Source organism: Neolamprologus brichardi, chromosome 15 (genome assembly GCF_056152115.1).
Source record: "Neolamprologus brichardi isolate AB-2024 chromosome 15, ASM5615211v1, whole genome shotgun sequence".
In the NCBI taxonomy this organism is placed as follows: domain Eukaryota; kingdom Metazoa; phylum Chordata; class Actinopteri; order Cichliformes; family Cichlidae; genus Neolamprologus; species Neolamprologus brichardi.
This window is the reverse complement of record NC_142118.1, coordinates 29,856,708-29,928,796: the sequence shown is the minus strand read 5'-3', so window position 1 is coordinate 29,928,796 and position 72,089 is coordinate 29,856,708. Positions and strand designations below refer to the sequence as shown.

Genomic DNA, 72,089 nt, shown 5'->3' with positions numbered 1-72,089 from the left:
GTCATGATGCTAGCAAGCTTTGCCAAGTCCAGATCCAACTCTTCCATTGTTTGACATACTTTGTCTAAAATATCCTCCCCCATCGTAGTGCCTTTCAGACTTTGGAGGGCTGCCAGCACATCTCAAAGTTTGCGCTAACTCCAAGAATAAAAATAAGAAGCTGCACTGTGTCTTGCACGTCCGTGCTCTCATCCAGTGCTAATGAAAAAAAGTCAAATTCATCTTTTGCTGCAGGTGGGCATATACATTACCCCCCTATTTCTTCCACCCATCTGGTGATTGTGCTCGCCGATAGACTCACAGCATTAAAGACATCTTTCTTATCGGGACACACCTCCTCCACGACAACGTTCAAACATTTCTTGACAAACTCTCCCTCAGTGAAAGGTTTACCGTAGCTTGCTATCAGTTGAGCAACACGAAAGCTGGCCCGAACTGATGACTGGTTCAGCTGAGTTTGGCATACAAATGCAGTCTGCTGAGCTAACAGTCCACATTTTAGCTTTGAGATTTTGTCTGTTCACATTTGGCCTTGCAAGCTATCATACTTGTCTTTGTGACGGCATTCATAATGTCGGCGCAGATTGTATTCTTTGAATACCGTCACCGTCTCTTGACAGATGAGACAAAAAGCCATTTCTTTGCGTTGAACAAAAAAATAATCGTGTGTCCACTGCATTCCGAATCAATTTTTCTCTTACCTAACCTTTTGCCATTATTCCGTTCTCGGGGGGGGGGTCACGTTCACGTTCTGGGGAAAGTGAGGTCGTAGTAGCAAAAAATTTTTTTTAGCGTGGTTCACAATTCAAATCAATTGAGCTTTATTAACATGAGGAAACATTTCCAGAGATTCAGTCGGGCAGGCCCACTACACCCCAGTGTTCTATGGGTGCATTAGTGTCGATCGCGTGGCCAGACTGAAAAAATAATAATGCATGTCTAATATTGTTCAGCGGGCCGGGTCAAATGTGGAGGTGGGCCGTATCTGGCCCACGGGCCGTAGTTTGGGGACCACTGGTTTAACCTTTTCACTAATTAACCAGTATCAGACCCGGTCTGTGGCCCGATTTCTAATACTCTAAGTCAATTTAAAAGCGTTAACCAACCCAAACTTTACCCAAAGTTTTAAGTTAAGGCTTCACGCCCAAAACCCGGTTTCTTTCAGTCAAACAAGTGCATGAAATCGTCCCAGACGAAAAGAAATGGTCCTTTGACCACTGGCTATTAACGAATGTCCTCAGTTTTCGTGGTCACCAACCGAACTAAACCTCTCGCCAGAGGACAATTTCCCGCGTCCGGGAACAGAGTTGAAGCGTAACCTTCTGAACAATTGCACTTCTTAGGGGTCCTCGCCCCAGTTCTAAACAATTTAATTACTTTGAAAACAGCACACAAAACCACACAAGAAGTTTTATTGATGTCTAAGCCCGACTTTATACTCAATTGGGATTTAAATCCCACCAACAAATGATCAATTACGTATTGTCCTATATTCTCTTAAACATGTCTTCATTTCATTTCTTTATCTCTTTAACTCAGCACTCTCACTCTCAAAGATTTCTTGTTATTACTTCAAAACTTTACTTTATTGTCAACAATTAGCCAAAATCAACACAAACAATTACCAGTAATCTACTGAGCAGACTTTTAATTTTGTTTTCCAATACAGCACATTTCGGATATTAATCAACAGGTATGTGCTTACCTTTCTGTCAGGGCCCAGTCCACTCAATCGAACCACTGGATCGTGTCCGTCCGTCTGACCAACCTTGCGCCTCGGATTTCTCCGTCCAAACCTCCAAAAACTTCTCTCCTCAATATCCCGGACGAGCCCCCAGAAACTGTCCCGAATTCTAAATATTGAGGATAAGAACAAACCAACACTGGCCCAGAAGAGTTCAGTCAAACTATAATTTTATTGAACACACGCGCGGGGAGATGTATACTGCAACACATCAGCATAGCTCTCCGCCCAAAAGCACAATTCAAAATAGTTTTAATATGTCAGGGTTCAGCCCCTTCGTGCGTCAACACAGAATGTGACATTTGTGACAAGGCACAAATGCAATTTCAAGCTAAATGGATTCCAGGCCTTCGGCTAGGCTATCTTCTATAATTGTTTGTATTTGTAAGCATGTATGCATTAACCTTCTACTGCTCGAAGTCACTTACACAATTTATCGTCCGGACCATCATGCCATACGAAGCTTATGACCTTAAATAGACTGAGCATCAACTCTTTATAAGCACAAATTGCAATGTGTAAATAAAATCACTACAGCCACACCTTTAATAGAAGTTTTAATAAAATGCTCATGATGCAAGCTATGTTTAGCAATAATATATTTTCCTTTATTCCCACAATATATATATATATATATATATATATATATATATATATACTAGGGGTGCAATAATACTTGTATTGGTATTGAACTGTTCGGTACAGTGCTTTCAGTTCGGTACGCATATGTATCGAACAATACAAAATTTGTAATTTATTTTATCAACATTTCTTCTGACGATGCTGTCTGTGTTGAGAGCTCAGTGGACCTGCGTTCCACTACTCCGCCTAGGCTGCATTGTCGAGCGCAGATCCACTGAGCGCAGTGTGCTCTTGTGTTTGTGCACGCGCGTGTGTGTGTGTGTTTTAATCCTATTTTAATCCGGGGGGGGGGGGGCAAGCCTCCCCCACCCTCATTCACATCTGGCGTTTGGAACTATTTCGGTTTTCATGTGACGTATGACCCTGATGGTTAGCGCGTCATGGACAAAAGTAAAACAGTATGTCAGATGTGCCAAGCAATGCTCAATTACATTGGTGGGAACTAGTGTGTTAGCGCAGTCATCTCGTTAACGTGTTGATGGTGTCCAGCCCCACGCACAGGGCGATCCGCGGTAACTCGTTAAGGGAGATTTGCCACGTTATGGCGTTAACGTCATTTTAATGAGATTAACGTTGACAGCACAATGAATATGACTGCACATTTACGCCGACATCATCCTAGTGCAAAGACAAGTGGAAGCAGACAAAAACAACAAGCACGCATGATACAAACTTTACCCGAGTCATTTAGAAAGCCGTTAGCACATGATTCTCCTTATGGGGAACTGATATGTTTAATATGCTGCTGAGAATATATCCCAGAAGAAGCGTACAGTATAGCTTTTATTTTGGAAAGAGCCATTTCTCTGTAATAAACTCTCTTTTCCAAAGATGAGTGATTTCTCGATCAGATAGATTTTTTTTTTAATTATTTATGTTGTTTCAGCAACATTAAATTTAAAAACTGTACTTTTGAGTTAAAATATATATTTAAAAAGGCATGACCATTTTTTTGTATCAAAAAAATATCAAACCATGACACCAAAGTATTGAACGGAACTGAACCGTGAATTTTGTGTCTCGTTGCACCCCTAATATGTATATATATATATATATATATATATATATATATATATATATATATATATATATATATACAGTGGGGCAAAAAAGTATTTAGTCAGCCACCGATTGTGCAAGTTCCCCCACTTAAAATGATGACAGAGATCAGTAATTTGCACCAGAGGTACACTTCAACTGTGAGAGACAGAATGTGAAAAAAAAATCCATGAATTCACATGGTAGGATTTGTAAAGAATTTATTCGTAAATCAGGGTGGAAAATAAGTATTTGGTCAATAACAAAAATACAACTCAATACTTTGTAACATAACCTTTGTTGGCAATAACAGAGGTCAAACGTTTACTATAGGTCTTTACCAGGTTTGCACACACAGTAGCTGGTATTTTGGCCCATTCCTCCATGCAGATCTTCTCAAGAGCAGTGATGTTTTGGGGCTGTCGCCGAGCAACACGGACTTTCAACTCCCGCCACAGATTTTCTATGGGGTTGAGGTCTGGAGACTGGCTAGGCCACTCCAGGACTTTCAAATGCTTCTTACGGAGCCACTCCTTTGTTGCCCGGGCGGTGTGTTTTGGATCATTGTCATGTTGGAAGACCCAGCCTCGTTTCATCTTCAAAGTTCTCACTGATGGAAGGAGGTTTTGGCTCAAAATCTCACGATACTTGGCCCCATTCATTCTGTCCTTAACACGGATCAGTCGTCCTGTCCCCTTGGCAGAAAAACAGCCCCATAGCATGATGTTTCCACCCCCATGCTTCACAGTAGGTATGGTGTTCTTGGGATGCAACTCAGTATTCTTCTTCCTCCAAACACGACGAGTTGAGTTTATACCAAAAAGTTCTACTTTGGTTTCATCTGACCACATGACATTCTCCCAATCCTCTGCTGTATCATCCATGTGCTCTCTGGCAAACTTCAGACGGGCCTGGACATGCACTGGCTTCAGCAGCGGAACACGTCTGGCACTGCGGGATTTGATTCCCTGCCGTTGTAGTGTGTTACTGATGGTGACCTTTGTTACTTTGGTCCCAGCTCTCTGCAGGTCATTCACCAGGTCCCCCTGTGTGGTTCTGGGATCTTTGCTCACCGTTCTCATGATCATTTTGACCCCACGGGATGAGATCTTGCGTGGAGCCCCAGATCGAGGGAGATTATCAGTGGTCTTGTATGTCTTCCATTTTCTGATGATTGCTCCCACAGTTGATTTTTTCACACCAAGCTGCTTGCCTATTGTAGATTCACTCTTCCCAGTCTGGTGCAGGTCTACAATTCTTTTCCTGGTGTCCTTCGAAAGCTCTTTGGTCTTGGCCATGGCGGAGTTTGGAGTCTGACTGGTTGATGCTGTGGACAGGTGTCTTTTATACAGATGATGAGGTCAAACAGGTGCCATTCATACAGGTAACGAGTGGGGGACAGAAAAGCTTCTTACAGAAGACGTTACAGGTCTGTGAGAGCCAGGGATTTTCCTTGTTTGAGGTGACCAAATACTTATTTTCCACCCTGATTTACGAATAAATTCTTTACAAATCCTACCATGTGAATTCATGGATTTTTTTTTCACATTCTGTCTCTCACAGTTGAAGTGTACCTCTGGTGCAAATTACTGACCTCTGTCATCATTTTAAGTGGGGGAACTTGCACAATCGGTGGCTGACTAAATACTTTTTTGCCCCACTGTATATATTGTGGGGGATTAGAAATATATTTTACTGCTATTGTTAATCATCATCATCATTACCATTGCATTAATAATACAATCTACAGTATTGATATTGTATTCAGATGTTTAAACATATTGGTACCCGATTAGCCTTTATTACAGGTGCAGTGATAACCACTCTAAACTGTTCAGTTGAATCTATAATCTTAAATGCTTTTGAATGCTTGTTATAATCTGAAATGTGTACGTGCTGGCCTTCTGTCTGGTGGAAAAGCACTAGGAAAGTTGATAGTAGAGTGAGTGAAAAAGTGGAAGTGTGAGAGAAAAGACGGTGTGTGTGAGACGATTCCTGATGTCTGAAAGAGCTCTGTGGAGCACGCTGAAGACTGATGTGAATGCTGACAAATGCAAAGAATTTAGTATAGTTAAGAGCAGTGTGTGCGTGAAATAAGGGTGCATTGTTTTTAGATCAAGAATTAGTACAACTAAAGAGTTTGATTAGGCTGTAAAGTGGGAAAGAGGAACAGAAAATAGCAGCTGTGTGTGTGACAGGAAATGGTGTGTGTGACAGGAACTGCATGCCCATAAAGGGAACTGACTGTGACAAGTGAGCACCCAGAGAGAGAAACAGACGAGTTAAAAACTCTAGGAAGAATAAGCAAATGGAGGTTTTAAGAAAAGAAATGAAAAGGATATTAATTGTATGCTTTAGTGTGGACTTCTCTCAACCTGGAACCTTGAGTACAGCGGCAAAACCATAGATTAACAGAATTGGGAGGAAAACAGGCCAGGTTTTGGCTTTAAATTTTATAGCTTGACCTCTCACTTTGTCCCCATCCTGAGAAGAAGCTCAAAGGACAGTTAATCTCCTGATGAAGACCGACAGAACATCGTGGACTTGAAGAATTAACAGCAGGCAAAAGACAGTGCGACTGAAACCACACTGACGACACCAGCAGCATGTAAGAAAGCACGTGATGCAACATGTACTGTGAATTACAGGCTGGGCAGTTGAACAGTGGGCTAAAGAACTGTGGGAAAGCACTGGACACTGATTTTCAGATTTGCCATGCTTGGAGCAATCTTGAAAGAGACGACTTAAAGGATCAACAGAGAAGCAGAAACCACGTGATGAAAACATGCACGGTGAACTGCAGGCTGGTAAGAACAGTGTGACATCATGTCTGAAGGCACTAAATGTGATATTTTGCCAGGCTGGGACTTGATCTAAAAGGAAAATATGGAAAAGATCAACGGAGAAGAAACAAAGAAGAAGCAAACAGTTGACTTGGGACTAAAGTTGCTGGAGATTTCAAGACAACACAGGGCACTGTGAAGAGAGAGACGGAGACCGGTGAGAGGTGAAGCCCAGATGAGTTCGACTGCGAGAATACAGGGTATAATTGGGTTGAAATTGAAGCCTGAACTCATGATGGTTTAGAGATGTCCACCAGATCACAACAAAGAGGTAAACAGAAAATAGAAAACACACATACACAAATTGTTACATGTGAAATTATTTTTGGAAAGAATCAGAAGTGAGATAGTTTGAATGCAGAAATCAGTGAAAAATGCATGAATTAAACCTGACGATAACATACAAATGCAATGAAGAAGCAGCTTACACTTCATTAACATGATCACATAACATGAAATGCAATGAAGAAACAGCTTACACTCACTGAACATGAACATGAATACATATGCAATGAAGAACATGCTTACATACATGACATAAGTTGGTATTTCTGACCAGAGAGAGAGAAACGGGTAGTTTAAGCACTGATTATAAAATAATGAAAATGTCTCAGTTGTGTTATTTTCAGGGGCAAAGCAGACCTGGATCAATTTTCCACATGCAGCGGTCGGAAGAAAGTTATAGGTTAACATCACTGGACATGTTAAGGCAAGTTTCTGGTTGAATGGTTCACAGCACATGTGTCCCTGAACCTCACAAGCAAGCTCTGACCTAGGGCTGAGGACCAGGAATGCTGTTATTTCAAGTGGGAAATCAAAATTTGGGTTAGCAAATTTGGGGAAGAGAAAACTGACTGCTTAAGTGGAGAATTGTGAAGGAGTCTGAAACACTGCAAAAAGCAACATATGCAAAATCACATACACAAGCAGAAAATGCATTAACCTTACGAGGACAAGCTCATGAAGATTAATGCATAGACATTGATTAAACTTAGCTAAGAACATAAACATACGCAATGAAAATCAGCTTGCTACTTGTATGAGTGTGAAAATAGTGTGAATGTTTGATAAAATACACTTAAAGCTTGAAGATGAGGAATAACTCAAAGAAGCTATATGACAGAGGGAGTGAGGTATGGGAAAAGGAAAAGAAAAGTGATTAAAGTAGGTTTTATAAGAGTGACGGGAGTACTCTTGTATTGATTGATCAAAGCAAGTGATTAGTATAGAAAGAAAATGAAAGTAATTAAATAATGTGGTAATGTTTAAACATGTATTTCTCTTGTTACGGCAACTTCTTGAGATATGACTCAGTATGCAAATTAACTGGAGTGAGTGGTGTCAAAGAAGCTTCCTGTGTGTGTGTGTGACTGAAGAGGATTACTTGGTGAAATATAATGGTAAAGTTGCATTGGGTTTATATCTTATGGTGAATCTAAGTATGTTAAAGTGCATAAAGGGGGCAATTGTTGTGTGCAAATTGTGTGGTTTTAACAAGATTTTCGGCGTATTGAGGAGGTGAAATTACGTCAGTTGACCTGGGAGTGCCAGGACTCTGGTGGCAAAACTTTGGTGTGATGGGTTGATTCGGTTCGTTAGGTTTGGGTTGTTTTTGTTTTTTTGTTTTTAATAGAGGGAGTTTTATAAAACATGGACATGTCTAAGAGGGGCCCATTATTTTTGTAACAGTGCACTTAGAGAAAACCTGTCAGGTGGTTTTTTTTTTTTTTGTTTTGTGTTTTGATGAGCTAAGCATTCTAAGCAGGCCTGCAACAGTGAATAACAGCGCTGACAAATTCTCGGGAGCAAATATAAGGGGGCTTTCCAGATTACAACTGGCTGAGGAGAAGGCTACCTGTGGGGACCTAATCGGGTCGTAAGTCCCTGTCTAAAAGGATTGTAGCGATTCAATCCAGTCCAAAAGCATAAGGAACTATTTTCTTAAAAAACAAAATAAGACAAATGAATGAGCTCATTTTGCTGAGATTGGAGAATCAGATTACTTGCGCGGGAGTCTCCACTATCAGCAAATACCTGGTGTGAATGCGTGTGAGTGAATTTGTGTGACTGGACCAAAGTTGGGATGACTAACTTTTTAATTTCCTAAGCTGGGTGAAGCATTTTTTGAGCATTTAGTTTGACACATTATATGTGTCAAAAAAGGGGGGGAATTTAAGGTATAAAATAGGGTTTAGGATCATTTTATGACTTTTGGGTTTTTTGACAATCTAGATATGCTAAAACTGAAGCAGAAATTGTTATTTTTATGTTAAGGTTAGAGGATTAAAGTGAACTGAATCCTGTTTAGAAGATAAAATGCCGGTGTTTTTAAGAAGCAGTGTACAAAACTTAAAGGGAAACTGTGAGAATAAAAGATATGCTTTGGGGAAACTAGTGAAGATTGTAGGAGCAGAAAATGTTTGATATCTTTTTGATTTCTAGAAGAAGTGGTTATAATGTAGGCTTACACATACAGATATTACATAGATTTATTTTTAGGATAGAGGAGAGAGCTTATACGTAGAAATGATTTTTACACATTGCATTTTGTGCTAATTAAAGAGTTGTGGCTCAGTCTATTAATGAAGGTCAAAAGCTTTGTTTGGCGCGAATGTCCAGGCAATTTATTGTGAAAGGAGACTTGGAGCATAAAGGGCGCACATGCTTACAAACACATAGAATCCATAAACCTGAAAGTCATTTAGCTTATGACTGAATCTGGCTGAAAGAGGAGAAACTTGTTGATATAATTCGTGCCATTAACAAAAGAGGCCACTGTAGAAGTTAACTCTAGTTTATAAAGGAGCAAAAATGAAATAAAGATGCTATATCAACAACAGGTCATAACCAGTGTTGGTCAAGTTACTTGAAAAAAGTAATCAGTAATTAATTACTGATTACTTCCCCAAAAAAGTAATCCCGTTACTTTACTGATTACTTATTTTCAAAAGTAATTAATTACTTAGTTACTTAGTTACTTAGTTATTTTTTAAAAACATGATTTACAACCTGAATAGGTGATAAAGCGATAGATCTTTCAGCCCAATTCTACTTTTTCTACATAATCCATCATACAAAATGTAATCAAATGGAAAAGTCTCTTTTTAAAACTTGTTTTGTTAGTTTTAATCTTTTAACTTTATGCATGAAGCAAAATTTTAATTATACAGTGGGGCAAAAAAGTATTTAGTCAGCCACCGATTGTGCAAGTTCCCCCACTTAAAATGATGACAGAGGTCAGTAATTTGCACCAGAGGTACACTTCAACTGTGAGAGACAGAATGTGAAAAAAAAATCCATGAATTCACATGGTAGGATTTGTAAAGAATTTATTCGTAAATCAGGGTGGAAAATAAGTATTTGGTCACCTCAAACAAGGAAAATCCCTGGCTCTCACAGACCTGTAACGTCTTCTGTAAGAAGCTTTTCTGTCCCCCACTCGTTACCTGTATGAATGGCACCTGTTTGACCTCATCATCTGTATAAAAGACACCTGTCCACAGCCTCAACCAGTCAGACTCCAAACTCCGCCATGGCCAAGACCAAAGAGCTTTCGAAGGACACCAGGAAAAGAATTGTAGACCTGCACCAGACTGGGAAGAGTGAATCTACAATAGGCAAGCAGCTTGGTGTGAAAAAATCAACTGTGGGAGCAATCATCAGAAAATGGAAGACATACAAGACCACTGATAATCTCCCTCGATCTGGGGCTCCACGCAAGATCTCATCCCGTGGGGTCAAAATGATCATGAGAACGGTGAGCAAAGATCCCAGAACCACACGGGGGGACCTGGTGAATGACCTGCAGAGAGCTGGGACCAAAGTAACAAAGGTCACCATCAGTAACACACTACAACGGCAGGGAATCAAATCCCGCAGTGCCAGACGTGTTCCGCTGCTGAAGCCAGTGCATGTCCAGGCCCGTCTGAAGTTTGCCAGAGAGCACATGGATGATACAGCAGAGAATTGGGAGAATGTCATGTGGTCAGATGAAACCAAAGTAGAACTTTTTGGTATAAACTCAACTCGTCGTGTTTGGAGGAAGAAGAATACTGAGTTGCATCCCAAGAACACCATACCTACTGTGAAGCATGGGGGTGGAAACATCATGCTATGGGGCTGTTTTTCTGCCAAGGGGACAGGACGACTGATCCGTGTTAAGGACAGAATGAATGGAGCCAAGTATCGTGAGATTTTGAGCCAAAACCTCCTTCCATCAGTGAGAACTTTGAAGATGAAACGAGGTTGGGTCTTCCAACATGACAATGATCCAAAACACACCGCCCGGGCAACAAAGGAGTGGCTCCGTAAGAAGCATTTGAAAGTCCTGGAGTGGCCTAGCCAGTCTCCAGACCTCAACCCCATAGAAAATCTGTGGCGGGAGTTGAAAGTCCGTGTTGCTCGGCGACAGCCCCAAAACATCACTGCTCTTGAGAAGATCTGCATGGAGGAATGGGCCAAAATACCAGCTACTGTGTGTGCAAACCTGGTAAAGACCTATAGTAAACGTTTGACCTCTGTTATTGCCAACAAAGGTTATGTTACAAAGTATTGAGTTGTATTTTTGTTATTGACCAAATACTTATTTTCCACCCTGATTTACGAATAAATTCTTTACAAATCCTACCATGTGAATTCATGGATTTTTTTTTCACATTCTGTCTCTCACAGTTGAAGTGTACCTCTGGTGCAAATTACTGACCTCTGTCATCATTTTAAGTGGGGGAACTTGCACAATCGGTGGCTGACTAAATACTTTTTTGCCCCACTGTATGCACCATTATCTGACTGGAAGAAATTAGTTTAACATTTAAACCTATTTTCTGCACATTCCAGCACATAATAAATATATATATATATATATATATATATATATATATATATATATAATTTTTTTTATTTTACACTCACTCTTTCAGATGCAAGTAAAACACAGCAGAAAATAAATAAAGTCAAAGACTAGCGGTCCTTTTGCTCTATTTTCACCTGTAAAGCAGGAGTAGAGTAGGCGGAGGTTTATCCTGGTGCAGGTGTGCTGCAGCGGTCAGTGGAAGGATACCGCAGTTTCTCTGTGACTTTCCCATTACGTCGTAGCTACTCGGTGCTTGCTTGGAAGTTTAGGGTTTTTTTTCGCTGTAAAAAGAAGTTTTCTTCCCACGCACAGCGGACACTAATGTTTTTGTCACTTTTTACGGAATCAAACTCAAAGTAAGGTCAGTACTTCCACGCTTTAAACGCTGCACGCTCATACTCTCTCCGCACTCGATATATGATCCATTGTTGATCTGCACACAGCTGTTGTCACGAACATCACACTCGCTTACGTCACTGTCATGAGACATTCTCGCAAGAAAATCACGGTTTTAGTAACGCAGTAACGCAGCGTTCCTACGGGAAAGTAACGGTAATCTAATTACCGTTTTTGCAATAGTAATCCCTTACTTTACTCGTTACTTGAAAAAAGTAATCGGATTACAGTAACGCGTTACAAGTAACGCGTTACTGCCCATCTCTGGTCATAACATAGGAAATGTGAGTTTTAAAATGAAGTTAGTGTTAACACACGGGAGTTGTGTTTAGGCAGCGTTTAGCTCTGATGAACTTTATGCATGAGTAATTGCTTATATGCTTAAACTTAATTGATCAAAATAGTTGTTTTCTTTTTGATCTTTTAGTAGAATAGGCGCTTATAATGATTTTCTTGTGATCTATTGGGAAAGGTGACTTTTAGGGCAGAGTGGAGGCCCTTGCAGCAGCGACAGTTTTGTGTACAGGATGTTGATGATTAGATAGGGGGAAAATAGAGCGAGCAACAGTAAACATATGCAGGGTCGTGAAATCAGCGCTTTAAGAGTGTTAAAATGATGAGTACTGAGACAAGTAACGTTGAAGAATATGTAGAAATAATAGTTAATAAGTCAAAAGATAATTAGAATCATGCTTTTGATTAAAGAGTCCCAGACATAGTAGGTTGAACCAAGTTTGAATAAAGAGAACAATTGATGAACATGATAAGTTAGGGAGGCGTAGGAAAAGGTGTTTTGTTCCTTTGCAGGAGATCTCGGCTACCACAGGGGGTGAGGATCCTGGAGGCCCGAGACCTGAAGGACCACAAGAGAGGGACCCAGAAAAACTTAATCTCATGCATGGACTGTTCTTAAGGGGGAGCTGACGTTTATTACTGGACCACCTAAGATGACATGAGGCTGTTGTCTGATTTGCTGAGCCAGAAGACGGCTAGAGAGGGTCGGAGCAATGACACACATAAAGTGTGGTGACCCTCTTTGAGGGTCACCAAGAGAGGGAATGTGGGGGATTAGAAATATATTTTACTGCTATTGTTAATCATCATCATCATTACCATTGCATTAATAATACAATCTACAGTATTGATATTGTATTCAGATGTTTAAACATATTGGTACCCGATTAGCCTTTATTACAGGTGCAGTGATAACCACTCTAAACTGTTCAGTTGAATCTATAATCTTAAATGCTTTTGAATGCTTGTTATAATCTGAAATGTGTACGTGCTGGCCTTCTGTCTGGTGGAAAAGGTTACAAGTTGAAACTGAGTGCAGTTCATGCTGACACAAACACACAGTAGACTTTATCTCATTTATAGGTGAGAGGTTAATCATGTTTGCTTGTAACTCTAAAATTGTCTCTGTAAAAGAGGAATAGTTTCTTGCTGTCTCTGCAAAAAGAGGAACAGTTTGGTTTTCCAGACGGGAAGTGAAAGTCAGATGACAGGAAGCATCTGCTGTGGAGATGGAGACAATGTTATTTTTAAACTGTCTTAAGTCATTGTGGTTTTGAAACCTATGTATGAACTGTATCTGAGTGACGTTTAGGGGCGGCAGTAAATTTAAGCCCTGGAAGGTATAAAACACCTGCTTATGCTCTGTAAGTTGGGGATCGGCGCTGTCTGCGTACAGTGGGCGATCTTCCCACGCGTGTGCATTAAAATCATTGTTTGACTCCACCCGGCCGGACCAGTATGGTTATTATGGAAGTTGATTACCTCCTCTACCCCTCCTCAATATTTGAACCTTAACAATATATATGTTCTCATCTGTATCCTAATGCACTTAAAACTGGCAAGTACAAGGAAGAGATTTGAAGAAAGGGACAAGTGGGATTTGTGTTGAACAACTTTATTGATTGGCAACTCTGTTCATGATACTACTTTTAGAGAATCTTTACTATCACAGGATAACTGAGAAAATCCTATTTTAATCCAAGCATTACCCTCACAAGCTGTGCTAAACACAACTTTCTTAAGCCTGAAGGTGATGCTCCCTTTACTCCCAGTGGCAGTTCCACAAAAATACTAAAATGCACCACAATATGACATCCACTCACAATCAGACATGCTTAATGACAGGTGTAATGCTGGCGACAAGGTTATCAACATCTTGTGCAGGCTGCCATAAGCATTTTCCTCCTAAAAGAGCTGGCATGCTGACCTTGCATTCACCACAATCCCATGGGCTTTTTTTAGGTGATCAGAAAGCAGGAAATAGCCTAATGGGCATTGCACAATAGCGAGGTGTCTCCCTGTCACACTTCATCTAGACTGATGCATTGGGATTGTTTCACCATTCAAGCTGGGCAATTACTGTCCAATTCCAATCTACTCCTGAGCCCCACTGTAATGAGAAATAATTAAGAGGCTGAAAATGAGTTTTCTCATGAAATGGTTTGGGCAGTTGAACACAATTGTACTTGGCAGATGGCAATGTGAGTGTGCTTTAATACAGCAGAGGTGCATTTGGAAAACTATGACGCTATTCCTGTCAGACAGATAACAAAATCTAAATACAGTTCTGTGAAAACATATTTATCTCATTCCTGATTTCTTTCTTTTGTTTTTTGTAAATTTTTCACACACTTTCCATCATCAAGCAAATGTTAGACATAGATAACCCTAGTAAATACAAAATGCAGTTTTTAAATGATGATTTAAGTGATTAAGGTAAAAGGGGCTATCCAAAACTATCTGACCTGTGAAAAAGAAATTGCTCCCTAAACTTAACTAGTTGTGCCATACTCGGCAGCTAAAACTGCAGTCAAGCATTTGTGATAACTGGTAATGAGTCTTTCACATTGCTGTGAAGGAATTTTGGCCAATTCTTCTTTGCAGACTTGTTTTAATTCAGCCATATTGGTAGTTTGTTTGTTTGTTTTTTTTAGCTAAATACACTCATTAAGGTCATGACAAAGCATCTCAATTGGATTTCAGTCTGACTAGGCCAATCTAAAAGCTTCATTTTCTTTTTCTTTTTTTCTGCAGGGGTTTGGTGGTTGAGCATGCCATGAGTGGACTGAGAGATTGAGAGCTGTTTGTTTTGTTGTTGTTTTTTCAAATTTCTTGATACATTTCTATTATCTTACTGGTTGCATTTTTTTTTTTTTTTTTGGTAAATTTGTTTCTATGGATTTGGTTTACAATCAATAGTTTTGGGGAACTTTGTTGTGAACTCTCTGCAGGGATGGTATCCTCAGTTAAGCAACCTGAGTTAGTTTTTCAGCTTATTGAAAGTGGGATTTCAATAAATGATGAGTTTATTCAAGGTTCCCCCTTGGCAGTACGGGCCAGCTGGATTACATGGGTATCCAACCTTTTGTGTCTAATGAAGCACTGGCACAGGAGCTTTAACATTTTGTAAGAACGGCCAGCCAGTTCAAGACTTTGAGTTTGGGGTGTAAGGACCCAGTGATATCGCTTCCCCCCACAGAGAGCAGAAGCAGCTACAGCTGCGGCCACCATAGTGGCTGCTGTACATGGAGATGGAAACGGGCAGGCAGTCATGCCTGGTACCACTGCCCCTGCACCGGTGGAATTGAAGATTTCAGTTGATGTTCCACGTGAGCGGAAAACTGATTCGGTGGCTATAATGGGGTCCCAGATAAGTCAGGAAAACTCAAAAGATGATTGCAAGACTCTGGTAGAACCTGAACAGGTTAGATTGGGCAGAAAAGTAGAGGGAGAATCTACGATGCAGGTTGGTTGCCATTCTGCCTGCATCCTACATCATTTGTTCATTAACATGAGAGTTTGAAGTCTCATTTTATTATCTCTTCCTGCCTACTATTGTCCACTCCCATGTAACCCACTCGGTTCCCATCACTAAATTCACCTGTCACCTGACAGAAAGTGCCAGTCTGACACTTTTCCATCTGCAAGACTCTTTAGACCACTTCCCATTCCTGGACATCCACGGTCTCACATAGGTCTACATTTCAATACTTCCGGTTTTCATCCTCAGACCAACAGACTAAGACCAATTAAGAACTGGAAGCAGCTCTCCAAGTTGTGGTTGTTTATGTTAACTTGGTAGTTAGCTATGGCAGCATGAATCCATTCAGAGGATGCATACTGTTTTCTATTATATTCTAAGCTTTCCTGTTTTACTACATATTTACTTATTTTGTAGAATGTTTTATATAAAAACTGAGTACAGCATATACCAGTAACATTTGTTCAAGCTGATGTCGGAACATTATTTTCTAAATGTTTACCTTGTTAGGGAGAACAGTACAGTGAGTAATAAAAATACTTAAATTTAAGCCTGATTTTAACTTATTTAAAAATAATTTTTAATAAAATGCCACATTGTGTAATAAAAATATAACATCGTGAGTACCTTAGTTCGGAGTTCTAAGCATGCATACAATTACCTATCACAAGATAAGACATGATTTCATTTAGATAAAAACTTCAAGATCCATCAACATGCAAGCACAATTTGTTCTCATAAACACAACATAAAATGTGATCCAGATGTTGAATGCTAAAATTTGTTGCAAGGGTATTATATTGCTGCATTTTAACAGGTGGTAATTTATTATGTTGAGATTGATGGGTAATCCTGGTGTGTTAATGTGATTATGTACACTCAATTTCTGCTCATATGATTAACATAACCCTGTTACTGTTTAAATAACATTTCCAATAATGTCAGCATAGAATTAATGTGAATAAAATAAATCAAATTAGCATCATCAATGTTAATACAGTGATTGTATTTGATTAGTGAATATGGAGGAGCTGAACCACTTCTTTGCAAGCTTTGAGGTGAAGGGACAAGAGGCAGCTGCAGCTCAAACATCAGACGGCAGCAGCAGCCCAAGCTTCATGGTGTAGTAGGAGGAAGTCCATGCTGCAGGTCGTCAGCATCAACAGGGAGTACATGGAGAGGGGGTCCAGTTTCAAGTTCCTGGGTGTGCTCACAGACACAGACCTCCAATGGAGCTCAAACACCGCTGCGGTTGTAAAGAACACCCAATAGCGTCTCCATTTTCTGAGAATCCTCAGAAAAGTAGACCTGAAGAGGGAGCCCCTGATTGTGTTCTACCGTTGCTCCATTGAAAGTGTGCTGACCAGTGTTGGGCAAGTTACTTTGAAAAAGTAATTCATTATAGTTACTAGTTACTTCTTCAAAAAAGTAACTGAGTTACAAGATTCTAAAAGTAATTAATTACTTGAAAAGTAACTATTGCGTTACTTAAAAAAAAAGTTTAACCCTCTGGGGTCCAGGGTATAATTGGCCATTTTTAACTACTTTTGATTTGACCTCTACATTTCACCTTTAAAAACTTATTTACTTTGCCTTGTTTGGTATCATTGTTTCCAGCACAACCTCACATGTCTGAATTTACAGTTGTGTTTTCATTTTGATATACTGTATTAACACAATTGATCTAAAATTAGGCAAAAAACATAAAATCAGAGTAGAAAAAGTTATATTTTTTACTGTAACAACCACAAACATTAATGACTCATATTTCATAACTTACAATGCAATTATAAATTGTCAATTTTAAAATCATATGCAAAAGTTTTGCAAACAACAAAGTTACTTGTAGCCATTTACCTTTTACCCCTTTTTTAATAAACATTTCAAACTATTTACATAACAATCAGGTGTTCTGCATTCAGTAAGATGCCACACAAATTATTTGTGCCACTCCAAAAATTTCTGTCCGCTATAATGGAGAACATCACAGCCTGACACCTGCAGGTCTGACAGCAGCAGGTGTATCACTCCTGTTCTCTACCTGGAGACTATAATTTTTTGGTTATAAACAGAGAGTGCTTGCTAGTGCTGTCCTTAGACAGTAAACGTGATGAAACTATTGAGGAAAAAACACGCGTATAGGGCTTTGGAGTTGACGTCACGCCGCAATGCATTGTGGGAGCACGGCACCATTTTCGGGGTCTACGAATCAAAACAAACACACTGTGTTGGAACGACGATTACAAGATGCTTAAAAGCAGCTCAAAAGAGAATGGACTGTATAGAGACCAATTTCGTTCAGAGGCGAAGCGGCGGTACTTGCAGAAAATAGCGTGCATTGGAAATGTGGACCCGTATGAAATACGGCCGTGGAGTAGAAACCCTGAAGACCAACCGCTATTGACGTAGCCTGACATATTTTTGTACCTTATCTGTAGAATCAGCGCGTACAAGTCGTCATTCAAACAAAGGTAAGTCAGCTCGAGTACTGCGTGTGAAATGCATTTGATTTCCTTGCAAAAATTCAGATTAGTGCAGCATAAATTCATTCATGAGGGGGAAATTACAGTGAGAACATGTGGAGGCTGTTAGGTGGATAACATTGTGAGTTCAGTGCATTGATGTGACATTGTCCTGAAGGATTTAGTTATTCTTTATGGTTAAAGAAATTGCAATGATTTATTCATATTTATTATAAATAATTCTAATTATACATCTTGCTTCCATATTTGTATCTTGTGTCACTAAAAATATATTTTATTTTAGTTTTATACATTGATTAATGACCTGCAGAATCTCCTTATCATATTAAGTGATTCATAATTGTCACTTTATGCTTTCTCCATCTCTAAAGTGATTACATCCTTGCATTATAGTGATGGGATTTCCGGCTCTTTTTACAGAGCCGGCTCTTCCGGCTCGGCTCACTAAAAAGAGCCGGCTCTTTCGGCTCCGAACCGGCTCTTCAGGTTGTTTTGTTGCTTTAATTATTTAATCATTAACAATAATATAAAATTATGCAGAAAAGGAATTACTAATGTAAAAAAAGTGGTTTTATTTATATATGTTTATATATGGCCCCTAGAGACAAAGCACGTACAAACTCCAAAACACATTTCTAGCGTTTACTGAACTTCCAAAGCAGAGCTACCCAGATCACTTAAATTACACAATTGAAAGCATGTGTGTATTGTTTGTGTATTTATAGACAAGCACTCATATTTATTCAAATAATTTTTTAAAAAAAGTTCATTTACCTGTTACTACCACACACCAAATCTGGTTGTTGATACTTCCTGGCTTGTGTAGCCACTAGGTAACAAAAGCTCAACACTGCGTCCTAGCATCCTGGAGCACTTCTGTTGTCTTTTGTACGTGATTCTGAGTTTTTACGTGTTTTGGAGTTTGTACGTGCTTCTGAGTTTTTACGTGTTTTGGAGTTTTTACGTGTTTTGGAGTTTGTACGTGCTTTGTCTCTAAGGGCCACCATAAATATACTTTATTTATTCACTCCACATAAAATGTAATAAATAAATCATATAATACAAAAAACAACTATTTACATTTTGAACTTTTAACTATTTAAATTTTCAGCTTTTTCCTTTTAAACAAATTTAACGTGAAACAACACAAAACACTGCAAACCACAACACAATTAAATATAAATTAAAATATTAAAACAAAAAGAAGATGCACATTCTCTGTCATATGGGCCTGCATGATTTCTGAATCCTTTATAATCTGCAACTGAAAATAGTGGATGATTACTTTCTAACGTGACGTTGTTGTCCCTCGCTCTCTTTCTCTCTGGCTCTGTTCCTGAGCTACTGCAAGTGTAACTAACGCCCCTCCCCCCTCTGCCCAGCGCAAAGTACAGGCGCGCATGTGGAGTTTAGCGGAAAAAAGGGCGAGAGAGAGGGTGAGAGAAAGAAAAAAAAAAACCCTCACGGCTCCCAATAAGGAGCCGGCTCGCGTCGTTCACTTCAAAGAGTCGGCTCTAAGAGCCATTTCGTTCGCGAACGACCCATCACTATTGCATTACATACTTTAGGTTCATTTTCTGCAGGCAGGTTTCTGAGAGAGAACAGGCAGATTTACACTATAACATGCAGCGTTCTATAGATGGACACATAAAGAAATGAAAAATTACATGTATGTGCTAACTTTCTAAACATTACATTACATTTATGATAAAGTAGATTAAACACATTTATGTCGGCCTTGGCTCATAGTTCTTGTCTTTAAATGAACTTTGCCTGTGTGTGTTTCAGGTACTGCACTCTCAAAGACTGAATGAACCAGCATTGCAGCCATGGGTCATTGTGAGCATCACAGGGAAGGCTGAAGCCGCCCACTGCACCTGTAAGGCCGGAGTCGCGGAGACCTGCACCCACGTCACTGCTCTTCTGTTTAATGTAGAAGCAACAGTGTTGATCTGTTGCACAAGTACTGTTACAGATGAACCTGCATACTGGGTTTTGCTCGGTAATGTGGCCAAGATACAGTCAGTGGTTGGCCATAAGATAGACTTCTCCTCTTCAGCTGCCCAAAAAAGGCTCTTGATCAAAACATAAACAGACCATCTGTATTGAAAGGTAAAAGGAGCCGTCCTCAAAAAAAAAAAATCCCATTGCCTCTTTTTTTTTTTTATTAAAACCACTTTATAGAACATCACATCCGTTACAGTGTAGAATCCATGTCATTTATAGTTTACAAATGACAAAATGTTTACATAAAATCATGACAGTGTTTACATGATATCACCCACTACTAACATTACTTTATTTACTGTATCTTTTGAAAAAAAAAAATGCCTCTATTTATACAGCAAAAGACTTAAGAATATTTAACAGGAGCAGGTTTCATTTTCCCCTGGTTTTACTACCACACTGTTCACCAAACGTAGCAAACCTTCACCATCTTATCCAGAAGGGTCACCTCTTCACCCTCACATGGAAGAAGTAATCTGATTGGCATGGTGGTATGTTTGCAGCAGGTCCCTTGTGTAGCGCTGGAACCCAGTCATGATGTTTCATCCATTTCATAGGTTGGTTTGCTGCAATAATGCCAAATAATTAGCAACTCTATAAATAGAAGGTAGTTCTGCAAAATCACTCAGTAGGATGTTTGTTCTAATTTGCTATGAGCTCAGAGCACATCGAAAATAAAACTAATGGGCTATAAAGAGTGATATGAACATATTTAGAACTTACCGGAATGAAAATGTCTGGAGCACCAACAGATATTTGGAGATGGAAGAGAACTGGATATCAGCTCGTCTCACAGCTGCTATCCAGGCTAGACGCCTTCGTTTGGTAACATCCGATACACGAGCTGCCTCATGTTGCTTCCAGGTTGGGAAAGAATGAAAAGATAAACCATTTTCAAGCTTATTCTCTTGCCGGTCGTGCGATCGAACATTGCAGCGGACCACACAGCAAGAACAAACCATAGCTGTTGTGTGTGCCTTCGCTCCTTTTTCGCTTGTGCCTTGTTTAGACCCCCAAAATGGCGGATCGGGCCAAAATCCTTTTCACGCCCACCCCTGTGACATCACACTCCAAAGCCCTATATATTGTTTATCATGACTCTGGTTTTACGTGGCCTATCAACACAATTTAAAAACTGGTATATATCACCTTGTTGCTTTGTCATCTTAAAGTAGTCGTGTGATTGGCTTACCATGACTACGTAATATTTCTCAGTCAAACAGCAGCACTTATCCGATTGTTTTACCCTTCTGAGCTCCAGGTGTTGTGCCAAAAAGTGATCGTCTGCCAGAAAGTGATTGCGGCCCACGGCAGTGCACGCAGGTGCTTAAAGTTGTAGCGTCCAGGAAAGCAGCTTCTAACCAGCTTCAACCGTCTGTTTGTTGAAAAATAGTAACGCGACCACACCACATTTTCTTGTTAGTAATGGTAACAGCGTTGTAACAATAGAAATAGTAATTAGTTCGATTACTCGTTACTGAAAAAAGTAACCCTGTTTGTAACGCCGTTACTAGTAACGCCGTTACGCCGTTACTTGTAACGCCGTTACGCCGTTACTTGTAACGCCGTTACTTGTAAATGTAAAAATACATTCAGAAATGTATCATAATTTCACAAATATTTGTCTGTTATGTGAGAGAATGATCTGTTAAATTCAAATGTAATACTATGGAAAAAATATATAAAATGATCGAAAATTAATGACAATAATCAATAATTAAAGGAGTATTTGAATTATAATTTTGCTGAAAATGTCATATCATCTAGGTCTGATTCAATAATTCAGAGGTAACAAGTGAAAATATAATTAATAGGAATAAAAACTAAAAAAAAACCATATAAAACATTGCACGGCCACGCTGTGCTAATTATATATTTTAAAAAATAAATGTAGAGGTAGGAATTGCAATTAATATAAATCTCAAAGTATTCACAACATTCCTGAACAGAAATAGGCCTCTGCACCTGGGGTGAGGGTGTGGCCATGAAAACAATGTGACATGCCATTGGATGTTGGGACACATAATAACATGACACTAAGCATCGGCCAATGAATGTGAACTAACAACCACAAGGTCGCGGGTATGGCTGTACTGTAGGAAAAAATCCTAATATAAAAGTATTTTACTGTGCATTTTACAGTTTTGTTCTGTTCTTCTAGAATATCATTAAAGTTACGTAAATAGACTATGATTTCACATTTCAAATGTAAATTAATGTTAAATCACTGTAATGCAATAAAACATAATTTTCATGATTATTAAATGTATCTGTCTGTACATATGCATATTTAGATTGTTAAAATACATTCACAAATGTATCATGATTTCACAAATATCTGTCCGTTATTTGAAAGATTGAATTCAAATGTCATGCTATGGATTTGATTTGATTTCATTTGATATACCTTTATTAGTCCTGCAAGGGGAAATTTCATAAGGCTGCCGACCTATTGCACACAATGGCGGCACCATCTTACCCTCCGACCATACATGCATTACACAAAACATCACATGGGGAAGACAGGTCAGAGAGGTATAACAAATGGAAAATGCACCACATGAGGAAAGATAAGGAGAAAAAAATAACTCCCCCCAGACTGAGCTCCAACAGGGAGATCAGTTTGAGAACAGAAAAAAACACCTTTGCACATAGCACATGAATAACCAAAGAAAACCAAAGAAACACATGATAAGCAACAGGGGTGGGTAAAGGGTGAGAGACAGCCGATTTAGACAGTACATCCGGGCCTGCAGCCTGTGCGCTAGTCTCCTTGATCCACCGTCAGCATCGGAAGGGAATAAGCATCGAAGGCGTTTGGAAAGGGAGGGGGGATGAGTGTGTGGAAAAGTATATAACATGATTCCTATAAGCTTGTGTTACATCACATTATTATCATTGCTATTTAGGGCGATCGTGGCTCAAGAGTTGGCAGTTTGCCTTGTGATCAGAAGGTTGCTGGTTTCAAGCCCCGGCTCGGACACTCTCGGTATTGTGTCCGTGGTCAAGACTCTTCACCTACCGCCTACTGGTGGTGGCCAGAGGGGCCAATGGTGCGATATGGCAGCCTCGCCTCTGTCAGTCTGTCCCAGGGCATGCAATCCATTATTATTTAAACCAACTGTTAACTGTATATTTTTGTACATTTACGTATTATGATTCATATTGCCACATTCATTGACCTTGTATAGGTCATAGGTAATTTCATTGTTTGATCACGTTAAAATGTTCCTAATTTGATGTCTAAAAGCACTTGGAAAAGGCAGAACCCCATGTGAAATTAGCGCAACAAACTCTATTTTAGTTACTGAAAATAACAGTATTTTCATGAGAAAGTTATTTTCTGTTATTTTACGGTAGTATTTTGGCGCCCCAGCTGCCGGAATATTACTGTTTTTTTAGGATTTTTTTTTTTTTCCCTATTTATAGATAATTTCATTGTGTAATCACATTAACATGTTCCTAATTTAATGTTTAAAATCACTTGAAAAGGCAAGATCCCATGTAAAATTAGCGCAACAAACTGTATTGTCATTACTGGAAATAACCATATTTTTATGAAGAAGTTGTTTTCTCTTATTTTATGGTAGTATTTTGGCGCCCCAGCTGCCAGAATATTACAGTTTTTTTAAGATGTTTTTTTTAACAATGTAGTATACTAGTGATATTATGTCACAGAGTAACTTCTAAATGCTTCTAAACTCTTTACTTTTGATTTCTGTGACGTAAAGGAATATTGTCTGCAGAGAAGCTGTAGGTTCAGTCTTGTTCTGTTGGCTGTTTTTGAACAAGCGCCTGGATGAAGACACATACCATGTGAGGCTGTCGGATGTCTTTCCATTCTGGCGACTTGAGTGATATTCTTTGTGAGGTTCTGCTGAATCCCCTGGAGATCCTCTCATTTGGAGGGGAGACATACCTTGTGTATGACATCCTTCACTGAGCAAACTAAATACAGATTATAAGGTATCTAAGGTAAGAAGTTGAAATGGGATTTTTTTTTTTTTTTTTGCACCAGCAGCAGCAGCAGAATGCAAGCTGAACAGTCAGTCTAAGGAGCAGAAATCTCAGCATCTGACATTTCTGGCAGCAGAACAGATGCTGAGTCGCTGGTATTGATCAGCTTTAAAATAGAGAGAAAAAAAACACAGCTTCAGGTGGGTGCAGAGCACTTCAGTACACAGTTCCTTAGAGCCATTCCACTGTGAGGTATTTTCTTTCACTTACTAGCTGAATACTAGTAAGTGCTCATATTTAATAGTCATTTAAATTGTACAGACTGCAAATCCTGGGGAACAGCCTTTGATGTGATATGACACACTCTCAGTGATCACTTTATAAATGTTATTATGGGGCAATAGATGAGGGACATTTCATTTTTAAAGTAATACTGCATTAGAAAGAGATGAGATTTTCAAAATGGGCTACATTTTGAATGTTTACTGATCAGAATCAACCACAAATATTTATGACATACAATGAATTATTCCTGTCACATGATTTTAAAACCCTGCCTGAGGGAATTATGGCAATCTACTTTAATTTTTCAGTTTAAGTTTAGTTGGCTTGAATGATTTTGATTGGTTTTGAAACTTTCTTTCTTACTGATACAAGTAATAAAAGCTGAGCCGTGGTTCAGTTTTTTTAGTGGCACCAGGGGTAAATTTTTAATTCATCACTGCTGGTAAAGAATTTGGTGGAGCACGCGGTTACCATATACTTCACTCTAACAAAGCCTTCTGACACTTTGTGAAGCTTGATGACTTCCAGGGATGGGAGTTGTGTCTGTTGTTACATATGGCAATTGTGTCTTTAAAACTTTCTTCATAAGAGAATTTTCTAACAGCACAATCTTCTTCCTCTGTAGGCAGATTGTTCTGCTTTATTAATTATTAATCCAAATTCCATGCAGCTAAGACTCAAGTGACTACTTCTGCCAGAGTGATGTCCACCTGCCCTATAATTATAAAGAAGATTATTAAGAAGACAAATGTCAAAGGGTTTATGAGCAGGCAGAAATGTCACCTAGCCTTAGAATGATTAGTTAGGCGAAAAAGGTTAAAAAAGGCAAAAAGGTTCAAAATCTCAGATCTGGGCCCCGTGTAGCTTGAGATCAGTTTCCTGAGAGTGCATGTGAATTCCACAATATTAGTACAGTGAATGTTCTCACCACCTCCAAATATACAGTACCATCATGTATTTACGAGCAGGAAGGCAAAAGTGGGTAAGGCATGTAAGCAGATGAATAACAGGAAGGCTTTCCAAAGAGGTGCCAAAGACATTTCCAAAGAGCAGAGAAAAAGAAAGAAGCGAGAGTCTTCTGTAATAACTCAACTAAATAGTAATTATAGTCCTTAGAAACACTATCATTAGAGCAAGTTAACAAATTGGAGAAATCCAAGCTTAAATTCTGAGCTCCATTGTAGATAAATGCCTGGGGTTTCTAGGGACCACACCTGCTGGTGGAAGAGACTGGTTAATAAAATTTATACCCACATTTGCACAAACGGGGGGAAAAAAAACAGTGTGGCACCTGATGGACCATGATAGAAAAAGCGAGATGTCACTGACAAAATAAAAAGATAGCAAACAATACTCAGAACAATGGATCACAATGGCAGCTTTGAAGGCTTGGACAATGCAGACGCATGCAGTGTTCAGTTCTTAAATGTTCCAGCAGTAACCTTTGCAAGTCCTGTCCTCTGCCTCCAAAACTTTGTTAACTCTGTGTGATTTCCTGTGTACATAGTGCTTTTCGAAAATGACTTAATCAAGGTGTATGTATATCAGTGAAACAGAAGGGGTGAAGTGATTATTTATTTTTGTACAATTTTCCCTTGTGTTTTCCTGAGATAGGGTCTTATGGAGAGCACTTTACTTTTGTTTGGTTCTGTTTCACACTGGTAGCACTTCTTGGACAAGTTGTGGGTTTTTGGGGGGCTTTTTTGGCGTTGGTTCAGCATAGATGTTATGCTTTTAGGTTTATTGCCACTTCTTTCTCACTTACTATGTGTTAATAGACCTCTCTGTATTGAGTCGTAGTTGTTATAAATCTCTGTCTCTGTTCCACAGCATGTCTTAATCCTGTTTTCCTTCTCTCACCCCAACTGGTCGCAGCAGATGGCCGCCCTTCCCTGGGCCTGGTTTTGCTGGAGGTTTCTTCCTGTTAAAAGGGAGTTTTTCCTTCCCACTGTCGCCAAAGTGCTTGCTCATAGTGGGTCATATGATTGTTGGGTTTTCTCTGTATCTATTATTGTAGGATCTACTGTACAATATAAAGTGCCTTGAGGCGACTGTTGTTGTGATTTCACGCTGTATAAATAAAATTGAATTGAATTCTTGAAAGGAGTAGCATTAAACCTAATCTTTAATTGTGAAGTAAGCTCGAAAGTTTGGTTTTGGAGACTGGGACGTGGACACAATTTTAACGCTTATTCTGAGAACCAGTCAGACTGTGTGAAATAACTCCAACTTATAAATTCTGGTCATAAATTGATTTGTTTTTACATAGCATAATTTTCGGACCTCTTTTAAAAGTGTCTTGTAAGTCTTGTAGTGACTGTAAGCAATTTACAAGACTGCAGGCGACTGAAGCGCGGGACTCCGATGCTTGAAGGAAGTACAAAGAATTTATTTACAATGCCCAGGGGACATGTACAACAGTGATAGGGTGATATATACAATTGTGCAAGGGTGGGGTCTCCAGGGAATCCAAGGGAAAGAAACGGAGAAATCCGTTTCTCACTCCTCTTCTGTCACACACTACACTTTGCAGCCACTCTCCACTTGCTCACAACTTGAGTCTCCACAGGGAACAGGAACAGGTCAGGGATGTCTATGTACAAAGAGAAGGCAAATTGAAATAAATGCTAAATCAAAGAGAGCTACAAGCAATCTCAAAGCCGGGGCTACACTGACACAACTCAAACAACAATTCAGCGATGAGTAGCCTCGCTTATTCCCCTTAAATAGTGGCAGGCTAATGAGACACAGGTGTTCACTCTCCCACAGGTGCATAGACCAAAGACAGGAACCCATAATGAGTTCTGCCCAGGCGACAGAGGAAGATAGAGAGAGGGTGAGGGAGAGAGAACAAGAGAGAAAGTGCAAAACAATAACAAAACCCAGTTGCTGCTGAATACTCCTCAGGCTGGTCTGCCGAGCCATGACATCAATATTTTAACAAAAGGCGACATGCTGCTCTCTGTAATTTGTGCCCAGTGCCCAGTCCCCTGTACTAGGAACTGAAGGATTACCTGTATGATCTAATAGCACAACGCTGGGTTCGGAAGTCAAACTCCTCATACTTCTCACCTGTTGTGCATGTCCATATAGAAGACGGTACTCTTTGGCTAAGGATTGATTACAGACCCTTGAACAGAAAAATACATCCTGACTGACAGACATTTATTGTGCATGATGTATTGTACACAATCTGGATCTGCATCCCCTTTGACCTCATGAATGCTCCAGCAGCCTTCCAGAAGAATGTTTAGAAGTTTTTCTGGATAACATTTGTATTCCCTATATTGACAACTTGGCTTTTCAAAGTGAGGTAGTGGCCTGTATGGGGCTGTTTTGCTGCCTCAGGACCTGGAAGACTGGCTGTAGTAAATGGAAACATTAATTCTGCTGTCTACCAAAACATCCTAAAAGAGAATGTTCATCTGTTCGTGACCTGAAGTTAAAGTGCACTTGAGTTCTGTAGCAGGATAATGATCCAAAACAGTAAAGTCCACTGATACTGTCGACCATAAGTCCACTTATGAATGGCTTAAGCAAAACAAAATGAAAACTACAGTTTTTGCTGCTAAAAGTGGCCCAACCAGGTTAGGGGTCAATCACTTTTTTTAACAGGGCCATGTAGGTTTGGATTTTTTCCCCCTTAATAATACACACTAGAAACTTCATTTTCAGTTTTCTTGTGTTATTTTTGGCTAATATTTAAATTTGTTTGATAATCTGAAACATTTAAGTGTGGCAAACATACAAAAAAAGGAAATAAGGAAGGGGCAAACACCTTTTCACACCACTGTATATGGGGACTCCTGTCTACTCTGACTATCCAACTTTTTCAAATCTGTCATCAGTACTCCTAAAGTTGTATAATGCTAAAATTTCTGTGCTTCAGCTCTCTTTTCACCTTTGCAACTAAGGGGGCAATTTTTTTTAATTTGTAATGCAATAAAATTTGATCAACATACTTTATTTTAGTTTTTTTAGTTTTTTACCTATCCTAGGTAAACATCTAACATTTTTTGTCAAATGCTTTTTTGTGTTAATTCAATTCAGTTTTATTTATATAGTACCAAATCACAACAGCAGTTGCCTCAATGTGTCATCATCATAAGGATGCATTTCTTATGCATTTCTTGGTACTTGTACTACAGATTTCTCATCTCTGTATTTGATGAATTAGATATTCAGGAAGAAAATTAACAACAATTTTTTGTTGGGGTTTCCGTTACAAGGCACAGTAACTGTATATTGTATAAATATACTGTATACAATTAATGATTTAAAGGTAAAAACACAAGTGAGCTTTATTGAAAGTCATGCATGTCCATTTAGATATTGTAGAACAATAACACGGCGGAAATGGATTGTCCTTTTGGCAGAAAATGGTCCTGTTGTTAAAAAAAAACAGCCCTCCTGCTAGAGCTATTTTTATCAGCTTTTATCAGGAGAGGTCGACCGGTAAACAAATAACCAAATAAATAAATATATAAATTCATCTCAGAGTATTGTCTAAGGGACAGGTGATCTGTATGCTCTACCGCCAAGAGAAGCCACTTATTCCATCACTGCAGAAATCCCTGCTGTACAGCCTTCTCTTGTGCTTTTACAGGCTTAAGTTCAGCACTATATTCTACTTGTCAAGCCAAAGAGCTAAATGTGCCTATCTTACTCCATTTGGCAAAAAACAAAAGAAAAAAACAACAACAAAACGACAAAAAACAAAGCTAGAGGTGTGCTTCTCTAGCTCCACTCTTCCTTTTTTCTTCATTGTACTGCAATCACAGGCAGTGGGTTGCAGATTTATAAATCATTTATTTGGAAGCTAATGCACTGCACTTGATGGAAGAGTGCCTACTTTGGCTGCAGTTACACTGGCATGAGATATTGAAAGGGACTTTCCATGTGAAAACAAATAGTGCTTTGTGTCATTGTGCTTAATTATAAATATTCTTGAAATTTAAGTGCATAGATTTCTTTTTTACTTAGAATGAAGCTATTAAGTGTGTGCTTGTGGAAGACATACCTGTTATAAGACTGGCTTTTAAACTAGCTGGCTATTTTAGAGTTTTTCATGAACTGAGATTCAGGTTTTAAGTATGTACGAGTAAGAAATGATATGTCAAAAGGTAGAATGCATCACCACTGTTGTTGTGTTGGAATTAAGAGTTCCACTTCCTTCTTCTTTAAAGCTGATTGTACTAGCTTCTACAGTGAAAAATAACACCAATGGAATAAGTGATATGTAGTGGTGTTCTAGGTGTTCTGGGAGAAAAGGCTGCAGTATGCAGTTTTTGAAAGCCTAATGCAATGCCTTGGCCACCCTAGCTCGAAAACCCCAACCCTGGGGAGCCAACATAGGTGAACGGAGCAGACAACACTTGGAGGCACAAGGGATGAATGCAAACCAGACTTTATTTACAAAGAATAAAGTGAGCGACACAATGAGAATTAATTCCATGAAAAGTTAAGTGTGTTTTAACTATGAACTGTGAATGAGAGGACTACAGAGCAAACTATGACCTTAGATAACACTATGATGAGCTATTTCCTAGGATCAATACTATGAGAAACATGACACAATACACAAGCACATCATGAACCAAGCAACACTAGCAACCAGGTAATGAGTCGAGGGAGTAAGTTCTTAGGCTGATGAGAACAGGAGTGCAGGAAACCCGGTTCTGGGTAGCATCCAGTACAGGAACCCAAAGGTGCAGGAAAAGGGAGTTACTAGACAGGGAAGTGGAGCTGGAATGCTCACAATCAATGAAATGAGAGAGACAGGTGTCAGGTCGCAAATCCAGACGCTGGTCTGAAGTGAAAATGGCAAATGGTGAAACAGTCCTACTTTTCACAGGCGGAGGCAAGACGTAGAGGGCAGGTGGTCTGAGTGAGTCGTAGAGAAAGTTCCAACAAGAGATCGGTGATTTCCAGAGAACAGGGCAGGGAGGCTGGCAGGTGGGTTAAGCGGGCGAACCAGCAGCTGAACAGAGGTAAATTACGGTAGTGAGAAGAATGATATCCGTAGGATTGCTGTGAATAGAGGAAAACACAGTACAAGAATAGCTATAACTAGATTCTTTAAACTATGACGACTTTCACAAACAATGGTTAGCAGACAGTCTGGCAAGTAATGGTGGTGAGGGTTGGTCTTAAATCCCTGCAGCTTAATTACTCACAGGTGCCGCTTGTATGAGGAGATGAGGCAACTTCGCCCAGAGGTGGAACCACCAGCACCACGGAAAAATCCATAATTCAACTAGAACATGACAAAAACAATCATGGGCCTTACACTGAGTTTAAGGGGGTCTGATTTCTCAGACTTTTTATCTGATTTACTGCTCAACACAGATAAAATTAATTATTGTGTGTGATTTTAACATCCATGTAGATGCTAAAAATGACAGCTTCAACACAGTATTTCATCTGTTATTAGACTCAGTTGGCTTCTCTTAAAATGTAGAAGAACCCACCCACCACTTTAATTACACTCGAGATCTTGTTTTAACATATGACATAGAAACTGAACATTTAACAGTGTTTCCTAAAAACCCTCTCGTCTGACCATTTCCTGATAACAGTAGACTGCAGACTTCATCACAGTAGACATCTGCTGTAACTAAGTTTAAGAATATAGTTCACGCACTGCTATCATCCTCAATGCCCTGTACCAACACAGAGCAGAGCAGCTACCTGAACACTAGTCCAACAGAGGTTGATTATCTTGTTAATAATTTTACCTCTGGATACTGTAGCTCCTGTGAAAAAGAGAGCCTCAAATCAGAAGTACTTGACTCCCTGGTATAACTCTGAAACACGCAGCTTAAAGCAAATAACTCGTAAGCTGGAGAGGAAATGGCTTGTCACAAATTTTGAAGAGCATCATTTAGCCTGGAGAAATAGTTTGTTGCTTTATAGGAAAGCCCTTTGTAAAGCTAGAATAGCTTACTATTCTTCACTGATTAAAGAAAATTAGAACAACCCTAAGTTTTCTCTTCAACACTGTAGCCAGGCTGACAAAAAGTCAGAGGGCTGTTGAGCCAACCATTCCTTTAGTCAAAGGAGCTTGCAAAGAAAAGCGTCTGGACTTCTTTAAGTTGCTTGAAGACATTTCACCTCTCATCCGAGAAGCTTCTTCAGTTCTAAGGTCAAATGGTGGGGAGTCCCAGATTTAAACCTAGTGGGAGTATCCCCCCACAGAGGGACAAAAGGACTCCCTGATAATCCTCTAATCGCCTGAGCCAAGGTGTGAAACTGGATGTGAGTCCCAATCAGCCAGGGTTTCGGGTGAGCTCATTGTGAAACCTGGCCCCACCTTATCATGCGAATTCCTGAGGTCAGATAGCCCAGGATGTGAGTGGGCGTTAAGGCGTCTGGGGAGGGAACTCAAAACTGGATTATAGATGGCAGACAGTTGGTGTCGTAAACCACCACCTCTGTTCAAAGATGGTCGCTCACAGTGGACATAGATGGCTTTTTTCACTCCTCTTTCAAACCATCTGTCCTCTCTGTCCAAAATGTTAACATTGGCATCCTCGAAAGAGTGTCCTTTATCCTTAAGATGCAGATGGACTGCTGAGTCTTGTCCTGTGGAGGTGGCTCTTCTATGTTGTGCCATGCGCTTGTGAAGTGGCTGTTTGGTCTCTCCAATGTAGAGGTCTGGGCATTCCTCGCTGCACTGTACAGCATACACCACATTATTAAGTCTGTGTTTTGGAGTTTTGTCTTTAAAGTTAAAAGACAAAACTTAATTTAACATTAACTAGTTGTCATGGTCCTGGGCTGCTGACTCAGCGTTTTAAGTTAATTGTTATTTTCTAGTTTCTTCTGATTAGTTAGTTAGTTCTTAGGGGTTGGTTCTTGTGTTTTATTATTCCTACCTGTGTTCTCCCCTCTGTGCTCTGTTAGTGTCTCTGAGTTTGTGTTTGTAAAACAGTCTGTTTATTTCCTGTTTTACTTTGAAGGTCTGTGTCTCGTTTTGCTCATTAGTTTCAGCTATGTTTTCCCCCTGAGTGTCATTTCCTGATTACCTTGTGTGTCTGTGTATTTATAGTGTGCATCTAGCTCTCTTCCTCGTCAGGTCGTCTGCTTCCCATGGTTTTGTCTGCGTCTCTCTGCTCCTCGCCTCATGTCTCCCTGCTCCTCGCCTCATGTCTCCCCTTCGTGTATGATTTCAGGTCTGCTCACTAGCTTTCCCAGTTTAATTTATTTTGTAATTCTCACCATCACTTTGTGTTACTGTCATCCATCATCAATAAAGGTCACATTTGTCTTAGCTAGGCCAATAACTAACCTTCCTTTCATCGAAAAATCCTTGAAAGCATAGTTGTCAAACAGCTAGCAGATCATCTGCAGAGGAATGGCTTATTTGAAGAGTTTCAGTCAGGTTTCAGAGCCCATCATAGCACAGAAACAGCTTTAGTGAAGGTTACAAATGATCTTCTTATGGCCTCTGACAGTGGACTCATTTCTGTGCTTGTCCTGCTAGACCTCAGTAAAGCGTTCGATACTGTTGACCATAATATTCTATTAGAACGATTAGAGCACTCTGTAGGTTAGGGCTGCATGATTAATCGTTAGAAAATCGTGATCTCAATTCATACTTGTGTGATCTCATTTCCAAATGACAACGATTTAAAAAAAAAAAAAAAGAAAGACGACGATTGTACCTCATTTTGATCCGGGACGTAATCTGCATGAAAACAAGCGCTCACTCTTCCTGCTCAACAAATGACGAGGGCGAAGCCTTATACCACGTGATACAGAAGCTGTGCAGTGTGATGCTAAAATTGGCAGGGAAAAAACAACGGAGAACACGTCAGGGATGACGAGAAAGTGACTGGAGAAAATCCGTCCCGGTCAAAAACCCAAACATCAATAACGGGAACCTTATACAGCGCTTCCCTATACCCGTCGAACTCCCGCAGGCACAAAGAAATTACGGAGGCTATTACTTATCACCTGACCAAAGATATGGCTCCCATCAACACTGTGCAAAACGAGGGATTCAGGAAAATGATCAACACCCAACAAACGCTACACAGTGCCGTCCCGCAACTATTTTTCTATTGTTGCACTACCTGCTCTATACACGCAGTGTCGAACAACGGTGGAGACGGAATTTCAAGCAGTACAACATTTTGCAGCAACGACAAAATGTGAGACATTTGTTGTTTTTATGTTTATTTATTGTTTTTATGTTCATTCTCAACTGTTACGAAGTTGATGTGCAGTTAATAAGTGCAATAAATATTTATATTGGAAAAGAAAATCGTGAGAGAATCGTGATCTCAATTCTAAGCAAAAAAATCGTGATTCTCATTTTATGCAAAATCGTGCAGCCCTACTGTAGGTATTACAGGTACTGCACTGCAGTTGTTTATATCATATTTACATCTATCTAATAGACTCCAGTTTGTCTACATAAATGGGGAGTTCTCTTCACACACTAAGGTTAATTATGGAGGACCAGTTCTGTTTACACTATACATGCTTCCTTTAGGCAGTATCATCAGAAGGCATAGCATACATTTTCACTGCTATGCAGATGATGCCCAACTTTATCTATCCATGAAGCCAGATAACACACACCAATTAGTTAAACTGCACAAATGTCTTAATGACATAAAGACCTGGATGACCTCTAACTTTTTCCTTCTAAATTCTGATAAAACTGAGGTTATTGTACTCGGCCCTGAAAATCTTAGAAATATGGTATCTAACCAGATTCTTACTCTGGATGGCATTACCTTGGCCTCCAGTAACACTGTGAGGAACCTTGGAGTCATTTTTGACCAGGATATGTCCTTCAACGCACATATTAAACAAATATGTAAGACTGCGTTCTTCCATCTGCACAACATCTCTAAAATTAGAAATATCCTGTCTCAGAGTGACGCTGAAAAACTAGTTCATGCATTTATTACTTCCAGGCTGGACTACTGCAATTCATTATTATTAGGATGTCCAAAAAACTCACTGAAAAGCCTTCAGCTAATCCAAAATGCTGCAGCAAGAGTACTGACAGGGACTAGAAAGAGAGAGCATATTTCTCCTGTTTTGGCTTCCCTTCATTGGCTTCCTGTTAAATCCAGAATTGAATTCAAAATCCTGCTCCTCACATACAAGGTCGTAAATAATCAGGCCCCATCTTATCTTAATGACCTTGTAGTACCATATCACCCTATTAGAGCACTTCGCTCTCGCTCTGCAGGCCTACTTGTTGTTCCTAGAGTATCTAAAAGTAGAATGGGAGGGAGAGCCTTCAGTTTTCAGGCCCCTCTTCTGTGGAACCAGCTTCCAGTTTGGATTCGGGAGACAGACACTATCTCTACTTTTAAGATTAGGCTTAAAACTTTCCTTTTTGCTAAAGCTTATAGTTAGGGCTGGACCAGGTGACCCTGAATCCTCCCTTAGTTATGCTGCAATAGATGTAGGCTGCCGGGGGATTCCCATGATGCATTGAGTTTTTCCTTTCCAGTCACCTTTCTCGCTCACTATGTATTAACAGACCTCTCTGTATTGAATCATATCTGTTATTAACCTCTGTCTCTCTTCCACAGCATGTCTTTTATCCTGTCTTCCTTCTCTCACCCCAACCGGTCGCAGCAGATGGCCGCCCCTCCCTGAGCCTGGTTCTGCCGGAGGTTTCTTCCTGTTAAAAGGGAGTTTTTCCTTCCCACTGTCGCCAAAGTGCTTGCTCATAGGGGGTCATATGATTGTTGGGTTTTTCTCTGTATCTATGAAGCGCCTTGAGGCGACTTTTGTTGTGATTTGGCGCTATATAAATAAAATTGAATTGAATTGAATTGAATTATGGTAAAGCTAGAGTATATAGTACAATGAGACTGGGCCTGGGTTTGTAGTGCTACTAATAATGATACCCGATACCCTCTAATTGAATTAATAAGGACCACCACAACTGTATTTTACACAAATTAAATCCCTCACCGGGTATTTATTTAGACAGCAAAGAAATGAATAAAATAAACAGTTACTTTTATAAAATGAATTGAATTCAATTAAACAAACAAAAATACTGTAAAAGTGACTACATGGGTTTTCAATAAAAGATTATCAAAACAAAATAACTCTTTCTTAGGTGCCAACTGTTATTTCAGTTACAACAGCTCACACCTTTAAAAAAGGATGAATTTCAACCTTTGATTACAACTACACACTTACTCAATTTAAACCAAATTTGTAACAGTGGGCCCACACACACACACACACTTTAACCTGTCCACACTACACCGGTAGCACAGTGCTTGTTGCAGGCCTGATTTGAAGTTCGGGTGCGATGAGGCCTAAAACTGATGGCCGCTTCACTCAAACTGAGCCATAAACAAAATATGTGCACTTTAGTGTCAGTTAGTACTCACAAGTCCAATGAGTTTGTTAGTAGGGAAATCAGAAACGGGCAGTTAGCAGTTAGTTCACCAGTAGTGAAGACAGTCAGGGGCGAGAAAACAGCAGGGTCCATCCAGGCAGAAACCTCTCTCTCCCTTTCCTTTCAGAGCGTCCCTCGGCTTCTAAACATATTAAAACACTTGAGCTACAATACCAAATGCTATCACATAACGATTTAGTATTAGCATGCTTTGACTGAAAATCACAGAGCTAAACATACAGCATGGCATCACAGCACATAACGCGGTAAGCTGCGCTAATTAGCAAGCCGCTAGTTAGCATCACATATCACGCCATTTTACCACTATAACGAATAGTTACAGTACAAATGTCAAGGCACACAGTCTCATTTACCTCTTGCAGATCACAAATAAGTAATATTAGGACCACGGGTAGTCAACCTCAATGATACACTTAGATGTAAAATCCACACCACGTTTGCCTTATGACATCTCTCTCTTCGGACTTAGCTTCTATGTCCGCTCCCACAGATTCACACAAAAATTACCACTCGTCCCACCCCCATAGCAGAGAAGAATGACATTGACTGGCTCGTCAGCACAACAACCAATGACAGTACAACATTGAGGTAACTGACATTAGATGGGTAAATAAGTTTAGGTTACACCCCAACATATTTATTCTGCACAGAAAATGAACTCTAAATCATGAAACCCTTTTATTTATTGGACTCTTAACTGTAAATGAAATACATTGGTACCAAAGCATATGATTTTTAAATCTTTTATCAACTATTTATATTTTAACCATTTTTTATAACAGTAGTTCTTTACCCTGTAAGCCTGAATAATTTCAGACAGGGCTACATTGGCTTTCCTTCATTGGTTCCCTGTTAAATACAGAATTTAATCCAAATTCCTGCTTCTCACATAAAAGTTCTTGAATAATCAACCATCATTTCATCTTAATGACCTTATAGTACCATATCACCCCATTAGAACACTTCGCTCTCACACTGCAGGCTTACTTGTTGTCCCTAGAGCATAGGTGTCAAACTCTGGCCCGCGGGCCAAATTTGGCCCGCAGCCTAATTACATTTGGCCCGCGAAGCCATACCAAATTACTATCAGAGCTGGCCTACTGATATTATACAGCTAATATACATTTTGTTTAGCATTAAGCTTTGCTTGTTCCATATTCAGTTTTTCAGCTAAACTTGTTTGAGTCCATAAGAAAAGATTCATTCTTATATCTAGAGGAAGATTTTTTTTTCAATAAATATTAACGTTAGCCCGCGACTTTGTTCCAGTTTTGAATTTTGGCCCACTGTGTATTTGAGTTTGACACTCCTGCCCTAGAGTATTTAAAAGTAGAATGGGAGGCAGAGCCTTCCGTTTTCAGGCCCCTCTTCTGTGGAAACAGCAGACAGTTTGGATTCGGGAGACAAACACTATCTCTACTTGGGCAAAAGGAAAAGAAAAGTTTTATTAGGCTTAAAACTTTGCTTTTGCTAAAGCATATAGTTAGGGCTGGATCAGGTGACCCTGAATCCTCCCTTAGTTATGCTGCCATAGGTGTAGGCTGCTGGGGGATTCCCATAATTCATTAAGTATTTCTTCTTCAGTCACCTTTCTCACTCACTATGTGTTAATAAACCTCTATGCATTGAATCATGCTTGTTTTAATATCTTCTTTATTAATCTCTTCTCTTCCACAGTATGTCTTTTGTCCTGTTTTCTTTCTCTCACCCCAACTGGTCGCAGCAGATGGCCGCCCCTCCCTGAGCCTGGTTCTGCTGAAGGTTTCTTCCTGTTAAAGAAGTTTTTCCTTCCTGCTGTCGCCAAAGTGCTTGCTCATAGTGGGTCATATAATTGTTTGGTTTTTCTCTGTATGTGTTATTGTAGGGGCTACCTTACAATATAAAGCATCTTGAGGCGACAGTTGTTTTGATTTGGTGCTGTATAAATAAATTGATTTATGCTAAATTAACTGGACTGAAAATCAGTGGCAACAACTCTTATGGAGTGATGGTTATAAATTGAAATTTTTGTTTTGAATTGTTATTGCTGTACATATAGAAGAGGTCAGGGGATTCTGTCAAGATTTTTTAGCTCCAGTTCAGCCGGTGGTGTGGGTGTCAAAAATAATGAAACATTGAAACAAAGTGCCATCAGATTTTGATTCATCATGCATCTGGGAAGTGCTTGCTTGGCAGCCGTTTCATACCTTGGTAGAAAAATACACACAGTGGAAGAATGACAGTCATGGATTAGCCTCCCCATACTCTGGATCTTAAAATTATTCAAGCAGTATGTGATCAGCTTGACAACACAGCAACTTGAGAACACAGCAACAGGCAAGCAGCATTTAGATAAGAGATCTGAAATGTCCTACAATAGGCTAGAAGACTTTGTTTTTGAAGACCGTTTAAAGAATCAGAAAGTATGCCTAAGAACACTCAGATGTTCAAGATTGTTAGAATTGCAGAAACTCTATTTTGACCTAACATAGGTTGCATGTATGTTTGAACATGTTACAATAAATCCTTCTACCAATTTCCCATTTTCCTAGCAAAAACATAACCAGTTGGTAAAGAAAAACACACAAAAAAAATTCAAACCAAAAAATGGAAAAAAAAAAATCCTTTTTTTTAAATGGCAAAAAACCTGACAAAAACAATAGTAAACAAAAAGGTTAACTTTTTGTCTACTCTCTCAACCACTTTGGATGTTGCCATATCTATGGAACTGATTTTTGCTGATAACCCCGCTCCTCTTTTCTGATTTCTGTTTCTCCTAGTGAGCCTAGTGTTCTGCTGGAGGGAGTTCTTCCTCCTCACCGCTGCCAAGTGCTATACAGGGGATCATGGGATAGACAGGGGTTCTTTGTAAAATACTGCAGGGTCTTTACCTTTAAGTTTAAAGCACAGAGATGATTGTTCAGTATCACCGACTACATAGTACCTCTATCAAAGCTGATAATATTTCCTGAAATATATTCCAAACACTAACACTAACATGTGAAATGTCAAGGTTTGCTCTTTTAGGACTAAAGAATCCTTTTTAAATGTTCTGGAAAAAGTTCTCAAGCATAATCAATTTTAAAAGGCATGTGAAGCCCTTCTACAATTCATAAAAAAAAAATAAAAAATTAAAAAATGGACACACCACCTATATGATCTCCTTATTGTCTGCTTGTTGTGACACAAAAACTGATAGCTGTACCTTCAACTAAGGAAAACTTGTCATTAGCAGAAATTTAAAAAAAAAAAAAGCAAACAAACGGGAAACTACAAGCTGATTAAACTATCTCAGGCTAAGACCACTAAGAACACTAAGAAACAGAACAGTAGTATAAATGGAGCAACACTACACTCTGACCAAGCACAATGGAAGACGGACACAATATATACAAAGGGGTGAATGAGACAAGTTGTGTAAAGCACTTTGAGTGGTCAGAGGGAGTAGAAAAGTGCTATATAAGAACCAGTCCATTAACCATTTTACCTCTAGCATGGGGCAACCTCTAGCAGAGACGGAGCCACTTGGGGTATGGAGGGCACAGAGCAGACTCTGGTTGCTCTTGTAGGGCCTGTGCAGGGTGCTCAGCTGGCTCCACTGGTGGGTGAGGCTGACGTAGAAGACTGGCCACTCTCCTCTTGGGAACAGGCATGGGCGCAGTGGATACAAGCTTTCCCCACCCGAGGAACTGGTATGGGTGCAGGGCGCAGGTGGAGGAGATGACTTTGAGGTGGCCACAATAGTTAAACAGCGAACTGATTGAGGCAAAAAAAACAAACAAAAACCACAGTCTGAATCAGCTAGTTTGGATACCTGATGAACTGTCTCAGAAGGCGATGGCTGTGACACTACAAACTCAGGGGGTGCAGACCGTGCTGCTTGGCAAGTTGTCTCTGGAGAATCCAGCAATGGGACACAGACAGTCATGGGAAATAGAGGTAATGAAACACAAAACAGTTTCTTTAGTGAAAGCTGTTGTTGACTGCTTTAATTTGACTCATCTGCATAGGATATAAGTATTTGGTCAGTATGACTCATCAGTCTTCTCCATATTTTTTTAAGTCATTTTAATTTACGTTTTACATTTTAATGAGTTACCTTAGTTGCATATACACCTGAAATAAAAGTATTTATTTAGTGTTTCATAATGAAGTTAATTATATTTAAACTGTGAATCTTTAAAATTAATAACAGTCTATATTTATAGTATCATGTGTATTACCTTTGTGACATAAACATATGTAACAAATAACCTTATGTCTTTCATAAATGAGTGTCTCTTTTTTGCTAAATGCTTACATCACACTAGATAACACTTAGAAGGATAGTTTCTGGGACAAAGGGAGTCTGAACACAATGCGTGGAACTACATAAATAGAATCAGTAGTAGGATAATATTAAATGATCAAGGCTAGGCAGGGAGGTGTTTTTGTCTCTGTCATTCAAGGAAAAGGAGCGGATAAGAGGTTGGGAGTGAAATATCAGATATTTCTCCTGTACTTCCTTCTGAAGAAATCGAACATGACAAATTGGTGAGCCTGATGTAATTTTTTTTTGGTTGGAAGAAAGGAGAAAAGGAGAATTGGAAGGAGTCCTGACAGAGTTGCTGTCAGATGCCAGAACTGGAGACAACTGATTCCAGGTCGCACTCACAGAAGGTTTTCAAAATAAAGGTAAAGAGCCTGTTGTTATACTAAAATTGGACATAAACCGAATTTAAATTTAAGAAGTGAGGGATCAAAGTTCTCTCAGTCAAAGAGTGTTTTTAAAATATGCATGTTTAATGCATAAAAGTTAGAATTACAAGTTGGTAATAAAAGGAAAATAAAAAGGTTTTAAATTAAGTTTCAATTTTAAATTTAAATTAAGAGATTAAGATTAAATTACAAGGTTTTAAAGGATAAATAAAATAAAGGATAGGTTAAATTTGGTCAAGGAGGATCAAAGTTAAGATTACAGAAGGTTTTTAATGGCAAGATAAATAGGATAATTAGAATAATGAAATGAAAATATAAGGTTACAAGTTTTATTTTGGTTACAAGGAATAAATAGGTAAAAACAAGAGTACAAGGTTTTAAAAGATTTGAAATTGTAAACGTTTATAATAAAATGGAAAATAAGGACATATAGTGAGTGATGTTTAAGTTAATAGGTCAAAGGTCAGATTAAAACAGGTTAAACAGTTAAATGGAGCAGCTATTTTAAACCTTTTTGGAGTCGCGGCACATTTTATAGATTAAAAATATCCAGTGGCACACAACCAATCAAACTGTTCCAACATGACACACTGTAGCCTAATACAGTACATATAATGACAAGTTAGTCCCTCAATTCGTGAAACCTGATCCTGTCTAGATGAACACAAAGATATTCTGGCAGGAATTTAAGACCCAAATTTAACAAAGTTTTGCCGACGTTTACCATGCCCACAACATAATCCAACACAGGAGCTAGGTCTGCTGGTAAAATCTTGGTAACTCATGGTGCAGAAAACAGTGCATAACAATAACATCTGCGTGTATCGCTTTTACTCTGCTAGCGAAACTTTTTAGTGATTTTATTACTTGCAGTAATTATTAAATTGTATTTTTTGGACGATTTAATTGAATTTAAATAATTTCCCACGACACACCTGACGATCTCTTGCACAATGGCGAGAAACACTGAAATAGAGATTAAATAAGGAAATAAATTAAGAGTATGAGTTAATGAGAAATTAACCCAGCTGAAAGTCAAAGGTCCATCCATCCATCTTCATCCACTTTATCCGGGGCCAGGTCGCCAGGGCAGCAGCCTAAGCAGAGAAGCCCAAACCTCCCTCTCCCCAGCCACCTCCTCCAGCTTATCCGGGGGAACACCAAGGCGTTCCCAGGCCAGCCGAGAGATATAATCTCTCCAGCGTGTCCTGGGTCTGCCCCGGGGCCTCCTCCCGGTGGGACATGCCCGGAACACCAACCCCAGAAGGCGCCCAGGAGGCATCCTTGTCAGATGCCCAAACCACCTCAGCTGGCTCCTTTCGATGTGGAGGAGCAGCGGCTCTACTCTGAGCCCCTCCCGAATGGCCGAACTCCTCACCCTATCTCTAAGGGAGAGGCCAGCCACCCTTCGGAGGAAGCTCATTTCCGCCGCTTGTATCTGCGATCTCGTTCTTTCGGTCACTACCCACAGCTTGTGGCCATAGGTGAGGGTAGGGACGTAGATCGACCCGAATTGAGAGCTTCGCTTTTACACTCAGCTCCCTCTTCACCACGACGGACCGGTGCAGCGTCCGCATCACTGCAGCCGCCGCACCAATCCGCCTGTCGATCTCTGGCTCCCTTGTCCCATTACTCGCGAAAAAAACCCCGAGATACTTGAACTCCTCCACTCGCAGGAACTCATCCCCGACCCGGAGTGGGCACTCCACCCTTTTCCGGCTGAGAACCATGGCCTCAGATTTGGAGGCGCTGATCCTCATTCCCGCTGCTTCACACTCGGTTGCGAACCATTCCAGTGCGAGCTGGAGGCCTTCACCCAATAAAGCCAACAGAACCACATCATCTGCAAAAGCAGAAATGAGATTCTGAGGCCACCAAAGTGAAAGCCCTCCGCCACTTGGCTGTGCCTAGAAATCCTGTCCATAAAAATTATGAACAGAATCAGTGACAAAGGGCAGCCCTGGCGGAGCCCATCACCCACCGGGAATGAGTCCGACTTATTGCCGGCAATGCGAACCAAGCTCTTGCAACGGTTGTATAGGGATTGAATGGCCCGTAGCAATCGGCCAGACACCCCATACTCCCGCAGCACCTCCCACAGGACACCCTGAGGGACACGGTTGAATGCCTTCTCCAAGTCCACAAAACACATGTAGACTGGTTGGGCAAACTCCCATGCACCCTCAAGTATCCTTTAGAAGATAAAGAGCTGGTCCAGTGTTCCGCGACCAGGACGAAAACCACATTGCTCCTCCTGTATCTAAGGTTCGACTAGCGGACGAACTCTCCTTTTCAGCACCCTGGCATAGACTGGGAGGCTGAAGAGTGTGATCCCCCTGTAGTTGGAACACACCCTCCGGTCCCCCTTCTTAAAGATGGGGACCACCACCCCGGTCTGCCAGTCCAGGGGTACTGCCCCTGATCTCCACGCAACATTGTAGAGGCGTGTCAACCAGGACAGCCCTACAACGTCCAGAGCCTTCAGGCGGACCTCATAAACACCAGGTGCTCTGCCACCAAGGAGTTGTTTAACTGCCTCAGTGACCTCGCCTCCGGAAATTGGCGGGTCATTCCCCTCATCCCCAGACTCTGCTTCCTCCTCGGAAGACGTGTCAGTGGGATTAAGGAGGTCCTCAAAGTATTCCTTCCACCGCCTGACAATTTTCTCAGTCGAAGTCAGCAGCGCTCTGCCAGCACTATACACAGTGCAGGTAGAGCACCGCTTTCCCCTCCTGAGACGCCTGACGGTTTCCCAGGATCTCTTCGAGGCAGTCCGAAAGTCTTTTTCCATGGCCTCTCCAAACTCCTCCCACACCCAAGTTTTTGCTTCAGCCACTGCCCGAGCCGCATTCCGCTTGGCCTGTCGATACCTGTCGACTCCTTCTTCAGCCTGGTGGCTCCCTTCGCCTCTGGTGTCCACCATTTGGTTCAGGGATTACCACCACGGCAGGCACCAACCACCCTGTGGCCACAGCTCAATGCAGCAGCTTTGGCAATGGAGACGCTGAACATGGTCCATTCGGACTCAATGTCCCCAGTCTCCCTCGGAATGCTGTTGAAGCTCTGCCGGAGGTGTGCGTTGAAGATCTCGCGGACTGGGGCCTCTTCTAGACGTTCCCAGCACACCCTCACTATGCGTTTAGGTGCACCAGGTCTGTCCAGCATCCTCCCCCGCCACCTGATCCAACTCACCACCAGGTGGTGATCAGTTGACAGCTCAGCCCCTCTCTTTACCCAAGTGTCCAGAACATATGGTCACAGGTCTGGTGATACGATTACAAAACCGATCATCGACCTGCGGCCTAGAGTGTCCTGGTGCCATGTGCACTTATGGACACTCACTTATGGACACAATCACTCTGAAACTGTGATTTGCACAGAAGTCCAATAACAAAACACCACTCGGGTTCAGATCAGGGAGGCCGTTCCTCCTAATCACGCCCCTCCAGGTCTCGCTGTCATTACCCACGTGAGCATTGAAGTCTCCCAGCAGGACAACAGAGTCTCCAGGTGGAGCACCTTCCAGCACCCCACCCAGGGACTCTAAGAAGGCTGGGTACTCTGAACTGCCACTCGGCGCATAAGCGTAGATGACAGTCAGAACCCGTTCCCCGACCGTAAGGCGCAGGGAACAAACCCTCTCAACCACTGGGAAAAACCCCAACGTACCGGCAGCAAGCCGAGGGGATATTAGAATACCCACCTCAGCCCGCCACCTCTTACCAGGGGCAACTCCAGACTGAGACAGAATCCAGCCCCTCTCCAGGAGACTGGTTCCAGAGCCTAAACCATGTGTAGAGTTGAGCCCGACTATATCTAGCCGGTACCTCTCAACCTCACGCACTAACTCAGGCTCTTTCCCCACCAGAGAGGTGACATTCCATGTCCCAATTGCCAGTCTTGGCAGCCGGGGATCAGTCCGCCAGGGTCTCCGCTCCTGGCCACCGCCCGGCACACAATGCATCCGACCCCTATGGCGCCTCCTGCGGATGGTGGGCCTGCGGGAGGATCCCTGTCCCCTTTTCGGGCTGTGCTGGGCCGGGCTCCATGGACTAGGGCCCGGCCACCAGACGCTCGCCCTCAGGCACCTTCCCCGGGCCTGGCTCGAGGGCGGTTCCTCGATGTTCCCTCTATGTTTTCTTCATAAGGGTCTTCTGAATCGCTCTTTGTCCGGTCCCTCATCCAGGACCAATTTGCCATGGGAGACCCTACCAGGGGGCAAAAGCCCCCAGACAAATAGCCCCTGGGATCCCTGGGACACACAAACCCCTCCACCATGATAAGGTAGCGATTCACGCAAAGTCAAAGGTTACATTTCAAAACAGGATTAAATAAAACAAAGGTGAATAACAGGATTAAACCAGTTGGGAATGCATTGCAAATCGCAAAGAGGCATTGAACACCCTGCCTTAAAAATAGTTTGTACTATGTAAAACAGAGAAAACTGTTAATAAAGCAGTACATTGCACGCTGAGTACAATAACCGCGCAGAACTTGATCAGTAAGAGAAACCATTTTTCATTGTTTTGCACAATGTTTCAGGTTAATGGATTTCTTTTCAGTATTTAGTGGCATTTGGAATCATTTGAAGACTGTTTTGCAAAACAGTGTTTTATTTTTGTTTTTTTTTTGTTTTTTTCATTTTCTTGATTTTTCATATGACAAAAGAAAGAAGAAAAAAAGACGAGTGATGAATCTTTTCCTGGATCGAGCAAAGTTGGCAATCTGCTTGAGTCAAAAATATAGGATTGATATTGGATGAAATACTGATTTTGTACAGATGTTAGATTATTTAAGTATTATTTTAAAATGGATGAGCTGGATGTTTTTCAAAATCTCTGGGACTATAAAGGTTGTCTGTTTAAAATCTTTCTGAACTTTTATTTAGGAATGTGTTGATTTGAGCTTAATGTTTTTTATGGATCATTATTAAGTAAATAAATGTATTTTTAAAATCAATCAAATCTCTTGTGTTCTTTCTTTGTAAGTGTGTGTTTGTGTATCTGTGTGTGGTGTTTGTGGTTAACTCCTTCAGTTGTTATGTTGATACATCCTCTTTCCATTAAACACATGCATAGAATTTGTGGACTTTGAAGTTTTGGCCCAAAGTCCTGCCCTAGTGTGACCAGTTAACCACCATATGGTCATTTACTTCATTTCCAACAGGTATGCATCTAATACCTACTGTCTAGCTAAAATTAATAACAAGACAAATAAGGTTGAATCAGTGTTGCACAGCCCCTTCTCCTTTCTCTCTGCACTGCACACAGCTTTTCCTTCTTAGTACGTTCCCCAGATTCCTCCTCGCCATCCAGTCTGAAAGTACTGGTAATTGTGCATTATAAGGTTTTGGCACAGGATACTGTTTAGTATACAGGGGCTATCACAAAGACCTGATACTCCTTAATACCTCTGCTATTAAGAACCAAATAACATTGCAAACACTTCATTAAACAGTCTGAGGTTGTTTCATTGTGTAATGATATATCGATGAATGTTTTTAGTGGATAACAGCACTCTTTTTTCCCCTTCACCACCCCAGGGTGTCATCTGTCACTCCATCTCTTGCTAATCGTTGTCTCTGGAGAATGCTGCAGTTGTCCCATTGGTGACAAGGTGCATTAAAAATGTAGCACTGTTATCTCTGCTGGGCCATTCATAAATTTTGCATGGTTTGGAGAGGTCCCTGAAGGTGTCTCAGCCACAGAGCTTAATGTCCACAGTAAACATGGACTGTGGTCTTGTGATCAGACAGTATAACACAAACACCTTAAAAATCTACTAATTGTGTGAATAATGGATTAAATGACTTCATGTAATGAGAAGCAGTTGGTTCACTGCAACAGTTTCACACAAAATAATTACGTCTTTTCTTTTCTTTTTTTCAGCTTTACCAAGCTAAACACTTCTTTTAACTATTCTGTAGTATGGCCCTTTTTCTTAGCAAACGCAGACAGTTAATCAGAAAACAAATGGTCTGAGAAGAGCGAATATTAGCCCAGATGAACGTTAGTACAATTTATTAGCTATCCCATTAGACTGTTGATGAACTAACTGCAGTTTTCTTGAAATAATTCTAATTTCCAAGGTGTGAAGAAGTGAAAGCATAAACCAGATTTGGTCATCAGTTTTCCCCAATGGCTCATACTGATATAAAATAGTCGCAGGGCTGCACACTGGACTAATGAATAATACTAGTGCTGTCAGCGTTAATCTCGTTAAAATGGCGGGCAGCCCCCACACACGGGTGATCCCAATATGGCATTAACGTCATTTTAACGAGATTAACACTGACAGCACTAAATATTGGACATAGCACCAAAATTATGATAGACTCCATGAATTTGGTAGCCCTAAAAGTTTACTTTACAAAAGCCGTGCATCGTTCTTTCCAGAAAACAAAACAAAAAAAATGTTTCCAGTTTTTAAAAAATAATAATAATAACAATTTATCAAGAGAAAAAGTTATCCAAGCCCTGTTTTTAAACTTTTGCCCATATCTTGATGATATGGAGAATATGAACGGTGAAATCATGATGAAAACTGCAAACTCTAAAGCCAATGTATCAACAAAACAGTAAGAGTCTATTTCGGTGTAGCAGTATCCAACTACATAGTCTTTTGTTTCATCATGTTTGAAGATTATGCTAGCACAGACAAAGCTGTTCAGGAGAAAGGATGCCCCATCAGTACCATTGTGTGTTTCCTTGTCCCCCTGAAAGCCTGTATCATTTAACATATTTGGGCTAAATGTTCAAAACAATGCTAATGGCCTCTCTGAGATCTGAAAAAGCTTCCAAACAGGGTATCTATTACAACCATCAGCAGCTCAGTCAACCTCTGGCCCCCAGAGGTGTCACATTTCACATTATTGTGATGGATTGTAAAGCTGCATGGGTGATCTTGTGGAGGTCAAAACGGTCACAAACTATCATTTGAATGCAGATCTTTGCAAAATGTCATATGATGACTCTAGATGAACTTTGTTAACTTTTTTTCTTCTTGTAGGAGTGATAAATGCCAGAAATGATGAATTTTGAGATTTGTTTCTGTATGTAATCTTAATGTATGTAACTCTTTTGTTCCAAAAAATTGATTCTGTTCATCTGGATGTAGTGTTTTCAGTGGGAGAAATGTTTCGCCATTCAAGTGACTTTTCCAGACTGATTAAATGTTTCTCCCAATGAAAATTCTACATCCAGATAAAGAGATTCAACATTTTTCAGGATTTCCTTACCTGCATGATTGAGCATGCATCAAGTCATAACTCTTTTAAGTAATCAAATAAATATTACATATCTAAGTGTGTTTTATGGTTCTTAAAAAAAGGTCTCAGAGAACAAGGCACCAATGTGTGCCTGATTATATAGATGTACATTGACATGTATTATGTGTCTGCAGGCAGGAGTCATTTTCTGTGCTTGGTCAGATCCCCAAAACAGCTTTGGTACTCCCTCAGTGTCCCATCCATGCTCAGGTCAAACACGATGTGAGGATATTGATAGCCCCAGCATAAAGACCCACTTTACTTCCAGTAAAGAAAGAAAGCAATAAAGTTGTGTGTGGACCTTGACATTTATTGAGAATCTTGAATGCTTTCTGCTGTTCAGCTTTTGAGAGGTATGTACTACAAAGCAGCACCTCAGTGTCCAGATAGTGAGAGCATCTCTATTATGATACAGGGTTTCTTTAGTGTATTTTTTGGTTTTGTTAGAGATTCTAAAAACAGATTGTATAAACAATTCATTATTCATTCATTATGATTTCTAATATAATAGTTTTCGCTCCCTTATGCCCCTTTTCTGCTACTAGACCAGTCTGTGTTTGTAATTGATCACAGTCACATGCAAAATATGGGGTACGGTTATGGTTCAGATATTAAAAGTTGTTACCTTTCAAATGAAGTCATTGAAATTTTTCTATTATAAGATTTACCTTTGTGTATGCCAAAGTGGTAAGAATTCTGTGCATAGATTTAGATGGGAGTTTACCACTAATGCCAAACACACATAGTGACCAAACACAGTGACAAGTGTATATGAACAACATTACAACAGTGGTATATAAATTATAAGGCTAATAAAAGTGCCCTTTAGCAAGGCACTTAACTTCCACCTGCTTTAGTAAATGTGTTGGCGATCAACATGAGGAAACTCTGATTGCATTTTGCACTGCCCCACCATGTGTGCAAGAATTTGAATGTGAAACAGGACATTACTACAAAAGAGCACACATGCTTTGCACATCTTCCATGGCTCAATAAAGATGCGACACATTAGGTCTGAAGGTGAATTCTAATTATTTTCTGTGGTCTTGGAGTTGCATGCTTTATGTTAGTTCGGGGGGGGGGGGGGGGGGGGGGGGGTTGTCTATGGAAAACCTTGACATTCCACCTATGCATCAAAATGTTTTTTTTCTTCCTTTTCCCCCAAGCAATGTGGATCAATAATCTGTCTTTGCTTCACTCTCAACAAAATAAGTGAAGAAGAACATAGCTGATGGTTGTCTATTATGGACATAGGTTTATCAGTCAGCTTCATAGTTAAAATATCTTTATTTAATTGCAGCTAAAAAGCACTGAAGACTGGATTGGATGTTTTAAGGAACAATAAGAAAAAATGATAAATGATGTTGCTTTTAGACTTTGATTCTGATTATTTTAGGCAAAACATGTGTAAGAACAGTTTGTAGAGAGTAACACAATGGTTTTCCTTCAGCGTTACATTTATAAATGATTAGCGGTGACACTGGCTTTGGGAGGCAAAGCTCCCAGGAGACAAGGCTTATAGTATGGAATTATCCCATACCAATAAGAGTCTCATAGCCGTTGTTCAAGGTCCTATTATTCATTATTATTCATGAATTGTTCTTGCTTAGCATCTTCTCCCTTGTCTGCCCTGTTCACTCTCCTGCTCGAAATACACATACCTAACTATGTACATTAAAAGCCTCGTAGAGCATAGATTAATGGTAGTTCATAAATAGATGTGAGCTAGTTGCTAAACTAATAAAACCCAACACTTCAGTAGTCATTCCACAAATTAAAACACAATATTCTTATCAAATCTAAAACTTAAGACCATATGACAAGGTTTGCTCAAACCCAGTTCCCCCAAATTTGAGAAAGCAGCACTTCACAGATTTCATAAAGTCATATTTTATTGCATGCAAGAACACAGAAAGCATATTTCATGTGCTGCCATTGACGAATTTCTTAGATATATGAAGCTACCAAAATGACGACCAGTCTGTGGCTCTGGATTCACCACTAATATATCTGAATCAATATCTGAATTTCACAAACCCCCACAGCATCTCCCAAACAATAATGGCTCAGGTCCAGATGGTTTTCCAGCAAGAGGAGCCTACAGATAGTCCATGGTACTCCTCTTGGGAAAGCAAATATATTTGGCACAACAAAGCATCCAGACAATGATTCTGCTTGCTAAAACTGCTGGACAGGATAGGTTAAAAAAAAGTGTTTTTCTGTGCTCTTGATAGCTACTTACCTTAAAGCCATGTTTAAAATGTGTTAGAGTGGCAGGACCCATTACAAAACTACAAGTTTGTCAATCCTTGAGCTGTTTTTATCTTGAACTACCTACTACCTGTGTGACTGTAGTTCCCATTCCACAGTTTCTTATGAAATGTCTTTACTAGGGATGCACCGATACCACTTTTTTGAAAATGAGTACGAATACGAGTACTTGCATTTCAGTACTCGCCGATACCGATACCGAGTACTTAATAAAAACATGATTTAAATTTACAGGTAACAGCTTTAGTCCTATAATTTAACAAAAAACAAACAAACAAGGGACTAGTTTGGAATTAAGAACATTTATTTAAAATGAAAAGCATGTTGTATGCAACATATTACAGAATAAATAATTATAAAAAAAACAAAATTTAATTTTAAATTTGTTCGTCTGTTTCTCTGTTTAGAAGTCACACTAGCACAGTCACAGCTGGGATGACATCAGAGGCTAGTGCATCGTAGCTGCTCCCTTTTTTAGTTAGTTCCTCAAAGGGGGCGAGGATGGCAACAGTCGTCTCCATAAGACACCCCCAGCACTCGCTTTTGCTCAATGAGGGACTGGAGCATGTAGGCTAAGGCGGAATGTTTAAAATGCCCAACTATTTTCCGTCCCACTGCTATAGCATCAGCTATGCTCCTCTGTGCTAATAAGCCCTCGTGAACAGCCAGTTTGAGCGTGTGCGCGACATATGGCAGACTTGGGAGCCCTGCGTCATTCATGGCTTTAATCATGTTTTTGGCATTGTCACAAAGCACAACATGTACTGATGTCTTAGGTATACCCCATGTCTGGAGCATTTTCTCAAACACATGCTCTATAGCGTGGCTGGTGTGCGAGCCGCGGAATTGTTTGGCATGTAATGGCTCATTGCGGCGTGAAACTCGTCTATCCACTGGGAGGTTAGGCTAATCAGCGACACGGGGCTAACACTGCTTGTCCAAATATTCGTGGTGAAACTAAACGCAGAGGAGGCTTGCAGTAGGCTGTGGATATGTTTTTTCACGGACTCGTGTAGTTTAGGCATCTCCGTGTCAGTCATGTAGTGGCGGCTTGGGACATCATATCTGGGCTCCAGAACATGGAGGAGACGCAGGAATCCAACATTTTCTACCTCCGAGAATGGCTGGTCACTCAATGCAATGTACTCGATAATTGCCTGTGTTATTTTCACAGCACGTAGATTGTCTCTGGACATTTTCACTCGTCTTGCAAGAGTTTGCTGCAGCGTGGGTTGTGTTGGTTTAGAAGCCTGGGTAAACTCCTTGTACTCATTGTCGTGTTGGGATTTTAGGTGCTTGATTAAATTGCTTGTGTTAAATGCACTACCTTTTGAGCCTCCTCTGGACAATTTCGCTGAGCACAATTTGCAGTCCGCCTTTGTTTTGTCGTCTTCATTCACTGTGAAATAGTTCCACATGGCTGACATGTTTCGCCTCCCCGTCTCCCCCGCTCTGAGCTGCAGCCGGGGCCTGGGGACGGGCACTCGGCGCCTGTGATTAACCCCTTACACGTCGCTCAAACATAAACATTTCTCAGACCGTGGTATCGGTCCCCGGTATCGGGGGACTTTTAACGAGTACGAGTACTTTAGAAAATGTGGTATCGAGGCCGATACCAGATACCAGTATCGGTGCATCCCTAGTCTTTATCACAGTAAAGTTAATTTAACTTAAAACTCTGTTTGCTGAGTCTGCTTTGTGAGTTCTGTCAGTTCTTGAGCAGTGATGTTCATTAAAGAATATTGATTTACCACCTCGTACTACATAGATTTCTCCAGATTCTTGAATATCACATAATAAAAACAAGATTTTCAAAGTCTTTTGAATTTTTACACTGCAGAAACATTATTTTGAATTCATTCTACATTTTGTAGACAGTTTTTTACAGTTCTAATTACCACAGCAACTCCCCAGAGCAAAGTTGCTGTGGTAATCAGTAAACATTACAAAGGCAGACTATTTAACAACTCAGCTCGACAAAAAGTCAGTCAGCACCAGACATTCCATGCCTACTAACCTAACAGCAGGTACTCATTCAAACTGGCTAATACAGGGCAGGACACTCTTTATCATGAAGGATCCCCACAAGGGTATGACACTCTTAAACTACCAGCAGGTAATCTGTCACTAGGGATGTGTATTGATAAGATTTTCACGATTCCGATTCCATTTTTGATTCTGTTTAACGATTCGATTCTTTATCGATTCTTTTTAAAAAAAAAGGAGAACACTAAGGTCAAATAGCTTAAAACGTTGTCTTATATCTTCTCTTTGAACGAGATAGAAATTTAGGAGTAACATGGCCTTACAAATCCAACAGTGAGATCTTAAGAGATCCACAGCCTATGGCTCTTCCATGGGGTGTCACAGGGTCCCCAGGTTGAGATTGACGAGTCCGGAGCGGAATTAAAAACATGACATTCATTTTAAGGTTATTGCGTGTTTTGTGAGCAAATACTTTTGCATATTCGTAGTGTTTCCTCCCTTGAATGAAATATCTACTTTGCAAGTATTGCAAGTTGCCCTGTTGTCATCCGTTCTTGTAAAGTATAATCAAGAACCGGTTTTCGATACCCATCCCTATCTGTCACTCTACAACATAGAAGGTAAGGCACTGTAGTTAGATTGAAGATCATTGTAGAACAAAGAGCTAAACTAATAATAACACAAACTAACAAATACCTAAGAAAATGCAATAAATAAATACAGGAATATAATTTTCATGTGATTCAGCAGAAGCTTGTATCATTATGAAGTGATAAAGAATATAGTTGCAATACTGTGCCCCTGCCTTACTTCTGCCGATTCAAAATAACTGGTGTACTCTCACTGGCATGTGAGAGTACACAAATACTCTAGCCTCTTATCCTGACCGTAATCCAACTGTACATATGTTTGATTTTATATATTCTCTAGTGTCTCCTATGTCTTTTAATTATTCTTTAAATAAGCTAAGTGAGAATTCTCCCGTATTTCCTGTACAGCAAATAAATAAATAAATCGTATAAAGTAAAAAAATCTTTGAATCTTTATATTGAATATTTCAATATTCAAAAACCTCAATAATAACCACCCATCCATTCTCTTCTACTTGTCCTTATCGGGGTTGTGAGGGGGAGATCCAGGGCTCACCTCAACAATATGCCCAACTAAAGCTGGATTCAGACCAAAACATCCCTTGTTGTGTTGTAATAGTCTGTGAAAAAGATTATATAAATACATTTTACGTACTTTCTTTACTTACTTGAATATGCGCTAGAGAAATAAGAGTAGCCAAAGAGTCCTCACAAAGGTAAACCACTTAGTCTTAAGTTATGTTACTAGTGGCACTTTAAAGTCAGATTGGATCATTTGGAGGTCCAGGCTTTTATTATCAGTTAGTCATTTCCTTATAGTGTACAACTGAAACAAATTTTAGAGACCTCTGTCACTTTCTTAATGTGACTTCCTGGATAATTAAAAGTAAAATAAAATGAATTCCTCATAGTACTGACCAAACCTGAAACTGACAACCAGCTTGTCTATAAATTTACTTTTTATGCTTCATACTTGTACCTAATTACATTAAGTGTAAAGTAATGTTTATTTATTAAACTGAATTTTCTTAACAGAATGAATTACTAGTTGCATTTGAAATTTAAACGGGGGCATATGCAGAATATATGAAGCGCTCCTGAAATATTATGTAACATTTTGTTACACATTATATTTTATATACAAGCAATTTAAACTGTTGTAAAGATGACATGTCATGGTTCCAGCTGTTTAAATGTGTAAATTTCTGTACTTCATTTAAATGCAGTGGAGTCATTTACAGCTTCAAGATGCTATTTAAGTCACAGGACCAAAACCTAGCAAGCCATATGTCTTATGGCTATGTTTCACTGTTCTTTGACATGAGTACTCTGATCCGCCATGGCAATATAGGCTCTCAAAAACTATCTATTGTCTTTTATAAACCTATAAATTTCACATTAGGGGGTTCGAGAAAGGGTGGTGGTGTCATAAGTTGCAGCTTTAACGGTAAGGAGACCCTGAAGAGCACTGACTCATCTTGGTTATGTTTAGGCATCGTAATTAGGTGAAAACTGCATGGTTAGGATTAGGAAAAGCTCATAAAGGCATGGATGAGAAAAGACTCCCTGTAAGTTCTTTTTCTTTGTTTGTTTGATTTTTTTTTTTTTTACAAAACACCATTAATCAATCCCCAAAGGATGTGATAATACATAAAAGAAGCTTAGTAGTTTGTTACCCTGTCAAGGATTAAAAACTGTAAAATCTTTATAATCCTTTAACATGCTAAACAACATTTCTTTCCAAGTGCTTCAATCCAGTTGCTGGATTGTAAAAATAAAGAATGTGATTTGTCTGAGGAGTAAAAGCGATGTATTCAGCATTGATGCACTGAAGAGCAGTGTGTGAGTAATGTAAATTCCAGTTTTGGATGACTGGGAACACCGAGTTGAATAATCCCTCACTGAGCATTTCATGGATGACCTTTCCGGTCTTCAGCATGAGCGGCAGTAATGTGAAATGCAGATGGAAAGGAGAGTGATCGGGGTTCAGCAGGGGGTGAGCAGCGCCCTGTAGCTTTGATTCCTCCTAGGCTGCTATGAATCTCCAATGAATTTTTGAGATCACAAGATATGTGCTTGATTTGATAACAGTAGCATTGATAAGTGATAGCAAATCAATGCTGCTGAATTCTTCAGGGACACTTTTAAAAAGGCCTAATGTTTAAACTCTGCCAGCCTTATAATCTTCATCTAAAAGGGGTAAGGAAAAAAATGTCCATACAGTAAACTAGGCTTGTCTGGTTTCAGAGGCTTTGACAAGGTGACTCATAAAAGGGGTGTTACATATAGAGAGCAAGACACGCTGGGGCAATCTGGAAACTCAATCCTCTTTTGCTCTGGTGCTGATAGATATGCTGCAGTCTGTGATGGTGCCTCGTAAATATGTCATTTACCCAAATCAAAGACAGAAATGTTCCTGTTGTATTTACCGGTAGTCTGAAGGTCTTTCTGAGTGCATGACTGTCAGGAACATATGAATTTACCAGGAGATGTAAAGATCACAAATGAAGTGAAAATCATTTACTTGTCTGGAGTTTTAGTTTTTTTTTAAACAGCCATTAAATGACTCCTTCATGGGAGGTTTTTTTTACATCTCATCCAAAAGTCTCTCATTATGTCCTGTATAGTCCTTTATGATCTTGGGCCTGTTTCCCATAAGGCCTCATCTGTCTGTCCTGGTGTGACAGAGGGGCCCGGCCTCCTCTCATTCCTGTCCAACAGCTTCATCACTCACCTCTGACTGCTGCTATCTCCACATCAAAACAATGCCGTGCCAGAGTGAATTAGTATGTCCTTCACCTTGGGTGGAACCCTGTCATTACTTTGCCAAGACTCAAGTGAAGAAGGTATGATTTAGCACATGCTAAAAACCGCAACATTGGTATATCTTCAAAGGCTCCAGGCACTGAAAAACATTAGGTTTATGGCTATCTTTCCACTGCTTCAAGATTTAGTAAAAGAAAATGTAAGGACAGTTTTGAACCAAGCACTTTAAGTGTCATTTTCCTGGCAAAACATATCATAAGATCTTTGCACATCAATTTGAAGAGTGGGTTATTACAAGCTAAAATGTTTAAATAGTTATGGATAAACTGCTGGGCTGCATAAAGTCCCATTATAGCATACATTGCTGAAAAAGCTTTCTGAAGTGCCAAGACTGCCAAAAAAAATTGTTTCTAAAATCTTTTAAAATCTAAATAAAATCAGAAGTATCAAAGTGCATGAAAAACTTTGTCCTCCTGCCAAAGCTTTTGGCCATGACTTTGTTAGAGGTTCCATTGGTGAATGTGGTGGTGATTCAGCTAGTTTTTTCTTTCTGAAATATACATTTAAGGACTTCACTGTCAGATCTCAGTATGTGCTGCAGAGTTTGTACAATGTGGCATGGGTTTTCATGTGCCAGGCAAACACATGCATACTGAATTCTGAAAGTGTACACACACATGTACATTACATTATTACAATACGCAGTTTAGGTATCAGTTAAGGTGTCATGGCTCCCTCCTTTACAATGCTACTTTGACGACCTTGCTGCTGAACACCAACTGTTCTAAAGGACCTTGCTGCTGAGCAAAAAGACTGCCGTGTCCTGTGTGATGTGGATCGATAGTACACCCCAGTGTAGCACATCTCCTTTACAGCTGCTGAACTTGAGCTAGAAGGGTTAAAGGAATGAGGTAGAGCAAGGGCAGGTGTGGATGCAGACAGAATCTTTGATGAAGATGAGAAGCAGGGTGTGGATCGAAGATAAAGAAACCTAAAGGCTCTGGCCGAGAGGGAAGACAGTCTACATCCTCACAGGTTTTGGGAGAGGGAGAGAGGAATTGATATCAGAATGGTCCATGAGAAAAGGTATTAAGTCAAAAAGAAGGCAGGAATAAAAAAATAAAAAGGAAGCTGCATTCACATTTCAGCTGGGTTTGTTTTGGAAAGCATGGATGGGGTTGGTGTATCTACAGGAGTCAACAAAACAGAAAGAACATAATGTAAAGCATTTAAAATAGTGGGGAATAAAATAAAAACTTTTATGGGTACAAACTGATGAGACTGAAACAGAATAATTGTTCTTTATAAAAATATGCAAAAAAGAAACCCAAAACAACAACTGTGAAACCAGTGAACTGAGGTTAATAGTGATGTATGGAGAAAAATACTGCACCATGTAGATCTTTCACATCTTCTAAAAGTCCCACTGAGGTCACTTCACAAGACTTAAATGTGTTTTCATATTTTCAACCATGATAGAAGGCCAGGGCCGTGGCATTTTGGGTCACTTGTGGGTGCTTTGTTAGAAAGAACCAAGAGCTGTGCAGCTGTTAGTGGGAAAATGGAAAAGTTGAAGCAGGGCTTTGAGAAGAAGGAGTGATGAAAGTGGAGGTTGGTTGCAATAATTGACCTGGAGCAGATTTTCACGCTGTGCTGTTTGCATGCTTTGTCAGAAAAGACAATGGAAACTACCACAGGCAACGCATGCCTATAAATAAGGCAGGAAGTATAGAAAGTAATATTGACAAGGGAAGAGGCTGTGTAGGAGTCCATTAGTCTCATAAAAAATGAAGGCAGGCATTAGTGGTCAGGCTGAGAAAACAACCTTGAAGTTGAACAATCACAGTTTTGTGTCCTCCTCAAGACAATGCATGCAAAGTCAGTGACCTGAACTGAATTCTCTAAGCTTCTTCTCTTTTCTTAGTAGTTGTTAATGGAAATAAAAGTAGCTAAGATGCATTGACTGTTGTTTCCGTACTATATACTGTATCCTCTATAGCCCTCTTCTAAGGCTCACAACTTAGAAAGTGTTTTATTTCCCCATGGGCACACTGTAGGGAAGTTATATTTGGTACAAAGTTTACACTGCAGTCCCCCCATTGCATACGGAAGACTGCAATAGAGCAAACAAATTTCCAGTTTAACTGTCATTACAATCAATCATGCAGATGCTCCAAATTGCCAAATGAGACCTTTTGCAATGTGATCAGTGGCGTTTGTTAAAGGACATGAAGGATATGAATATAGTGCTTGATGAGCTTTCAGTCATGTCTAACTCAAAGAAGGGCTGAAAAGTGTTCTGAATACTCAAAAGTGCATTCAGAACACTAAGTTGTGTATCTCACTCTGAATCTCAGCACAGGCCTCTTTTAATTTACCCCAAATAAACAGTTTTTAAACTCAGCATTGCAAATTCAAAGAGCAATTTAAGTGTTTTTTAAAGAGAGCAAAGAACAGCAACAGATGTGGTATATGGAATCAAATCCTCATTCAGAAACTATACATATTCACAAACCTTACATTTTATGAGAATAGCCACACCTTCTTCTGTCATGTGAAAATATTTTCATCTAATGTTAATAGTAATCTGTGATCACTGTAGTGAAAAGGAACCTTTTCACCTAAAGTAATTTATACTATTTTTCCAAAAGCATTTGCTCTTTTCCCTTTACACATAAATAAACTTGAGTGGCATCCCATTATTAATCCACAAGGTAGCAGCTATACAAGGCTTAGGATTGTGTTTATGGAAATGATTCTTCTACATTCTTCCAGAAGCTCATTTGTGAGGTCAGACAATGATGTTGGACAGGAAGTCCTTGCTTGCAGGCTCCAATTCATCCTCATACTAGGTGTTCTGCTGGTATGAGATCAGGACCCTGTGCAGGACAATCAAGTTCTTCCACACCAAACTTGCTGATCCATGTCTTTGTGGGCTTTTCTTCGTGCATTGGTGCACTGTCATAATGGAATCGGAACAGGGAGCATTAAATTGTCCAAAATGTCTTGTTATTCTGAAACATTAAGAGGCTGAGCCCAAGTCCTGAAAAACAACCCCACACCATATTCCCCCCCTCCACCAAACTTTACATGTGGCACAATGCAGCCAGAAAAATTGTGTTCTTCCATACTAGTAAAACCCTGACTTGTCAAACTGCCACATCCAGACTCGTCCATAGGATTGCCAGATGGAGAAGTGTGATTTGTCACTCCAGAAAACACATCTCCACTGCTCTAGAGTTCAGGTGGCATCCTATCATGATACTTCTTTCACAAATATTTGTAGAAGCCGTACTCAGGGCATTATTTTATATACCTGTGACAATGGAAGTGATTTGAATTCATAATTCAGTGATCAGGAACAATGAATGAATCCCTGCAAACAGGACAATTATGCAAGCATTACATTAATAAAAAGAAGGGGGCGGGTTCCATTTTTGTGAGCGCCGGCTAACAGAAACAAATTATAAGAAATGTGAATTTTGTAATGCAAAGAATAACATGCCTTGTTATCAAAAGGCAAACTGAATGGAGGTTTTGCCCTCAGCCTACTTACTTTGTGTTTGAGTTTGTGTAACTTGGCTTAATGTAAGGCAGATGTGTGCCACATTTAATGTGGCTATGTTAAAAACATTTTAGAATGTTTCTTAAGACCCTAAAACACTCAAGGCACTATATTATAAGATAAAGACCCTACAATAATACAAGGAAAGCAGAGAAAAGCCCAACAGTCACGTGACCCCTTTTGAGCAGGTGAAAAGTAAATGAAAAGTAAAATAACTGAGGAGGTAAAAACAAAAATAGAAAAAAATAAGTATATATATGTATATAACAATAATAAATAAATAAATAATTGTGAAATGGCCTGTATTTGTATAGTGCTTTTACTAGTCCCCCCTAGGGACCCCAAAGCACTTTACACACCCAGTCATCCACCCATTCACACACTGGTGGAGGCAAGCTACAGTTATAGCCACAGCTGCCCTGGGGCAGACTGACAGAAGCGAGGCTGCCATATCGCGCCATCGGCCCTTCTGGCCAACACCAGTAGGCGGTAGGTGAAGTGTCTTGCCCAACGACCGAGACTGTCCGAGCCGGGGCTCGAACCAGCAACCTTCCGATTACAAGGCGAACTCCCAACTCTTGAGCCACGATCGCCCCACTTTAATTAAATAAATGAAATGGGGAGTCGCACGCAGAGGGGGAGGTATAAGATTAAGATCAATTAATTTTTAAGAATTTTAGAAATGGCTGCCAAATCATGCAAAAACGTGCCATTTTTCCTTTCCTGTCAAATCTTATCTGTTCCACACTGGCCACAGACACCATCTCATTAAGCCACCTCTTAAAACACGGGGCCGAAGGGAACCGCCACTCCAAAAGAATGAGTTTCTTTGCAGCAAGCATACCCATTGTGATTATCTGTTTTTGTAAACAGGAGAAGGATTCAATTGAGGCAGAAAATCCAAGTATAGCTAGTACCATCAAGACTGGGCAGTGCCAAAATAGATGAGCAAGGGAACCTTCATCAGCGTTACATCTATCACATAGGGGGGATACAGAGTTATAAATCCGGTTAAGTTTGAGTTTAGAAAAATGCAGTCTGTGAATGACTTTAAACTGGATTACGTTTGTATCTGGCATTTATTGAGCCTTTCTGAATGTTAGACAAACAGTTTGACCATTGGTCCTCAGACAGAGGGACACTGAGGTCTTCAGCCCATGTATTCCTGATTCAATCAGAATCTGCTGGAATTGTGAAGCACTTAACAAACTGGGATATCAGATGTTTAGAGTTTGCTTTCAAAATTGTTTCAAGGTAAGTGTGATTTAGTGGTTTCAGTGGAAAGTCTGAAAAGTTTTGTTGAACAAAATTCCTTATGTGAAGATAGCGGAAAAAATGTGAAATGTGAAATTTTTGTTGAAGTTGAGAAAAAGAAGCAATCATCATCTATATATAAGTCCTCAATATGTTTCAACCCCTTTTCCCCCCACTCTAAAAACACCCTGTCCATTTTTCCTGGTTTAAACAAATGGTTGTGTGTTATTGGCATTCTTACTAAAAGGCATAGCTGGACTGGCCATCGGGTATACCGGGCATTTGCCCGGTGGGCCAATGGTGATTTTTTGTTTTTATGGGCCGATGATTTTTTTTCTGGTAACGGTATAAACAATGAAAGGTGGTGGATTGGTCAGATGCTGGCCGATGTGTAAAAATAACTCAGTTGTTTCGTGGTGGCTATCGCGGAGCTTCCACAGATTCAGTAACATTAGCAAGGGGTGGAGGAGAATAGGTGGATGAGAGAAAGGGGAGGCAGGAGAAGGAGAGACCCGGGGCGGCCGCCGGTCCGAGTGTCAGGTGAACTGAACTTCAGGTAAGAAGTTATGACCTGCAGTCTATCTGGGTCAGATATAAACCAAGTTTAGGTGCGGCTGTAGCTCAGGTGGTAGAGCAGGTCATCTACTGATCGGAAGGTTGATGGTTCGATTCCTGGCTTCCCCTAGTCTGCATGCCAAATATCCTTGGGCAAGATACTAACCCCAAATTGCTCTCCGATGCATCCATCAGAGTATGAATGTGTGTGAATGTTAGCTATAAAAAGCACTTAGAAAGATGTACTTGTGTGAATGGGTCTGAATGGGTGAATGCACAAGTTGTGTAAAGCGCTTTGAGTGCTCAGATGAGTAGAAAAGCGCTATATAAGAACCAGTCCATTTACCATTTAGTTTTACTTTCGTTGTGCTGACTTTTTACAGTCAGTTACAATAACTCGTACTGCGTACTAGCTAGCATGATGGAGTTTCTATACAGCTGGGTGGGTGCTATGATGTTACTGATAGTGATCTTTATTTTATTCATAAGGTTAGTTAGTAGAATTGCCAACCGTCCCGTAAAAAGACGGAATCGTCCCGCATTCAGAGAAAATATTACACGTTTCGTATTGAGCTGAAAAGGAGCACAGTTTGTCCCGTACTTCAGCTAGGATGGAAAAAGACACAAAGGTGGAGTTATTCTGTCTTTACGCTGTCAGCTGCCTCTTCTTCGCTCATTCTTTCCCCTCCCTCTCCTGTTTCTACTTCAATGAACATGATCATGAAACTGATCAATGATCAGCTGATCAGCTTTTCTCTCTTGTTTGTTTATCGCCCACTTTGCGCCAGAAAGAGGAAACCAGCGGATGTCGCGTTAAACAACAGCAGCACGTTTAAGCTTGATCAGCTGTTGTTAGAATTTATTTAATATTAATTTCAAGTATCAGCTGATGTTTGCTGGAGCCACAGCTGTTAAGCTGCTGGTCATGATATTGGTTTGGATATGTGGTGAGAGGGAAACGTGAAGACGAAACCAGGAGATGTCCTTACTGAAGCTGAACAGGTGATGGACAAACAGGTTTACCTTTTAGGTGACATGAATGAGTTAAAGGGAAGTTATGAACTGTTTCTGAGAGACAAATAACACCAGGATCCTTTTTTACGCCGACAGCTGGTAACTGTGCAGGGGTGGATCTAGCAAAGTTTTGCAAGGGGGCCAGGTAGGACATTAACAGGGAAAAGGGGGCACAAAGAAATACGTTCTTATTCTCATTTAATATGTCTCGCTTTTATTAAATAATTATCTGAAGATTACAACAGTTTTTATCTGACGTAAAATGTATAGAAATCATACATATATCAACAAGACAGTGTACATCACTTTCACAACAGCGTCTATTTTCATTCAAAGGCTTTATGGCTTTTCCTATAATACCTGGGGGGCCGGTCTCTAGTCAAAATGCCCGGGCCAATTTTTTGTCCCAGTCCAGCCCTGCTGAAAGGTCAGGTAATTTAAGAGATTTCCTGATTTGATTTAATATCTTTAGAGAGTGTTTAACAACAAAATTACAACTGATCCATTTGTTAGAGGAACTGGTGTCAGAAAACAATAAGGCCGGTAATGAGGTTTCAAATACTTGTTGACTCTACCTGAAGCCAGAGCGGGAGATTATCATAACGGTGGTCAATAGGCTGACCCCACTGCCAGTGTAATAGAGCTCTTGAGTTTGCAGCCCAGTAATAGCGTCTAAATACAGGGAGACCCAGCCCCCACTGGAAGTACTTTTTTGAAGATGAGCTTTGGATATCTGAGGGGGTTTTCCTGCCCAGATAAATGAGAGAATTAATGAATCATGCTGCTTAAAAAATTTAAGTGGCAAGTAAATAGGGAGGTTTTGAAAAAGATATAGAAATTGTGGCAGAGATACCATTCTAACTGCATTTATTCGACCAAAGACAAAGGGAGCAGTTTCCATTTTCTAATATCCTCTTTGAGCTTATCCAGCATTTCCAAGAAGTTCAATTTATAAAGAAGTTTTGGATTTTTAGGAATCTTAAGGCCAAGATTGGTAAAGGATGTAGTCACTAATTTAAATGCGAGTGAGCTGAGAAACTTTGGGCACAAATTATCTGTTATCGGCATGAGCTCAGATTTGTCCCAATTAATCTTATATCCTGATAATTTTCCAAAGTGTTTAATGCAACTTAAAAGGTTAGGAAGTGAAATGTCTGGTTTGGAAAGACAGATCAATAAATCATCTGCATACATATTAACAAGACTTTCAACATTTGCAAATTTGACTCCCTGTATGCCTGGGTGGTTTCTTATGTTAATAGCAAGGGGCTCCAGAGCTATGTCAAAAAGAAGAGGTGAGAGAGGGATTTATCTGCATTAGTGAGGATGCAGGACACCGGACACAGATAAATCATTTTAACCCAATCCATGAAATATTCCCTGAAACCAAATCGTTTAAGGGTCTCAAATATATAGGGCCATTCAATCAGATCAAACGCTTTTTGGGCATCAAGAGAGAGCACAAATATTTGTGCCTCTTTTCCATAACTTGAATAAATTGTATTTAATAATAAACAAAGGTTATTAAATGACCATCTACCAGGAATAAATCCTGTTTGGTTGGGGTGTATAATTGTTGAAATGTGTTTGTTTAATCTTGTAGCTAAAACTTTGGTTATGATTTTATGATCACAATCTAATAGAGCAATGGGTCTATAATTTGCTGGGTCACCTTCCTCCTTTCCAATTTTATGAAGCAAGCAGATATTTGCATCATAAAGTGAAGTTGGTAACCTTTAATTTTTAACTGAGTCCTTTACCATCCTAAGCATGTTTTGAAAGGCTTTATAGAATACATTACCAAATCTGTCTGGGCCAGCTGTCTTTCCAAGCAGTAGGGTCTGAATTGCTCTTAAAAGATGGTTTTCAGAGATAGGGGAATCAATTTAGTCTCTCAGGGCTCCATCTAGTTGAGGAATAGATAATTGGTCGAAGAAATTGCAGAAATCGCTTTGAGAAGGTTTAATTTTACTAGAATACAAGTTTTTATAGAATTTGGCAAAACAAGTGTTAATTTCCTTTGGGTTGGTGCTTACTTTACCGGACTTCATATTCACTTTTTGGATTCCTCGTTTTGCTTGTTCTCCTCTAAGTTGGTTTGCCAACAGTTTTTCTGGTTTATCTCCAAATTCAAAATGTCTCTGTTTGAGCTTCAAAAGTTGTCAAAAAGCCCGGGCCAAAAAATTGTGACAAATTTTGTGGTATTCATACCTTAATTTCAAGATTTGATTTAAGTCAGTTTGCAACAAGGAAGATCTATATACTTCTTCCAGTTCAGGAAGCTTTGTTTCTATTTCTTTGAGCCTTTACTTGAATAGTTTTTTTCTTGGAAGATTCAAAGGAAATAATGTGGTTTCTCATTACGGCCTTGAAAGTCTCCCATAGAATAGAATCCGAAACTTCCCCATTATCATTAGTAGCAAGAAACATATCAATATTTGCATATTTGCAAGATATTTAATGAACTCTTGATCGTTCAGAAGGGAAGGGTTAAAATGCCAATTATAATTCTTGGTCAAAATGTTTTTAAAGACCATTCAAACTGGGCTATGATCAGATAATACAATATTATTGTAATTTGAATCAACAACCATGGGCTGTTGGGCTGATATGGGCTGAAATAATCAATTCTAGTATAAGTTTTGTGGACGTGAGAGAAAAATGAATAGGCCCTCTCAGTGGGGTGTTGTAAGCGCCAGCTATCAATTAAATTTCTGGTCTTGACTAAGTTATTCAGAGTCTGCACTGACATAATATTCGGAGGGGCTTTTGTGAATAGTCTGTCTAGAAAAGTGTCAAGATAGCAATTAAAGTCACCACTAATAATAAAGTTGGAGGCAACTGTTGGTATTAAGTTGAAAACTTTCTTAACAAAATCAGGGTTGTCAATATTTGGAACATAGATGTTAAGCAAAATTATCGGTAGTAAGTTAATTTGATCGGTGACTATGAGGTATCTGCCATATGGGTCAGCAGTCACAGAGTCTGAACAAAATGAGACATTCTTTTTAAAGAGAATCGCTACTCCTCTGGCCTTACTGGTAAAAGGAGCTTGAGATATCCTATTTGCTCTTAATCTTTGTTGGTTATTAATATTTATATGAGTTTCCTGAAGGAATATTATGTTCGGTTTAAGTGATTTAAGATGCGAGAAAACTTTACCTCTTTTAGTTACATGTCCGAGACCTTTAACATTCCAAGAGACTATTTTTAGATCGTTTCCCTCAAAACACATCTCACCGTTTGACCCAAACATCATGTATCAGCTTGATCAAATGTCACCTTCCTTCCCCGTTCGCGTACACACACCAAAAGAAAAGAAAAAAAACCACACTTGAACACACTGAAACAAACCCACAATCAACACCTCATTAAAGTCACGACGCTGCTGCCTCACCTACGGTGTATAATCCAGGAAATCTTGGTGTCGCGCCTGCCGCCACTGGAGGTCTCAGCGAGTGCTGTGCTCGGTCGATGATAACCAGAGACTTGAAATGTTCCTCCCCTAGAAGCTTAGGATCAAATCTTGGATAAATTCAGCCAGTCTGGGTCCCTCTGCTTTCTCAGGAATGCTGATAATCATGATCTTGTTTCGGTGCGAGCAACCCTCGAGGTCATCCACTTTTAATTTCAATTCTTTATTCTTGCTCTCCAAGTTGGAAACTACTTTGTCCATGCGGGACAGGCGATTTTCCTAATCTAGAGCCAGCTCTTCCATAGATTTCACTTTCTCCAGCAGCTCTCTTTGGGATTCCTGTACTGTTTGAAGAGTATGCTCCAAATTGTCAAACCTTTCGTTTATGTGATGGAGGATTTTGTTGGAGATCTTCTCCCATATTTGCAGCAGCTCTTCAGTATCGCTGTCACCTCTGTCTTCAGGGGAGCCAATACTAACCGTAGGGTTAGCCACGGTGCGAACAACGCTAGCCGAAGTCGTGGTTCGTGGTGAAGAGTTAATCTGTTTATCAGGTTTTCTAGGCATCTTTTGTTGTATTCGTTGTAGAATTCAATAGCTGGCTTGTTGCAAAGAGAAAAGTTAATTAAGAGACCGTTAAGATAAATTTTTGAGTTTGGCACAGAGGAGCGTCAGGAAACGCGTCTATTCCATGTGCTGCTCCGGAAGTGACCAGAAATAGCTCTTTTAACAGGAAAAAACCTCCAGCAGAACCAGGCTCAGGGAGAGGTGGCCATGTGCTGCAACTGGTCGGGGCAAATTAATGGTGTGTGATATAATTTTTTTTCAAAAGCGGATTGCATGGGTAAGCCTTTATTGGAAAAAGCCAATTAGAAAAGCAAATAAAATAAAACAACTGTTTTTACACACAAATTTAATTATTTTATTCCCTAATTGCAATGGTAATTTCATGAATATAAAATATATAATATTTCACGAATTAAATGAGAGAGCCCGAATATTAACCCAAAATCCAGAAGAAAAAAATATTACATAAGAGGTATATAGAGTGATTATGGTCATCTCCTCTTTACAGAAATTCTCTAGATACTTTAGGTTTTTTGGTTGCCATTTATCCACTCGAAGCTTCAGCTTTCTCCACAGATTTTTATATATTACTGAGGTTTGGAGACTGGCTAGTCAAATCTATTAGCTTAATTTGCTTCCTCTTTAGCCACTCCTTGTTGTCTTGGCAGTATGTTTTGGGTCATTGTCATACTGGAAGACCCAGCTTCAGTGTTCTGATTAGGAAAAAAGGGTTCTTGTCCAAGAGTTTAAAGTACATGGCCTCTTCTATTGGCTCATCCATACAGTGAAGTCATCCTGTACCCTTTCCAGAAATAATTCCCAAAGCATAATGTTGCCAATGGCCAACAGCTTTTGGGGGATTCACCCTGTTAGTGTAAACATACCATTTTAAGCCTGACAAATTGTAATATTATTGATTTTTTCATAGACTCATGTGTGAAATTATGTGTAAATGTGTGAAATGTTTTGGGAGGTCACGGTGGTCTGTTCTTAGGATTACCATGTACTTGGCATTGCCTTATTCTCCCAGATGTTCTTTTAGTATTGCTCAGTTTCTGCCCTCTGGATATGCCCATGTTGTTTCCTTGCATCTCTTCCTCAATCACCCATTTGGATGTGAATGGATGAATAAGGCAATTTGAATGCTTAGATTAGACAAGAAGCAGTCCATTTACCATTCCAATGTGCATCAGTGAGTCTTGGCCACCCATGACCCTTGGCTTGGCTTGGCTGCAGGGAGTTGAGCAGCGGGTCCAGATTGTGGAGTCCATTGGTGCTGCTTTCTGGAGGGACAGATGGGACCAGAGGACTGTCCCTTCGCATTTGCAAGGGGGCTGCACAACACCGTGGCAAGGTGGCTGCAGGAGGTGCGGCTGCTGAACATGGTGGTGCTCATGGAGGGGCTCAGGGCCAGGATGATGGAGTGGGTCTGCTGTTGCTGGCTGGCGAGTCTCGAGGCTGCATTGACGCTGGTGGACGACCACCTGGCAACCCGACTGGAACACCCGTGGGAACAGCCATGGCCAGCAGCGAGGGACCGATTGGTCCTGGCCCCACTAAGGAGGGTCTTGGGAGGAGGAGGAGCGGGACCTTCCAGGGAGACCCCACCGGTTCTACCGGTAATTCACTCCACGGAATATTTTCCACTGAAGCAGTCTTATGATGATACCCTACACTCAACCTTTGACCAGGTGATGAGTATTGTTGGTCAGATGGTGCACCCTGAAGCAGCACTGATGTTTCCTCATTTTGTATTGATTAGGGAGAGATTGTATTGAGTGAGCCATGACACCAGTTCTTGGTCCCTAAAAGCTGCTGGGAAATGATTTTCCAGGGGGCTCATTACAACCCAATGGTCATTCACGTGGGGTATGACTAAAATCTGGATAGAATAATGGCCGAGCATCCGGGCAAATGTGCGCCCAGAGGGTCAGCTGTTTAACCAGCTGGCCATTCCAAAAGCACATTTGAGCGCATTGGCATGGACCTTATCAGGCCATTTCACCGACGTGCATGCGGATATCACTTTATATTAGTTCTGGTGGATTATGCAACACAATATCTGGAAGCACTACTAATGCGCACCATTTCTGCGAAGAATGTGGTGCAGGCACTGTTTAAGGTCATCTCTGGGGTTGGTAAAGAGATACTGACTGACCACAGCACGTTGTTCATGTCTCTTACACTAAAAGAGCTTTATGAATTTCTGAGCATTAAAATTCGTACCAGCATCTATCACCCTCAGACTGATGGGCTGGTGGAGCTGCAGAATAAGACTACTGGCAGATTCCCTTATTTGAAGAGTCCAAGGGTTGTACAATTTTGTCACACTTCCATTCGGCTTGTTCGGATGGCTCCCCATCCTAATTTGGACCGTGGGTGTGTGTGGCAGGGTGTGGTTGGTGGCTCGGTTGCAGGGGAGGAGTGGACTTTTTTCAAAAGTAGCAGTATTTTGAAAAAAATACTAGACATATTGATTTTGATGCTAGGCCCTTCAAAATAAGGAAACATGCCCTCCATCCATCAGAGTGCATAGGTAAATGTCAAAACATTGTTCTACCTTCAAAGTTCCTTTATTTGTGATTCACTTCTTGAAAAGATGACTCTTTTTGATAATAACAAACAACACAAAAATTCTCTCACACAGTCGGTAATTTTAATATGCCAACATATGCTGTAAAAATAAAATAAATTTAATTTCCAGATCAGTGATGATTGGCCTTTGTTGAAAAACTGATCAAAACTCTATATGGGCTACTCAAGGGCAAAAGTTCAAAGAAAAGATTGGGAAGAGTCTGATAATTCCATTATGATATATATTTCTTTCTGAATGGGATGTGAAAATATCATTCAGGGCAGGTATGCATGTATTTATTTTATTTCCAGTTTTAGCAATCTCCCCAGGACCTGAAAGGCTGCAGAGCTGCTGCTATACCACACTAAGATGCCATAGGTCAGGAGGCTTTTAATGGAGCAGTGACACCAGTAGATGATGTGGCACGTTAAGTCATAACCATGTCTGAGGTTTTAATCAGGCAAGCCTCCTGCTAGTAAGTACTGCTAGTAAATGCTAGTAACAATGTCCTAATCTTGTGCACCTGATGTGCACCTATGTGTGAATTCAGGCATTTTAAGTGGTAATAACTATGGGGGTGTCCTAATTTAATCTTCACCATTAAATTGCATTTTTAAAGAATTTCCATTTTAAACATTTAGTAATATTACTGGAATCTCCCACTATTGTTAAAATTTATATTAAATATATTTCCAAATACATTAGTAAACATACAGGCTTTTTATATGGTGTTAACACTTTTTTACAAGAATGAATTTGCCCAGGAACCAGATGCTGGTGATCCACCATGTTTCTTCTAAAATCAACAATGAATTCTTTTTTCTTTTTTTTTTGGTGTTTAAATTCAGGGTGTTAACTGCACATCAGCCTGTCAACCACTGCACCTCCTTCCTGTATGCTGTCTCATTTCATCTTTTCATAAGGCCCATCACAGTTGTATCACATGCAAAATCCACTCTCACTGGCATCTTTTGTCCTGCTTGTCTGCTCTGTTACCTGGCTCTGCTATCATTGAGTTGAGCCATGTCTCCATAAACACCATGATGCAGCAGTCTCAAAAATTCTTCTGAGCAGAAAAAGGTGAGTGTTAACTTACTCATTGGAGGCCTGCATAAGTTATGTACACAGTCTTGCTATTGTTTCCTGTTTCTGCACTGCCTCTGTCACCTTCCCCCAGGACAGTAATCCACTGAGATCCTGGTAGTCTGACGATCTCATCCCAGGTCACGGTGGTCAAAAAAGCTAATAGACCTTAAACTGATCTGTCTATTAGTCCCGATGACTGTATTTTATGCTCACATAAGTATATGCGGTACTCACTAACAAGTCAAATAATATAACCATTTAACAGAATACTAAGCCAATCCGGTCTTTAATTGATGACGTATGAACCCCGCTTCCAGGCTTAAACAATCTGGTTCAAAACAACAGTCTAATCTGTCATTTTACCGGTTTCCTTGTGAAAAGAAAGAGAAGAGGAAGTGGCTGAAGTTGATAAGGTATGTTACAATTCTTAAGTGAATGAATAAACTTGTAAGATAAGAGCAAGTGGGTTCTTACTTTAGTTAGCTAATATGAACAATTAAAACCCGCTACTAAAAGACAAACTGGCTTTTACGAGTAATTTTACTTTTTTGAAGTCATTTTTATTTCTCCAAGCAAAGATCAAAATCTAAGGGTCACTTCGCTATATATGAACCTTAGCTAGCTTTTGACGCACCGAGGAATAAAAATTACGTCCAAAAAGCGATGTTCATGTAAAAAAATACATTAAAATCCCTAGCCTATGTGCCAGTTAATTACCAAAATAAAGACCTAACCAACAAAAAGCTAGCAAAGTTTGCCAGTACTTATCTTTCTGGTAAGCTTACAAACAAAATAGTACAACAACTTGAATAATTATGGTCACAGTCTGTGACCAGTCTGTGACCAGTCATCCAGGTCATCGTAGTCTAAGGAGCTTGGAATGAAAAGTGTCTGGACTTCTTTAACCCTGTTAGGAAAGAGAAGAAAAAAGAGCAGGTCCCAGCTAGTGGTGAAAATCAGAGTGAAAGATCAGATGAGCTTCATCATTCCAATGATGCAGATACACAGACAGCTACTGCAAGTTTTTCCAATAATCTTCTGGTGCTAGAGATTCAGATTGACATACTAAGAATAGAGAATGAAAAACTAAAAGAACAAGTAGAGAAGCTGATGCAGACTTTCTCATTCAGTCAAATATCTGACAATCCTGAAAGGGTCCAGTACTATACTGGATTGCTTGATGCTGCTACTGTCCTGTTTTTAGAAGCCCTTCTTTCCAGATTTAATCTTAAATATCATTCTGATTGGACTGCCCAAATGATGCCCTTAGTTGACCAGTTATTTCTAACCCTGATGAAGCTCAAACTTAATTGTGGTCATGTGGACCTTGCAACAAGGTTTAACTGCAGCACAGCCACAGTAACTAATATTTTTACAACAATTGTAAGTTTACTGTATGACATTTTTTATGTTGGCATGCTGGAAAACAACATTCCCTCAAGAGCCAAGAATCGGACATCGCTGCCAGATTGCTTCCAACCATTTCCTAACTGCAGGATTGTGCTTGACTGCATTGAAGTTTCTGTTTCTAACACAGAGAGACTTGACACACACACACAAGTCATTTGTACAGCCAGTACAAAGGACGGACCGCACTAAAGGCTCTAATTGGTGTGGCTCCTAATGGTGTAATAACCTTTGTAAGCAACTTGTACGGTGGAGGTGCCTCAGATAAGGCCATAACAGCTGACTATGGAGTACTGCAACATCTACTATCAGGTGACATGGTTATTGCAGATAAGGGCTTCACAATTTGGGACGTCCTACCAGAGGGGGTCTCACTGAACATTCCGCCTTTCCTCACCAATGGACAGTTCTAACAGGAGGAAGTGAACAACAACAGGAAGATTTCTTGCGCAAGAATACATGTAGAGCGTTCCATTCAAAGACTGAAACTTTTCTCAATTTTGCATCACATCCCACATCAGTTCAGAAAGAATATTAATAAGATCTTGAAAGCATGTATGTGTCTTACAAATTTACAAACACCTATTCCCCCGTGAAATTGAACGAATTATACCTGTGAGAGTGCAGAGGTAAAAGTACTTGGTGTCATTTTCTAACTACTTGTGGACCAGAAAATACAACTGTTGAATAAGTTGACTTTTATTATTTATAACTTCTATATTTTCTGGATTCTTTTATGGTTATACTCAAGATGTTACACCATAAAAACAACTTAGTTGCATAGTTTCAAATAGAAAATTGTCTCAATTGTGGTTCGCAAAATGTTTAATTTTACTCTGTTTTTATCAATGGCTTGTTATATTTTTCATTCCATTCCAGCTTCCTGATTACTGCCTAGTTTTTATTTGCCGAACTATTTCAATAAAAATGAGGAATACCAGATAAATGTGTTACTCTTTATTTTCAGGAACAGTTTTTCTCCCAAAAAAAATTTTTTTTAAATAAAAATTTAATATATTTTAAGAATTTATCTGAATATACTTACAAATTTAAAATTGCAACAAATGTACAATTTACAAATATTTACAAATTGTTTTAAAATTAACTATAAACATTTGGACTGATAAATTACTCATGCTGATATGAATTCATAGCTGCGATAAAATATGGGGCAAAAAAACGTCCCGGTAGAACGTTTCCAAAGCTTCAATGTTAACAGCCCAAGTTTGTTCTCTTTCCACATGCAAGATGAAAAAGTCACATGGAGTCGAACAATAAAGTGACAGCTTTTCACCCCTGTGAGATATAGGTTGCCCTGGATCTGATGCCAGTAGTTGTGATTGTTTTTTAATACCAGGGAATCACTTGCCTCATCCAGCTGTAGAAAAAAGTCCTTACTTTCTGCTGCCTCCAATACAGTTTTGGTTCTGGCTGACCATGGACATTTCACCTCAATGATGCAGTCATTAGAGACTGTCCCATCTGGAGAACCACCAAGCAGGCCACTGTTGGATAAAAACAGTCCCCTCTCCTTGATAGCTGCACCAGTACAGTCAGTGTACAGCTGCTTGGCCTGTGGCTGATGAAGGATCCCCCAATCGCATGCCTTTGGGGATGAAAATACCACTTAGTCATAAATTAATTGTTAGAAGCACAGACCCTTTT

General features: G+C 40.0%; 1 protein-coding gene and 1 pseudogene across 1 annotated transcript in view; one reads left to right on the top strand and one right to left on the bottom strand.

The window, feature by feature from the left end:
• Nucleotides 1-83, bottom strand: part of LOC148098561 (general transcription factor II-I repeat domain-containing protein 2-like) — a 933-nt gene extending 850 nt beyond the window's left edge. The window contains exon 1 of the mRNA XM_087852871.1: nt 1-83. This exon is cut by the window's left edge and continues 850 nt beyond it. Within this exon, the coding sequence (XP_087708997.1) occupies nt 1-83 (83 nt within the window).
• A 38,857-nt stretch (nt 84-38,940) lies between these two features.
• Nucleotides 38,941-71,043, top strand: LOC148098560 (uncharacterized; annotated as a pseudogene).
• Nucleotides 71,044-72,089: the final 1,046 nt, after the last annotated feature.